General features: G+C 49.5%; 3 long non-coding RNA genes across 3 annotated transcripts in view; 2 read left to right on the forward strand and 1 right to left on the reverse strand.

The window, feature by feature from the left end:
- Nucleotides 1-20,008: 20,008 nt before the first annotated feature.
- On the reverse strand, nucleotides 20,009-31,032 carry LOC122461810. Its single transcript, XR_006284003.1, has 4 exons — nucleotides 30,897-31,032; nucleotides 30,530-30,538; nucleotides 23,244-23,247; nucleotides 20,009-20,019 (listed from the first exon to the last, which is right to left on the reverse strand). It is a non-coding gene; the product is annotated as an uncharacterized LOC122461810 (long non-coding RNA).
- Nucleotides 29,154-31,131, forward strand: LOC122461809. Its single transcript, XR_006284002.1, has 2 exons — nucleotides 29,154-29,307; nucleotides 30,817-31,131. It is a non-coding gene; the product is annotated as an uncharacterized LOC122461809 (long non-coding RNA).
- Nucleotides 31,132-65,367: 34,236 nt separating this feature from the next.
- Nucleotides 65,368-71,729, forward strand: part of LOC122461689 — a 15,494-nt gene continuing 9,132 nt past the window's right edge. The window contains exon 1 of the long non-coding RNA XR_006283792.1: nucleotides 65,368-65,470. This is a non-coding gene — a long non-coding RNA (uncharacterized LOC122461689). The remainder of the gene's footprint in view (nucleotides 65,471-71,729) is intronic.

Genomic DNA, 71,729 nt, shown 5'->3' on the forward strand with positions numbered 1-71,729 from the left:
AAAATTCTCTTTCCTGTATTGCTTGTATTACTGGTATTATGCTGTGCAGTATCATGTGTTAGGGCCCTTTTGCAAAAGTTAATAAGTCATTCTCTTCAGGGCTATCAAAGTAAGTGCTTATGCAAAGTCCTATTGTAAAGAAATAAGTAGCCCAAGTGAGAAAACTCAGAGCCAAGGTTGTTGAGTGTTCTCAAAGGGGGTAGTTGTTGGGGACACTGGGCATGGCCACTAGGTAACTCGAGGGGATGGAAGACGACGAGTGTAGATGAAGCCCCCTCGCACTAGGCCCGGGTGTCCTTGGGCCCCCCCCCCCTTGGCACTCGCAGCAGCTCTGCGTACTAGGCCCAAGTGTCCTTGACCCCCCCGCCTGGAGGCACACACAGCAGTTATGCTGAGAATCTGCAGCAATATGCTGCGGAGTCAGACTGCCTGAGACTAAGCAAGGCCACACAGGGCAGATATGGAAGAATAATGCTGAATAAAGCAGCTTTATGTATAGTTTAACAAATGATACAGGGAACTAGCTGGGAACTGGATTGGCTGGCTATATGGATACTTGGGGCAGCTTGCTATTGGATAAGTATGCTGGGAAAAAGGATGTATAAAAGCCTGTGTAACTTCCTGCTCTGTGTACAGGATTTGAGATTCAAATCTCCCTGTACCTATTTGAAGCTTCAAATAAACTTTTTCTGCTTCTCCACTCCGTTGTGATTATTGGGTGATGCACACCGGGCAACGAACCACTCAAGCTGTTGTTCAGCCTCTCGGCACTGGGTGCCAGCAACAACAGCATGTCACAGGTTGCTATTGGCCAGCTGTGGAAGGGCCCTGGCATTCTCCACTGTAGTGCGGCATCCTCTGGGTTTGCTAGCACAGACTGAATGCTCTATTTGAAAAGCAGAGGAACCCACCAATACCTCCTACCACACGCACATACATGTGCACACATGCTCACACTCTCCTGAGCCCCCATGGGACCAAGCCACCCACTCCCAGCAGAGAAACCAGGTCTGACACCCTCTCCCATGCAGTGGGGGCAGAGTGCTGTGCGTATGGAGCTGCAGACTGGTCCTGTAGCCCTGCTGGACCCTGAGATCCCAGCGGGGCTGCCAAGTGCGAGAGGGGCACATGAGCATCAAGCCCTTCCCTGGGGCTTGGTCTCCAGTGCTGAATTGAGAGCGCTGGGATGAAGGTGTTCCCTAACGAGCTCAGCCTCTCCCTGGGGCTCTTCGGAGACCGGTGCCTGGTTTGGTAGCCCAGAGGCTGGTGGCAGCAGTGTGTGCTGACAGCGTCAGAGGCTGGAGACGTGCTGCCTGACTCAGCCCCAGCTGCTGCGTTGTTCCCCAGCCAGCAGGGAAGGTGCGCGCAGGCCAAGGGTACATGTCTCCGGACAGCTGATGTCACAGAGGCAGGCAGAGTGGGCTGTACGTGCCCGCCCTGCTCTGGGTCACCGGCTGCTGGCGCTGTGCTGGGGGCGACAGCCCATGTCTGTATGTGGGGCTCAGATTGCTCTCCTGGTCCTGGCTCAGGGTCCCACTCCCTCTATACAGGGCTCTCTCGAGTGGCAGCTAGTCTCTCGTCAGCATTGGCTTTTGCTCTCCATCTCCCAGAGGCAAATGACTTTGTTCATCACAAGAGGTTTGGATGGGGAAGTCTCTCTGGGTCTCCATATTTCCCATTGCACTGTCTGTCTCTGCAAGCTGGCCAATTAGGAGCACTGCAATTACCCTGGGAACTATCTGCCTCCATATGCTACTGAGATATGTAGACGTTCTCCCGCTTACTGGAGGATCACCCAGATATGGCGCTGGCTCAGCAGTCCAGACAGAAGCTTTGGGATAAAGAAGAAAACTGGGGTTTATCCAGGCCCAATGACACGTCTGTGATCTTCCCCACATATAGCAGCCCCAGTTCACACAGTCTGATCAGGCATGGGCATAGCTTAGCGGCAAGGTCTGGCCATGTGTGGAGAACCAAACACCTGCCATTCACCCCGTAAAATGTAATTCCCAGGAAACTACAAACAACGCCCCATGGCAAACTCCTCCTCCACGGGGCATACAGCATCACTGCCTGATGCAGATCTCACATGCACTGGGATTGAGGCTACTCCAGATTTACACGGCATAATGTCTGAGACCCAAATCAGGTGCCTAGTGTCAGGGCTAAGGGCCAGATGCTGATCCCACATACGCTGGTCTAAATCAGGAGTTGCGCCACTGAGCTCAGTGGAATTACACTGGGGTAACCGAGCCCATAGGCGTTCAAATACTGGACCCCCACTAGAGGGCGCCCTCCTTCCACTCTTTATCTGTGTGCTTCCAAGAGAAAAGAGCCAAACTCACTGGAAACGGTGGTGTTGTGACCAAAGCTGGAGGTGTGTAGGGACCGGAGGGCCTGGAACTGCGTGTACTCAGTGGGATGATCTCCCTGTGAAGGTCTTGTCTCTTGGAGGAGACTTTCTGCTTCCCTTGCTTTACAAGCTCTTCTTCGAAACCCAATGAGACCCATCAGTTCTCTAGGGCTTCCAGCCTGGCCTCATGCCCAGAGCCTTGGTTATGAAATAAAGACCAAAGGAGACACACTGACAGCTCCATAGGGCTGGTGGTTAGTGCATGAAGCTGACAGGGGAGGGACTCTGCTGGTTGGAAGCCCCCTCATGCCCTAGCACCAGGATAAGGCAGCAAGCCCAAGATATTGTTCTTGCTCATAGCCCTCTGGCAGATGTGTCAGAGACAGGCTGTAGGGGCTCAGCTGGGTCTGCAGCACAACACCGTGGTGGGGGCTGTGGCAGAGGACCACTCAGCAGGGCATCACCTGGAGGGGAGGTGACATCATGGCGCCATTTCTGGCTAAGTTCTCTACAGCCTGCCTGAGGTCGCTGGTGAAAGGACCAGCCCAGGCCAAAAGAGACCATGGAACTGCCACTGCACATGCCATGCTGAGAGCAATTGGAGACGTGCACCCTTATCGAAGCAAGGGCACCTCTGACTCCCACCAGAGCCATTGACAGTCCAAGCCTCCAGACTACCAAGAAGCTGTACAGTTAACATGATGAGGGTTTTTTTCTGGCATTTGCCCGCCTCAGGTCCCTGGAGAGTCACCCTGGCACCTAATGACTGCGGAAGGGCCCTGCAGAAACTCCTCTCTGAAAGAGCAGCTGCACAGACCAGCTGTGTCCCAGCTATGTCAGCCATATGTGCCACTGCCTGGAGACGGGCCATCAAAGTATGGTAATGAGGAATCAAAGGGGAATCATTCACCCACTTAGAATAAACAGGACATTAGCACTAATGCAATAGTGACAAATAAGCCCTGCCCTGGAGAATATAAACCAGTGTCACCTGGCACTGCAGCAGGGTGGCCTGATGTCAGCATGGTGCATGCTGGCCAGCATCATATTAGGGGGGCCAAGACTGAAGATGCATTAGCCCTGCAGCTGCATGCAGGGGGTCAGCAACAGGGGCTACGTTCCCCTCAGTGCCTGTGCCCATACTGGTCAGATGCAGAGTGGGAATGTGCCTCCGCAGCTGGTTAGGGTAGGTTGCTGGCTGGTTCCTGGAGGCATTCCCGGCACCTCTGCTCTCTGGGGTATACAGCACATGCTGCTCCAACAGCTGGATTGCTGAGGTTTCGTTTGCAACTTGCCTTAGGTCAAAAAGGCAGGTCCTACAAAAGTGGATCTCCCCTAGCCCCAGACTGCTATACTGAGAGTGCCACAAGTAGCTGGTGTAACATTTTATACACAGCGAGGTACATGGGTGTTTAGGGGCACTTTTTTCCTCAGGTGCTTCCATGGCTGCTGTTTATTCAGTGTATAAATGAAAGTCTGACATCTTTCTGGACAAGGCTCAAGTGTAATTTTAGCTGGATGTTGTTAAGAGTGAGCTTTGTGTTATAAGTAACCCACTGGCTGCAGTCCAGGGCTCCTCAAACTGGCCTTGGACTATCTTATCTGAGCCCCGTCTGTTCAATGACTTGTGTTTGGTTTAGCCACATTGCAGGGCTAGCTCTTGGGAACCCAAACATAGTGACTCATTTCCTTTGTGCTATTAATGGGCAGATTTGATTAATGCATTGCCATGAAACGTTGCTTCCTTCATAAGAATGAAATGGAACTTAACGTCCTCTTGGCTGATGCAAACCGAACAACGACATGGATTAGCATCATGCTGATTTCTCTCCTGCATCATAAATAGGGCCCTACCAAATTCACAGCCATGAAAAACGCATCACACATGGTGAAATGTGGTCTCCTCCTGTGAAAAGTGGTCTTTTGTGTGGTTTTACCCTATGCTATACAGATTTCGTGGGGGAGACCAGTGTTTCTCAAATTGGGGGTCCTGACCAAAAGGGAGTTGCAGGGGGATCACAAGGTAATTTTAGGGGGTCACAGTATTTCCACCCTTACTTCTGCACTGCTTTCAGAGCTGGGTAGCCTAGAGCAGCGGCTGTTGGCCAGATACCCGGCTCTGAAGGTAGCACCCTGCCACCAGCAATGCGGAAGTAAGGGTGGCAGTACCGCAACCCCCCACCCCACAATAACTTTGCGACTCCCCAAACTCCTTTTTGGATCAGGACCCCTACAATTACAACACCGTGAAACTTCAGATTTAAATAGCTGAAATCATGACATTTATTATTTTTAAAATCCTGTGACTGTGAAATTGACCAAAATGGACCATGAATTTGGTAGGGCCCTAATCATAAACCTAACTTCAGCCAGACTTTGTTACGCTGCTGAATCCTGGCTTTGGCAGACATTTCAGCTTCTCTTTCCTGCATTCATTGGGCTTGCTGGGCAATCGGTGCTCTCGAGATGGAGGGATGCTATTCTCTCCTCTTCAATTTTCCCATCTCATCCACAGTTATATTATGGGTCGACTGAAATTAGGATTGTACATTGCCTCCCCCATGTCTAGCTACTTCTGTAAACCTCCCTAAGCAACTATGGTCCTCTAAAGACATCACCTTTGTCACTGGAAGAACTTGGAGCCTCCTCCTCTCAGCGAATCAATGCAAGAAACTGCACCAGCACTTATTCTGGAAAGATAACTGATGCCAAAACCGATGACCTGGGCCAGTGGCTCGCAACCTTCCCAGACTGCTGTACCCCTCTCAGGAGTCTGATTTGTCTTGCCTACCCCAAAGTTTCACCTCACTTAAAAACTCCTTGCTTACAAAATCAGACATAAAAATACTGCACTGTTACTGACAAATTTCTCATTTTTGCCACATAATTATAAAACCTATCAATTGGAATATAACTATTCGGTGTTTAGTATATAGAGCAGGATAAACAAGTCTGTATGAAATGTTAGTTTGTACTGTGTTACAGCCTGGCCAGAAGGCAGCAGGAGAGTGATGTAGGAGAGATATCCAGGAAAAGGAGTTGGAGCAGAGTGGTTTGGTGTTGGAGCAGAGAGCAGTTTGGAGGAGTTGGAGCAGAGGAGAGTTTTTGGAGCAGTGCTGTGGCTGGCTAGAAGACCAAGACCCTAGGTAAAGAGACACCCAGCTTGTGCAGAGAGAGGGCAGAAAGCCCCACAAGCTGAAGAGCAGGAGAGGGAAGTAGGCCAGGGGAAGGAAGCACTAGTTCAAGCACTATCCCTAGAGCCCCTGGGCTGGGACCCGGAGTAGGGGAAGGGCCCGGGTCCCTCCCTCTCCACTACCCTTCTCTGGGTTACTAGTGGAACAGTAGATACCCTAGTTCAGGGGCAGGAAACTGTGCCCTGAACCCCCCCCCCCCCCCATACACACACAAGAAGAGGAAGCATGGGACCCATCATAATCTTGCCAGCAATTTGCCACATTACTGACTTCGCTAGTACTTTTTATGTAGCCTGTTGTAAAACGATACAAACATCTAGATGAGTTGATGTACCCCCTGGAAGAACTCTGCGTACCCCCAGGGGTACACATAGCCTAGGTCAGTGGTTCTCAACCAGGGGTATTGCATCTGGGATCTGCCTCAGAGACCACTGCAGAAGTAACTCCACCTAGCTTTGACTTTACATGACCTGCTCCCTCTGTCTCTGTCTGCATTAGGGTTGGCTGGAGAACAACAATTCCATGGCACCAAATATTTCAAGGCTTTAAAATTCATTTCCATTCCACAATGGAATGAAAACGAGACCCTTGAAAACCTCTCACAGAACACAGAGGTCAGGCGCAGAGGTGGTTTGGGGCGAGTGGAAGACTCTACAACAGGGGTGGCCAACCTGAGCCTGAGAAGGAGCCAGAATTTACCAATGTACATTGCCAAAGAGCCACAGTAATATGTCAGCAGCCCCCCACATCAGCTCCATCCCCTCCCCTCGCTCCCAGCTCCTCCCACCGGCCGGCAGTCCCACCAATCCCACCCCTCCCCCTCCCTCCTGATCAGCTGTTCCATGGGGTGCAGGAGGCTCAGGGGAGGGGGCGGAAAGGGGTGGAGTGGGGGTAGGGCCTGTGGCAAAGTCAGGGATTGAGCAGTGAGCACCCCTCAGCACATTGGAAAGTTGGCACCTGTAGCTCTAGCCCCGGAGTCGGTGCCAATACAAGGAGCCGCATATTAACTTCTGAAGAGCCGCATGTGGCTCCGGAGCCACAGGTCGGCCACCCCTGCTCTACAACCCGGCAGTTAGGGCACTGGCCTGGGTGTGGGAGACCCAGCGGCACTTCTCTGCTCTGCAAAGGTTTGTCAGAAAAATGTTGACTGTCTCTGCCTGCTCTCCGGTTGGCTCCTTCTTTCTTGCCTTTGCTCTTTGTGGTTCCTCCTGTCTCTGGTGCCTTTTACTCCCTCCCCTCTGAGCTGATGTGCAGTCTGGCGCGATTTAGAGAGTGAGATGAGATGTTTGGCATGGTGGAGGGTTCTTGCAGCAGGCCTTCCAGATGACAGACAGCTACCAATGAGCACTTCACGTCACCCCCAATGAGGGCTTATCCCACCCTAGAACTTTATGGATTCTCCAGGGGCTCTGCACATCGCAGGAAAACAACTTTAGAAATGTTTCAGAGTTTTGAACGGTTGCATTGTAGCCCTGCACTTTCCAAGCCATGCCCAGACAGGGCCCAGGCCAACTCCTGGTGGAGATGGTGGGAGAGCTCCTAGAGTTAAGGCTAGCCAGCAGAAACAGTTGGTGCCTGCCCATAGTGCGGGAGCAGAGCATGTGAGCATGCTTGGTACAAGCCAAGCAGCAAACTGGGGGTGGGAGGTAGCACATAACCCTTCATGTCCCCTCTTCCCCCACACGTCGCCTCTGTGTAGGGCAGCCAACAAATGATTGTGTCCTGGAACCAACATTTGTAGAGTAGCTGGATGAGCATTCACAGGAGTGTTGATACGGTTAATGGGAATCAGTTAACGCAAGTTAAAAAAACCTCTACTATTATTTATTTATTATTTGTATTTCCAACACATGGGGGGGCCCCTTGCTCTGTACGTAGTGATACCTGCATCGTGGGACCTAGGTTCCACATCAGCTGTACCACTAACTCTAACTAATAGTAATAATTAATATTAGTTTTCCACAGTACACAATGGCTGGGGTATTTCTGGGGTCCCAGTCAGGGTCCTCTGCACTGTGCAATGGCTGGGGTATTTCTGGAGTCTCAGACGGGGTTCTCTGCCCTGTGCCATGGCTGGGGTATTTCTGGGGTCCCAGTCAGGGTTCTCTGCTCTGAGACATTGCCCTGGTTTTAGACCCACTGTTGTTGTCCTTGTCCTCTGAGCCACTCATTGACCCTTTCCATCCGTTCCCCTAATGGAGGCAGGGGCTGTGGCAGTGGCTGGGGGGCAGGGGTTAGTTCTGGCGAGGATCTCCAGCTTGTGAAAGGTGCTAAGAGCCCCAGCTCCTCCTCCTCAGCACTAAGGAGCTCTGCTGACTCATGACCCTGCCTGCGGAGCCAGGGGGCCTTGTTCCATCAAAGGGCCCTTTATCAGCTGGCTCACTCGGCTCAGGGGTAAGGGGGCAGGTGGGGCCCGCGCTGATGGGGCTGGATGTCAGCTGCTTGGCTGGTGTCCCTGCTGGGGTTGGCATTGCCCTATGACACAGTTCAGTGGTAAGCCACCGTGAGGCTACGTCCGAGGTAGGGGAGAACACGTGCACACACGCATGCTCTCACACACGCATGTGCACATTCATGCATAAATGTAGTGTAGTAACAATGGCTGTACAACGAGACTGTGGCAGTCTGTGACTCAAAATGTGCATTTCCTGCTTTTTGGAAGTGTTGAGTTTTGCTCAACTCAACGTTCTGCAAGGGGTCCACGTTCTGCCAGCTACCTGTGCCTACGCTTGGGGTTAGCTGGAGAAGGGAGCAGACTTGGAAACGCCAGCTAGAATTCCCAGTGCTTGCTACTTCCTGGCTGTGCACATCGCGGGTGTCAGTCTGTCAGTCTCCCAGCCTCACTTGCACCTTCCCCTTCTCACTGCTGTGCAGCTCTTCCCCCCCAGCCTGGCCTGCCTGCTCTTCTAGGGCAGTTCCTGCTGTGTCCTGCACTGCCCGCTGGGATGTTGACAAGTTAAGAATTGCAGGTGTGAGATAAGGGGCTGAGCTTGCCTACAGCTTCTGCCAGGTGGGCTTGAGAGGCAGAGAAATGCGCTGGCCATCGGTCTGACAGCACTGCTCCAGCCCCAGACAGACAGACACCTGCACAGAGCCCATGCAATGAGACATTTTGGTCCTTGGGGAGAGTGCAGTCTTAACTCTGAATTAACATAGGTTTTTTTGCTATTGAATGTAAAGCTGTAACATCAACCTGGAAAAGCAATAGAAGTTCTATGTGCAAGTGTGAATCTTGGTGCATTAGTCAGGTCAATGGGTCTCACTCTCTTTACCAACCAGCTCTTCTTTTAGCAAAGGAAATAAATGAGGAGGGGAAGAGTCAAGACAATGCTAGGGAATGGATGGCATGTCCCCTGTCTGAGGGGCAACGACTGGAAAAGTGGAGCAGCCGGGGACAGGCGGGCAAGTCTGTGTGCATTAAAGGGTGATTTTTTTTCAGCCTGAAATTCTCACACATGCATACTGGCAGAGGAGTAGAGGGGCGTTAAAAAGGCAGACAGACAGACTTAACAACATGGGTTGCTGGATTTTAAACATCAAGATTTTGGGGGCCAATCTCATGATTTTGGGTGTCCGACTCATGTTTTCTCTTGAGGTTGGCCCCCACTGCAGCTCCCTGGCTCTCTCTGCAAGTTAGCAAGTTAGCCTGGGACAATCCCGTCTTTCTCCTTGGCAAAGCTGGAGTTGCCAGTTGCCGCGGACCTGGCATGCCCTCTAGCAGGGTCTCCCTTTTGGCCACAAGATGCAGAAGGGAGTGGCCATCTCTGGGCTCCCAGGGTGAGTGTTGTGATTGGTTAATGGTAAGGGGTGAGGTGCCCCACCCTGGTCACAGCATTTCTGAGGTCTGGGAGGAGATAGGTTGGCAGACTGTGGCCTGGCAGGTTGGCAGGACTGGAAGCAGGGCGTGGAGTGAGCTGCTCCATCGGGTCTGACCCAGCTAAAGGCTCCTGGGTCTCAGCACAGCTGCTCAGGCCACATGTGGGGCTGGTGATTTCCCAGCACTGAATTTTCTCCCTTTAATGATATTTTCTTTCCCCCCTTTGGGAGTGAATTTGTCTGTCTCATTTTGACTTCAAGAGGACAGGCTCAGTCTTCAGCAACAGCTCCAGATCATCTCCACTGCTTCTCATCCCCAGCAAAGACAGTAAAAAACACACCTCTAATGCCTTCGGCAGTGTGATCAGCCCAGGGACACGGCCCTATGAATGTCTCTCTAGAGCTAAGGACTAAAGGGAGGGTGGCGCCAGTGGGTGCCGATCTCCCCTGTCTGGTGTGCCCAGACTCCTGGCCCATAGACAGCAACTCTGGGGTGTAAGCTCACCTAAATCCCAAGCCAATGGCACATGCAGCTGAATTAGCGTATGGAGGTGAGCAGGTTCAGCACAGGGTGTTGTGCTCGGTTTCACTGATCAGCACCTGCTCATTAACACCCAGCCCTTCCAATCAAGGCTCTCATTTGCCCTCTCGAAACAGCTTCTGACGGAGCCTGGCTCTCCCAGCCAGTGCCCTCTGCAACCATGAGTCACATTAGCAGCCACTGAAAGCTGGTTTTTAATGACGCTGGAACCAAATTGCTATTGAACTTGCCCTAGGAAGGTTTTTCCCTCCAAAGCCCCTTTAATTCCTGTCTGTTATTATACACAGTTTGTCCAAACTCTGCCTCTGAATGCAGCCATTTACCCAGGAGCCTCATTAGGGGAGCAGCCACCTTTCCTGGGAGCTGGCAGGACTGTGCCTACACTACCTAGGCACATTAATATCCATCCTATGTGCTTGGCAGGGATTTCAGCGTTGCCTGTGGGTGGGAGCCTCTCCCCAGAGTTATCTGTAGATGTGCTAGGGACTTGGGGGAGGGGGCTTCTTATTAGAACTGCTAGCCTGACCCTGCCATCCTGCCGCTGACTCTGCCTGCGTAATCTCTGCAGGGACAGGCCCTGTGTTTGGCAGGGATCCTCTGCCAAGTTCTTTATTGTTGCAACAAAGATGCAAACATTCCCTAACCACATGGTCTGAAATCGGCCCCTCAGTGCATCTGCCCTGCAGGTGCCCAAAGGCAAAATCCCCAGCAGCTTTCCAGTGCAGCCCCAGCACTTCCAGTGTAACCCTCTCCCCTGCAGTCAGGAGAAAGCTCTGATGGAAATGCACAGGCACCCTGCAGAGACCCCAGCTCCTGTGGCCTCACCCATTTATGCTGCTCACTCTCATTCAGGAGCACAACAGGTGTTCCACTCTGGGGTGCCACCTGCTGGAAGTGTGCACCAGTGCTGGGTACATAACTGCATCTTGTGCATGTGCAGTCGGGCGCCTCTGTTTGAAAAGGCAGCTGCTTACGTGCAAAGGATGGGACGTGATACACAGCCGATCAAACAGCACCTTGGGCCACCGGTGGAACAGGTCCAGCTCGGGCAGCCCCACACTCCTGCCAGGGAAGGGCGCTCTGAATCTGGCAATGGAGGGAGGAGATGGGAAAGCTTAGAGCTGACCTTGTGAAGCCTTTTGGGAGGGGATGTGAGTGAAGCTGAGCTATAAATCTGATACGAGATGTCTCTAAAGCATCATCCCCGGGAGCATCAAAGGCCTGGATTTTCCCATCACAAATCGCACAGGACTTCAAAAGCTTTGTGGATTCTCCTGCGCTGTCACTCGGAGGAGCCACCCGCCCCTCCACTCCCTTTAGTCATCCTCGTGCATTTTTAAAGCAAACTCCCAGGCAGCAGCCTCAGTTTGAGCACCCACAGGCGCAATGGAGTCAGGCTGAAGAGTTTGCTTCCCTCAGCCCACCTCCCTAATGAGGCCTCAATAGACCATCATGCAGCTGCTGCAGGAGAGGAAGGTGGGATGAGACGGCCCCTGGGGAGGGGTCTGCACAGACCAGAGCCAGGCGCAGCACAGACAGCAAGATGAACAGGAGCCAAGCTGCCAGCGAGGGAGGTGCTCCTCCTCCATCTCCACCTTCACCACCCAATGGATTTGGGGGGTATGCACTCTCCCCACACAGGTGCATAGTCACTCCCCCTCACATGCACATGCCATGCACTCACACATGCTCACATACATACACTCATCCACAACCCACACTCGCACCCCCTGGGCACACATACATTCTCCCCACCCCCGACGTACTCCCGCTCAAACAACCTGGATGGCTGAGATCACAGCTCCCCAGGGCTCTGGCCAGGGCTGCTCCTTTGTCCTGCCAGGCATACTTTAAGCATTTCTCTGATGCAGCTGCATGCTCATTCCCAGGGCAGAGGGCTTAAAACTGCCGTACGGTGCATGTCTGGGCCGGGGCTGTTGGCAGCACAGGAATTACTATTTGGGGTCAGAGTGGACTCCATATGGCCAGTTTCCTATCTGACAGTGGCCATTTCCCTCCCCTGGCCTCGTTATCTCTAACTGCCACTTGCTGGGTCACTTCTGGCCTCTGGCTGCAAACGAGGGACGGGATTGTGATGGGTTTGGTCACTGAAACTCCCTCAAGACTGTCACTAGATGTGCTGGGATACCACTGAGAACAAACCCCCCCTGCCAGAGAAGGCTTCCCTCCACTCCTGTCTTGCTGAGTAAAACACTCCAGTCAACGACAGCACAGACCAAGAGGTTGGGCCACGCCCCCTTCAGTTCACTGAAACTGAGATCCACTCAGCTCAGAGGCTTTTAGTTAACAGACTTTCCCAGCACCCAGTATTCAGTCTTTCTGGGAGCCTAAACTCCAAATACATCTGTTTTACTCTGTATAAAGCTTATACAGGGTAAACGCATAAGTTGTCCACCCTCTATAACACTGATAGAGAGATATGCACAACTGTTTGCTCCCCCCAGGTATTACTTACTTACTCTGGGTTAATTAATAAGCCAAAAGTGATTTTATTGAGTATAAAAAGTAGGATTTAAGTGTTTTCAAGAAATAACAGATAGAACAAAGTAAGTTACCAAGCAAAATAAAACAAAACACGCAAGTCTAAGCCTAATATAGTAGGAAACTGAATACAGGTAAATCTCACCCTCAGAGATGTCCCAATAAGCTTCTTTCACAGACTGGACTCCTTCCTAGTCTGGGTCCAGCAATCACTCACACCCTGGTAATTACTGTCCTTTGTTCCAGTTTCTTTCAGGCATCTCTTGGGGGTGGAGAGGCCATTTCTTGAGCCAGCTGACAACAAAATGGAGGGGTTTCAGGGCCTTTTATATTCTTTCTCTTGTGGGCGGAAACCCCTTTGTTCTCCTGTGCAAAATCACAGCAACAAGATGGAGTTTGTAACCACCTGGGCAAGTCACATGTCCATGAGCGATTCAGCTTTTTGCAGGCTGACGCCATTGTTTACATGTTAGTTTGAAAGCTCAGGTGTGGATTGGTGTCTCCCAAAGTCCATTGTCAGTTAAGTGTTTCTTGATTGGGCACTTACTGAGAATAGCTGACCAAAATGCTCTCAAAAAGCTGACCAAATGCATCACTGAGACTACTTAGAATCAAACACATTGAGATACAAGTATATAGCCCATATTCATAACTTCTGATACACACCTACAGACTGCATAACCATAACCAGCAAACTACAGCCTTTTCATAGACACCCCACTTGACCTCCTCAGTACAATACCTGGTGCAACCATAGGATCCTGGTTGCAACAACAATCTATACGGTCACAGTTCATGTCAATAACATCACAGGGATATCGCTAGAGAGTCTGTTCCCCTGCCCTGTTCCTCCAGCCTGCCCTGGATTGGCAGTGCCAGAGGAAGATCTTGGGAACACTGCAGCCCAGACCCAAAAGTTGGGCTCTATATCCAGACTGGCCACCTCCCCAGACTGAATCCCAGTGCCAAACCTACTATGTGGCACAGACATGTCAGGAAGCGCTGGCCACGTGGCTACCGGCATGGCCAGGCCGAGGCTGAGGCCCATGGCAGGTGCTGCTATGAATGGGCTGATCAGAGCTGGCTGGGATTTCTCAAACAAAACGTTTGTTCCCTAAGAAACTGGAGAAATGATCACAACAGCATAGGCGACTTGTTTGGGTTCAGTGTGAAACACCGTGCTTTTCAAAGGAAACATGGATCATTTGCAATGCCAGTATTATTAATCACCATTTTCATGTACTGAAAATTCCGATAACTTCCTCTGACAATGTAAATGTAACCCTTCTGCCCGTCCGACTTGGCAGCAACAAGGGCCGGGTTCAATATCTAGGGGATCCATTCCAATAACACAATGCAAACCGGCTCGAGCCCCCGCCCAGTGACCTGGGACAAATATATGCCACCCCCGCTGGGCGCCTCCAAGAGGCAATACTTCCCCTCTCGCAAGCACATAGTCTGAGTGTAGCAAAAAGCCTTTTAATAACAGAGAGAAACAATGTGGCGTTATGTTGGGGAAACACCACCAACAGGATTCATAACACAACCCATGAGCAAAAAACCCACCCCAAGCAAATTGGGGCATGCCCTTTCCCTTTGGTTCTTGAGTCCAGAAACCCCAAATCACCCAAAGTCCCAAAAGTCCAATGACCCAAAAGTCTCTGTCCCTGGTCAGGGCAGCCCCAGAGTTCAAAAGTTTATCTGCAGAGCTTTACCTCCCAACCTGGGTGGAGATGGGGGGGTGGGGGGGGGAAGAGGGTAAGGGGCACCTTACATGATCTGAAGCTGACCGCCCCACAGCTCCATAGGCCTTCACTCCACCAGCAGCCCCACGAACTGCTTCGCTCGGCTCTGCTCTGCGGCCCACAAGCAGCTCCCGCCGTCCCACAAACTGCTCCGCGCCACATCCCACAAGCAGCTCCCACCGTCCTATGAACTGCTCCACCAGCCTGTCCACAAGGCACTCCAGCCATCCCACAAACTGCTCCACAATATATCTTCAGGCTCCCCCACTACTTAACACAACACTCAATGATTTCAGCTCTTAGTCAGTTCAGCTCTTTGATGAATTCAGCTTGTAGTAGGGGAGCCTCAGTGCTAGTGCACCATTAGCCCAAAGTGAGCTCAGACAGCCTGTAACTAGACTCCTAATGGAATCAAAATTAGCTCTGATATTCCACAGTGGAGAAAGTGCAATTAGCATGAAAGGCCCTCACCAAGGGGCCCATGCCACTAAACATTAATACTTGTCCCCAGCCTCTCTCAATTCACAGAGTTTTGGAACCCATGACCCTTGCCTAGCGAGTGCTACTTAGTTGATGGTGAGTCCCTCCATCATAACAAAAGGCCAAGTACAGTTCCAAGCACAGTTCCCATAATCAGGGTAATAACAATTTATTCTTCCTGCCCCAATAACAGAGACACTGGGGATCCCACAGCAGCCAAAGTGACCATTTGGGCAGCTGTGGCCTCATTCTAGGTGGGGTGGGTGGGCCTCTGCAAATGAGATCGGCCCCTGAAGTTTTTTTCCACAACTTGCCACACCTCACCACCAGATGTCAGGGTGGAGCTCATCCTGACACTGCTTACATAAACAATTAGGAAAAAAATTGCAAACAATTCTCAATGCCCCCTCAAATGGGTCCATTTTGAACTCTTGGAAATGAGCCAACTTTGACATTTTAAACAAGTTCTTCGTGTTCTGAGCAGCGACTTGGAGGTGGCTTTATCAGACCATACAAGAACCAGCCAGATATGCCGCTAGGGATGGGTAGAGAGAGAAACAGAAAATGATTATATCAGGAAAATGCTGTGTTATTTTGCCACAGGCTTTGCTGTTCTCCCAAAAGCTGCAATATCAATCACAGAGATTCCTTAGCAATCAAGCATTACTCTCTGAACAGTGATAAGGGAGGAAAGAAGCCACTTGGTTTTCTTACTTAACTTTTCCTAGTCAACACCATCTTTTGTGTGAATTAAAGCATCCTCTCTCTGCTGGCTTTAGAGAAGAAAATATTACACTGGATGAGGTTTGGGAGCTCTCTGTTGAAAGCTGCCATGTCCGTGTCAGCTGCTAAGCTCTCGCTCCTGTAGCACATTGTAAAGCAAGCCCATACATTTGCCATCAGAGCCCCGGATTGAAAGGAGAGGAGGGGACCCCAGCGGGATTACATTTCTTGTTAATGCTGCCTCATTAATTGATTTAAGGCCATGGCCCAGAGGGGGCTCTTGGCAAGTGGTTTCCTTGCTGTGGTCAGGCCTGGCGTGCGTGCCAGTGAGAGCTCAGCTGCAGCTGACTGAGGACAAGGCGTGGTGAAATCCCTCCAACTGTTGCTGAGTTTTGAAGTTAGGTCTGAGCAGCCCAGACCTTCCTGGAAAAATGAGCAATATGATGTGGCAAATGATGGGATTGAAAGTCAAATAATCCCCCACCAGAGCCAAGCCATCCCTTATAGGCATTCATTACCCACAAGCAGTCGGCTTGGTAATGAAGTGACAGGACGCTCTTTACTAGGCACTGAGTGGGTTAAGAGTCTGGTTACACTAAATCTGCAGATGGGCTGAGTGGAGAGGAAAGGGCTCATGATGCCACCTCCATGTGAGGAGGATGGGAGTGACTCTCTGGAGAAGGTGAGCCAAGAACTTCATGAGTGCGTTGAGTCCTAAATCGTCTCTGCTCAGGACACAGCCCTCACACACAGAACTCAATAGGCAGTGAGCTGAGACAACCGTGCAGGGGTTGGTGGGGGGCTGGCTTCCCCAACACAAGTGGCTGCTAGGAGAGCTGGAAAGTGGCGCTGCACCTGATTGCGTCTCGCAGCATGTGTGGCAATGACAGGGTCAGGAGATTTGCTGCTACGCTTCCAAGATCAAAGGAGATTTTCCATATCCTGTTACAACCCTTAACTTCAGTCCCACCACTGCAATTAGAGGACAGATCTGAATGGTGAGTGGAAAGAACTGCTTCGGTTCAGAACCTTCCCAAGCAGAGCTCACTAGGCTGCAAAGCGCTGGAGCACAGCTGTGTCACCGAGCGGGCCCCGAGTGCCCAGAGCTACTCTGCCAGTGCAGGTCACAACGCTGGTGTGACCTAGGGCATCCCATCATGATGCTCATGCACACAGCAAAGGTAGCAGCGCAAGGGCAGGACGAGCTCCATACAGAGCCAGCGCCAGCCCCAGGGCCTCGTGTCAAATAACTCACAAGCTATAGACATTTCTCTATAGATCTCTATATATAGATGGCTACCAGTCATACTGCACTGTCTGCTGCCAAAAGGCAATGAGCAGCTGCTGTGTAGCAATGCAGTACAGCGTCTGCCAGCACCCAGGAGACATACGGCGATGGTGAGCTGAGCAGGCTCCATGCTTGCCGTGGTATGGCGTCTGCTCGGGTAACCGAGCAAAAAAGGCACGTAACGATTGTCTGCTGTTGCTTTCACGGAGGGAGGGAGGGAAGGGGAGGGAAGGGGGGGCCTGATGATATGTACCCATAACCGCCCGTGTTTTTGCCCCATCAGGCATTGGGATTTCTACCCAGAATTCAAATGGGTGGCGGAGACTGCGGGAACTGTGGGATAGCTACCCACAGTGCAACGCTCCAGAAGTCGCCGGTTGTCTCGGTACTGTGGACGCACTCACCGACTAAATGCCGGATAAACGCACTAAGACCATTTGTGTGGGGATACACACAATCGACTGTATAAAAATGCTTTCTACAAAACCGACTTCTATAAATTCGACTTAATTTCATAGTGTAGACATAGCCTTAGTCTATAAGGTGCCACAGGACTCTTTGCCACTTCTACAATGACTTAGACTACAGGGACATTTTACCCGGCTGATTCTGTGAAACCTTCCCAGGAGAGTGCATCAGCCACTTTGTTAGAGGCTCCTGAAATGTGTTGTATCTTAAAATCAAAGTTTTGCAGAGCTAAACTCCACCAAAGAAGTTTTTTGTTAGTCTCTTTGACTGTGTGAAGCCACTTCAGTGCAGCATGGTCAGTCTGCAGATGGAAACACCGCCCCCAAATGTATGGGCGTAGCTTCTCCAGAGCATACACAATGGTGTAACATTCTTTTTCTCAGACTGACCAGTGGCTTTCCCTCTCAGAAAGTTTTTTGCTGAGAAACACGACAGGATGGAATTGTTGATCTGGTCCTTCCTGCATTAAAACTGCTCCTACACCACGCTCGGATGCATCTGTGGTTACGATGAAAGGTTGGTCGAAGTCTGGGGCGGCCAGTATTAATTTTTAGAATCCTTTTGGGCCCCCACCTTCTGCACTCGAAGTGCCAGAATGGGGAGTTAGTCTGTACATGGTGGCAGTGGTGGGATAGAAGAGGCAAGCCTTTCCATAACCCTTGGGCGTAAGAAGCAATAGCAAATCCAGGAGCTGTGCACCAGTTTCGTGCCAATATTTTCAGCCACCCCAGGATGGACAGAACAGGCATACCACTCCATTGACACAGGTGATGCTCGCCCAATTAGAGCTCAACCCTACTGGATGGCTCGTCAAGCCAAAACCACAAAAGTGGATTTCCCCATCTGGTTTGGGAACCAGAACCACTAGAGAGGCCCATGCGCACTTAAAGAGCTGGATTACACCCATGTGTAACATGTCCTTGATCTCCCTTTCTATTGTGGTTTTGGCTTCCTCTCCTCCAAGTGCTTCACAATGGATTCCTTGAGGACCTGCTTCATGATTTTGCCGGGGATTGAAGTGAGGCTGACCAGTCTGTAGTTCCCCAGGTTCTCTTTCTTCCCTTTTTTTAAAAATATGGGCACTATTTGCCTTTTTCCAATCATCTGGGACCTCCCCCATTTGCCATGAATTTTCAAAGATAATGGCCAATGGCTCTGCAATCACATCAGCCAACTCCCACAGCACCCTCGGATGCATTAGATCTGGACCCATGGACCTGTGCATGTCCAGCTTTTCTAAATAGTCCTTAACCTGTCCTTTCACCACTGAAGGCTGCTCACCTCCTCCCCATACTGTGCTGCCCAGTGCAGCAGTCAGGGAGCTGACCTTGTCTGTGAAGACAGAGGCAAACAAAGCATTGAGTACTTCAGCTTTTTCCACATCATCTGTCACTATGTTGCCTCCCCCATTCAGTAAGGGTCACACGCTTTCCCTGACCACCTTCTTGTTACTAACATACCTGTAGAAACCCTTCTTGTTACCCTTCACATCCCTTGCTAGCTGCAACTCCAATTGTGCCTTGGCCTTCCTGATTACACCCCTGCAGGCTCGAGCAATATTTTTATACTCCTCCCATATTTTTATACTTCATAGCAATATACTGAGAGTCAATTTGAGCTTGTGGTTGTAATTTAACAAACATTCTTTTTGTCCAACAGCACATACAACACATTCCTAGCAAGCAAACACAGGACAATATTCACACAACTAGGAATGGGTGAAACACAACAGACAATATGCCCTTAGAAGTCAGGGACCAGCCTGTAAAAACCTTGTACCTTGAAGTGATAGGCTGTTAGTTCTTTTTCAGACCTAGCAATTTTTAGCAGGTCTCCATTTGCATGTAATATTTGAATGACACGCTTCCCTATATCCCTCTGTGTCTGTTGTAAAAACTGAGCCACCTTTGTTTCTGACAATAACTAAGAGATCAGTTAGATCGCGACAATCCAGGCCAAGGGTATCAGAAAAATTAACCGGAGTGGCAGTTATAGTGCTCTGTGCTTTTTCTATCTTTGGTAATAGGACGTGTTATTGCTAGTATATAATACGCTGGCATTACACCTACATTCATCCACTGGGGGTTGGCTGATACTTGCATCTTCCCAAAATACTGTTTCCCAGGATGTAGCACATACACATCGTCCATTGTACAAAACACGTCGCATTTTCTAGTTCGGCCCACACACATGTTCCCACTGAGGTGTCTCTGCTACATGGTTCTGTGGTGACAGGTAGGGACGAGCACACCCATTTCTGAGGGCTCCATTCCATATACCCTTGGGTGTCCAATAATTTCTCCTCTTTCCCAGCCCACTGACCCATAACCCAGGGTAGACAAAAGGATCCCATGGTCAATTTTGGGAGCGGGCTCACTTTCCATATTTCTGTCTCCACAGGCTGTTGGTGAGCAATTTTAACAATTTTACCTAATAACAAATCAGGCATAACCATGCTGGAAACATATTGCCTTCATTTATATTTGTAGGTATCGAACCCTAACATTCCCAGATATTACCCAAAACATTTCATGTTCAAGTGATGCTAAACTAAGAATTTGCCTCTCAGTACATCCTATGGCCAAGGCAGCTTTAGTTCCTAATTTTATTTGTTGTTTTTTTTCTCAGCAGCCAGGAGGTGGTGTTTAGCCAAAACTTGTTAGTCTCTAAGGTACCACAAGTACTCCTTTTCTTTTTGCGAATACAGACTAACACAGCTGCTCCTCTGAAACACATATTTTATGTTGCTTTCAGGTTTCCCAGACCTATTTGTACCAAGTCCACATTCACAAGCAGGCAGGCACTATCTTGCAGTTGTGACAAGGAACTTAATTTATTCTTAATTACCTCCAGGTCTACAGTATTCATAATCCCTGCTCCAAAACCAATTCCTCCTAATATGGTGTCTGCTACATGAGGATGTTTCCCAGTTAACAGACTGGCATTTCTTGACCTCCGCCCTTCTGCAACCTTGGTTTCTGTAAATACAGTTAAAATGCTTATTAATCCTTTTCTGCCTAATACAGTGGGGGTTTTTTTGTAACAAAATACACAACAATGCTAGCAACAAGACAAAACATAAAACACAAAGCACAATGTTTGTCATGACAGTAGATTCATAGTATTATGGATTGCTCTTCAGCTGGTACCAGCTTTTCCTGAAGTTCTGAAAGACAAAAATAACATTTTTCTAACTCTTTTGGGGTGGCAGATTATTGCTTAAAATATCCCTTCCTTTTACAAATATCCTTCCTGATTGCAGGCAAAACACAAGAATTACCCCCATACTTTCCTGTGTTTTTGTTCTATAGGCAGACCAGGTTTCAATGGCTTCTACCTTTCCTTACTCCTGCCACTATGCCCCTTAGGGCTCCCAACCAGTTTTCCAAGTTCTTTATCTGTTGCCTGCCTGCTTGTCTGAGCCCGATCCTGCTTTCCTCGCTGAACCGTCCTTTCTCATGGGCACAGGCTTTATCCCACTAACCATTTAGCAAGGAGGGTAGGCTCCCCACACCTCCTGGTCCCTCTTCTTAAACATTTTTCTTAAAATTGTGAAATCGCAACACTATCCCATACTCCTATATCCTTCAGATTGAGGTCTTACAGAAATCTACTCCTTATTTGCCCATGCTCGTGCTGGGACTTACAAAACACAAAAGTCTATACCCACTAAAAACTCTGCCTGACAGACCAGGAGGGGGGAACACTAAGCCCCTTACCTTTGGGGTTCGATCCTGCTACGATCAAGGGTATATTCACCTATGCAATTTTTCCCCAACAGACAGGTAGGAGTGAGGACTCTAATCCTCCCCCTTATGGCCTGGAACCTCTAGGACCGGGAGTGTGCACACCTGAATTATCGATCACTTTATACGTATGGTATACCTTTTAGCAATATTTTCAACAATCACAGTGCATGTCTTCCCCCTTTCACAATTCTCCACCGAAAATGTTATGCTTATAAGAAGCACACGGGATCTTTTTCAGGGGAAAAGGCAATACACTGTGTTTACTGAAGATATAACAATTAGCATATGCATTCAATCACACACACACACACACACACACACACACACACACACACACACACACACACACACACACACACACACTCTCTCTGTCCCGCCAGTTGATGTTATAGTTACCAGTTCAGAGTCCAGATCAATCTAGTGGCCAGCTAGGTTGATCATGGGTAGGTAGGAGCTGGGTTCTGCCAGTCGCGACGCGATGCTCCGGGGAAGTCTTGGCAGGACAAACCCAAAGTTTCATGGCATGGCACCCTGTTTATATAGTGATTTTCCTTCACTGGGACCAATGAGTTTTGCGCCATCATGCTGTAATCAATTGTTGCTTGTTTTCTTAAATTGTTTTTCTCATCCTTTATCTTGTTCTTTTATCAAGTCTCTCAGGGAGTTACCCCATGCTGGTTTTGATCACAGCTATCTTGTCCCCATTGATAGGTGCCTGTCTCATCTTTAGAGTTGTCAATCTGCCCTCCTCTGACATTTCAATAGGGGCGTGTTGCAGCCTTCTGGAGCCCTTGAGTCTGTCTCTAGTTCCTCCCTAGAACATCTGGTTCAGTCATGGCCTTCACACTTATCTTTTAACACACATTTCTCATTCTCACACACAACAGAATTAATTTACACAGAACATTTTGAACAGGAACATCAAGTTGTAATGCAAAAGTAAAACAACTTTTACTTTTACTTGCTAAACCTACAACAAAGTTGTGACCCTTAAAGGTCTGTTACTGCCTTGAAATCAGTCCAGACACAAAGAAATTCTGGCTGATGCATCTCTACCAATGGCACATTTAGGCCATTCCTTTTTGCTACTCAAAAAGGGTGGCTGGCAAGATATGGTCAAACCATACATTAATGCATGCTATATTATTATCTTACTATTCTTTATCCTTCATTCCAAATTATACAAAATACAAACATAAAATCCTACTACTACACCCTGACAACTTCATTGGAGGGGATGCTCACAGTTCCTGCCAGGCCCTCCTCCTAAACATACACATGCACACACCTTCATACACAGAGAGACTTGCAACATAGACGCACACACATACACACCACTACACACAGAGAGAGACCTACACAGTTACCTATAACACAGAAAGACATCTGAAACACACACAGACCCCTGCAATGTTCATGAACATATAAACACACGTAAGCCAGCAAACAGCTGCCATATGTATAATATACCTCCCCTCTCCACGCACACATCAGCAGGAGAAGAGGCTGTGTCTCCAGGGGTTCCTAAAGCTGTCTTGTCAATTGCATCCTTTGGAAGATGAAATTGAAGGTGCCTTTTGGTCTGTTTCCTAATCTCTGTCTGGCCTCTAGATGGAGAGGGACACCAGGAGTCTGATTGCAGCTGCTGATGGAGATGGATGGGTTACAGGAAGCAATCTGAAAGCAGTTAAGCCCCACAGCTACAGCTGTCCCAGGGGTGAGTCAGTGCCTTGCACACAGTGCTTTGCGTTTGTGTCTTCCCAGCCGCTGGAGGGAGCAAAACACACAGACACTCCCGCTGCAGAGTCATTGGCCCGGGGAAAGGCAAAGACCCAGGCCACCGGAGCCTGCAGCTCAAGCAGAACACAAGCATCTCTTCCACCTGCAGTGTGTGGAGTGGCAGCAGTCAGGGGTCTCAAAGTGCATGGGTCCCTCCTGTGCAGCTTCCTAGGAATGCCCAGGCTATGCAGCCCTGTGCCAGGGGTGTGCCAGGCACATAACCAGCCCTCTCTCTGTTCCAGTTCACTGGGCCAGCAGAGCAGCCCAATGAAGGCTGCGGGAAACCACCATAACTTAGAGCAACCCCTGTGGGCTAATAACAATAATAGCACCAGCCAAGCAGCGACTTCCAGTCAGTCTTGTCCCAGGAGCCTCTGGGTGCCACTCTGGCCTGTCATTCCCACGTAGCACACAGGCTGCAGTATGAACCCCAGTGCCGTCAGTGTACACAGAGTGCCTGGGCAATCACATTCTGTAAGGCCCATCTCTGACCATCCTCCACAGCCTGGAAGCCATCCTATCCGGAGTACATGTGTTATTGGGACAGGAGGATGGGACCAAGGGAGGGCCATAAATAAAGATCTTGCACTGGAGCGGAAGCAGACGAGTCTGTTGAATGAGCAGTGACCTCAGAGGCCAGCCTGGAACACCAATAATTAAAGGAACTATACAAATCCCAGCTGAGTGCCTTTATCTACATGCTGCAGTGACCAGGGGCCAGGTCCAGCCTCAGACAGCTCTCTCTGCAGAGGATGTGAACTCTCCAAGGCAGCATGAAGGAGAGAGGGCTCCACATTGCAGCACATTTATCGAGTGTCCTCCTGCCTTTGTTAGGTTGCAGGGGCTGTTGCTGAAGAGCCTGGGAGTCAGTAAAAGGCTGCCGGAGCTGACAGGACAGGAACTGATTTTGCACAGTTCGCCTGCCTGTCTGAAGCCCAGACTTGGGTGTGCAGGGATTGCAGAACAGCCTTGCTGCTGGGGAGCTGCATAAGGGCTAGTACTTCTCTGCAGAGACACAGGAAAACCAAGATTCAAGATTGGGGCTGTAGCAGAGGCAGAATGTAGTGCATGGCCCCAGGCACCCTGGGATGCCCCTCTTCCTCTTTTGCACCATGCCTTAGTTTGTCCCTACTGCACAGCTAATCACCTACAGCCATTTCAGCCATTCATAAAATCAGGGTTAGAAGGGACCACAAAGGTCTGCTAGTCCAACCCCCTGCCCAGATGCAGGATTTGTTGTGTCTAAACCATCCCACACAGGTGGCTTTCCAGCTTCCTTTGGAAAACCTCCAGCAAAGGAGCTTCCACAACCTCCCAAGGCCTCTGCTCCATTGTCCTACTGTTCTTACAGCTGGGAAGTTTCTCCTGAGATTTAATCTAAATCTGGTTTCAGAGTAGCAGCCGTGTTAGTCTGTATTCGCAAAAAGAAAAGGAGTACTTGTGGCACCTTAGAGACTAACCAATTTATTTGAGCATCTATTTATCTAAATCTGCTATGCTGTAATTTCAACCCATCACCTCTGGTCCTACCCTCTATGGCAAGAAAGAAACACTTTTCTCCATTTTTTTAGTGGCAGCATTTCAAGTATTTGAAGATCACTATCAGGTCCCCACTTAATCTCCTTTTTTCCAAACTATAAACATACCCAGTTCTGTTAGAATATAGGCTTTACAGGCAGGCCTGAATATCTATACTTTAAGAATTTAGGTGTATTTATATCACTTAGCTAGTTACAGAGGTATAAAAACAAAGAATCAAAATCACAGTCTGCCTGTGTATGGGCCTTCTTTCACTAGGATAGTCTGCAGCCTTGTTCTTAGGCTAAGGCCTTTGGCTAAGCAGCAGGGGCAGCCATAAGCTGAGAAGCATATTGTCACATCCTCACATCCCAAACCAGTTACATTGAAATAAGATGGTATTGGGCTGTTAGGAAGATGATCCTGTCCTGATAGTGCCCATCATCACCAGATAAAGAAACAGATCTTAAGATGGCTAAAGAAAACTTAGTTTGATAGCATCCTGTCTGGCAAGAACTCACTTATCAATGGTTGTGGTTGTGAAACCCTCATTTCTGTATTGTTTTATGTTTATGGCCCCCACTTTTCTATTGTTAATCTGCCTGGTTCTCTAATTGTTTCTGTCTGCTGTACATTAATTTTGCTAGGTATAAGTTAATTAGGGTAGTGGGATATAATTGGTTAGAGATTATGTTACAATATGTTAGGATTGGTTAGTTAAATTTCAGTAAAATGATTGGTTAAGGTGTAGCTGAGTTTACTATATAAACTGGGGTCAAACAGGAAGTGGAAGGGAAATTGGAATTATGCTTGCTAAGTGGGGGGAACAGGAACAGGGAATAGGTAATGGGGAACAGGGACACAGGCAAGGCTCTGCGGCGTCATAGCTGCGAAGGGGGACATGGGGTTAATGCTCTGCGGCATCATAGCTGCGAAGGGGGACACTGGGTAAACACTCTGCAGTGTCAGAGCTGGGAAGGGGGACACTGGGGAACAGACTTTATCGGTGTATAGAGATCAGCCCGACTGGTGTGAAGGGCTTTGGAATATGCTTGCTTGGAAACTAACCCCAATAAACATTGCATTGTCTGCACTTCGGACTTCTGGTCTTTTGCTGCTTGCTGTCTGTGTGACAAGAGCCAGGGAAGTGGGAGGGTGAAGGGAAAGCCCGTATTGTTTGCATTCCATCCCTTTGATCACCTTTGTCGCTCATCTCTGGATCCTTTCCAGTTTCTCCACATCCTTTCCATACATTAGTGATCAAAACTGGACACAGTACTCCAGCTGAGGCCTAACCAGCGCCGAGTAGAACGGTACTGTCACCTCCCATGACTTGCATGCTATGCCTCTGTTAGTGCAACCCAAAATTGCATTTGCTTTTTTTTTGCAACAGCATCGCATTGCTGACTCATGTTGAGGTTGTGATACACCACAGCTCCCAGATCCTTCTCAGCAGTGCTGCTGCCAAGCCAGTTATCCCCCATTCTGTATTTGTGCATTTGGTTTTTCTTCCTTAAGTGTAGCACCTTCCATTTGTGTTCGTTGAATTTCATTTTGTTGTCTATAGCCCAGTTCTCCAATTTATCAAGATCCCTTTGAATTTTAGCTCTATCCGAAGTATTGGCAACCACCCTAGCTTTGTGTCATCTGCAAATTTGATCAGTACCCTCTCTATTCCTACATCCCGGTCATTAATAAAGATGTTAAACAATACCAGGCCCAGAACAGATCTCTGTGGAACTCCACTTGAGACCTCCCTCCAAACCAATATCATTTTATTAATAGTTACTCTTTTGTTTGCAGGTGTTTAACGAATTATGTATGCACTTAATGGTAGTTCTGCCAAGCCTGCATTTCTCCAGCTTACTTATGAAAATGTTATGGGGACTGTGTCTCTCACCAGGCTAACACTGTAGGTGGGACGGCACTGCCCCTGCCCCTATGACCCAGCCGTACTTCCTGCTCTCTGACCAGCAGTTCAGGAGTCTTTCCAGGGCTGGCTACATTCACGTGTTCGAAGAAGAGATTCTCTTTTTGGTCCTGGCATGGCACATTGCCTATGATTTTGCTGTGAGTGGGTGAGAAGCCAGAGGCTGCTGAGCAAAGGGCAGAGGGAGAGGGTGGGAGAAGGTGACATCGCATCTTCAGGGAAGAGTCAAAAACCTGGGAAGAGGGAAGGGGAAGGAGAGAGAGGCAAACAGCCAGTAGCATTCCGGTAGCGGCATTAAGGAAGCAGGAGCTGGGGCTGGAGCTCCGGCTTGGCAGCCAGCAAAGCTGAGTTTTGCTCTTCCCAGCCCCTCCCATTCTGTTATAAACAGGAGCGTTTGGGGCTTAGCTGCAATGTCGTGTGGAGATGTTACAATAAAAGCAATACTCAGCAACCAAGGATCTCAAAGCACCTTCTAAGCGCGGACAAGTGGCACCAACCCCCTTTCACAGGCAGGACAACTGAGGCTTGCAAAAGTGAAGTGTCCTGTTCCAGGTCATCATGGCAGAGATGGAAATGGAAGCCACGTCTTGTGACTCCTAGCCTAGTTCCCTGTCCTTTGGAGCACCCTGTCTCCTAGCATCTGGGGCTGTAGTTGCCCGAGATATCCACAGCCACAGAGCCAGCCTCACCACATGTGAACTCCTCTGAAAGTTAATGGACATGTAGGAAATGGCAGGAAGCCGCCACGGTCCACGCTGTCTGCCCCCTGCAATTGCAAGGAATTGATTGTATCTGATGCAGCCGCCTGAACCTAATGTACAAACCCAGCTCTGCACGCTTTAATGAATGGTCATTGGTTAAAGTGCCAAAAGGTGAAGCTTGTTATATATTATTCCCCACCAGCTGGAGGCTTTTACCATTTCCTCTTCAACATTGCTGTCAACACAATTCACCTGTGTCTTCCCACATTACCGTACACTCCACAAGCTAATGCAAACACCAAAGCTGGCTGAAAGTGCTGTCTGTTTAGGGCTGTGTGAGTCATTATTTTGCTTGAGAAAAGCTTTAAAGCTTAGCTAACAGCAGCAGCAGCTTGAGTCAAATGACTCACTCACTCATTTTATGGAAACAGAACCTATCTCAAACTGCCTGGTCTCTGAAGAGAGAAGGAGCTGGAGGGTGGGGTGCTGGGTTTCCAGCACACCCCAATGCACACACTGCATTGAAGGGGAGCCAGCAAAACAAGAGCCGGTGAAACATTTTCTGACAGAGAGTTTTCCTGTTGCAAAATGCTGATTCCACAAAATAGAAATGTTTTGTGGGAAGTTATTTGATTTTGCTGAAATTTTCAATGGGAAATTGTCAAAGTGTTTCTTTTTGACTTTGACTTTTATGCTAATATAAAAGAATCATAGAAGATTAGGGTTGGAAGAGACCTCAGGAGGTCATCTAGTCCAACCCCCTGCTCAAAGCAGGACCAACCCCAACTAAATCATCCCAGCCAGGGCTTTGTCAAGCCTGACCTTACAAACTTCTAAGATTGGAGATTCCACCACCTCCCATTCCAGTGCTTCACCACCCTCCTAATGAAATAGTTTTTCCTAATATCCAACCTAGGCCTCTTGTACTGCAACTTGAGGCCATTGCTTCTTGTTCTGTCATCTGCCACCACTGAGAACAGCCGAGCTCCATCCTCTTTGGAACCCCCCTTTAGGTAGTTGAAGGCTGCTATCAAATCCCCCCTCATTCGTCTCTTCTGCAGACTAAATAACCTCAGTTCCCTCTGCCTCTCCTCATAAGTCATGTGCCCCAGCCCCCTAATCATTTTTGTTGCCCTCCGCTGGACTCTCTCCAATCTGTCCACATCCTTTCTGTAGTGGGGGGCCCAAAACTGGATGCAGTACTCCAGGTGTGGCCTCACCAGTGCTGAATAGAGGGGAATAATCACTTCCCTTGATCTGCTGGCAATGCTCCTACTAGTGCAATCTAAAATGCTGTTAGCCTTCTTGGCAACAAGGGCACACTGCTGACTCATATCCAGCTTCTCGGCCACTGTAATCCCCATGTCCTTTTCTGCAGAACTGCCACTTAGCCAGTCAGTCCCCAGCCTGTAGCAGTGCATGGGATTCTTCCTTCCTAAGTGCAGGACTCTGCACTTGTCCTTGTTGAATGTCATCAGAATTCTTTTGGCCCAATCCTCCAATTTGTCTAGGTCACTCTGGACCCTCTCCCTACCCTCCATTGTATCTACCACTCCTCTCAGTTTAGTGTCATCCGTGAACTTGATTAGGGGGCAGTCCATCCCATCATCCAGATCATTAATGAAGATGTTGAAAAAAACCGGCCCCAGGACCGACTCTTGGGGCACTCCGCTTGATACTGGCTGCCAACTAGACATTGAGCCGTTGATCACTACCCATTGAGCCTGACGATCTAGCCAGCGTGCTATCCACCTTATAGTCCATTCATCCAATCCATACTTTTTTAAATTGCTTCATAATGTGGTAAGGCACCTCCTTCGTGTTGCCAGACTTAGCGCTTCCCACTCTGGCGATGGCAGGCCTGAGGTAATCAGCCCCACTCAGGGCAGGGTTCGCCTTCCCTCTTCTGTGCTCCCTTGGTCATACTTTCAGGGTAGGCCTGAGGGTTGGCCTAAGGGGTGATCCTCCACCAAATAAAAAGGAAACAGTCTCATAAACAAAAAAACCCTGGGTGGTGGGGGGGAACCTTTCGCTGCCCCCCTCGTTGGTGCTGGGTGTCATCCTGTTGGTTTGCCCTGAGGTGTCAGTCCTTCCCCTAGCAAGCACTCAGGTTTGCCTGTTTCCCCTATGGGAAGGAGTACAGCCTCTCACCCTGGAAAAGCTTATTTCCTTACTGCCACTAGCCTGGCAGCAGCTTATCTCTCTCTTCCCCTTTTCTCTGCCCAGAGGAGGGATTTTTATAGGCCCCAGGCAGCCCTTACTTAATTGGGAACAGGTGTCCCTAATTGACCTGAGGTAACACCTTCTCAGCTTGTAGGGAAAAGGGCCTTTAACATTGTAGGGCTAATATATCAGCCTTTCAGAGGCAAAATCCAAGGCTCTGAAGGCTAAAAAGGCCATCTTGAAAGGAGTCCACAGTCACAAGAAGAAGGAAATCAGGACATCTCCCACCTTCAGGAGGCCCAAAACTTTACGATTATGGAGACAGCCCAAATATCCTAGGAGGAGTGATCCTCGGAGGTGATACCAGTCAGCTCTGTGTTCTTGGGGAACCAGGGCGCAGTTTCTAGCCTGTCTGACTCATGAAGGACACCCCTCCCACACCAGCCTCTGCTTGAACCAAAACCAATCCTAGAAAAGACTTGCAGAGAGCAGTGAAGGGCATTGGGAGACATACCTAGACCCCTCCTGACAAGGGTGACAAAATTAAGGCAACTCCTCTAGCCTCATCTGCATGAAAGATGGGACAGGGAGACATCTCCATTAGCATACAGAATGGAAAACAGAAATTCCAACCCAAGAATTGCACTGAACTCTGGGACGAGAAAAGCAGGGAAGCACTGCATCATGGGGGATCTCTGCTCCAGTTGTTAATGAACCTACGCCTGCACACACCCAGCTCAGCAGTTATCAGATCAATTCTAGTAATGAATCCTTGACTGATATCCAAAATATTGAAGCAGCCTAATTGCATTGTGAGCTCCCTGGAAGGAACACCACCCAAAGCCAAGAGTGATGAGCTCCTATTCTCTAGCCTAAAGAAAACCCTTGAGTCAACAGTTTACCCTTAAACAAATCTAGTGTTCTCCCTTGAACCATTGCTGTTTCTCGACAAAAACCCCTAACTATGTTCAAGTAAGTTTTCTGATGCTTGGATCCAAACTATGCATCAGTTCCACTGGGACCCCATCTTCTCCTGACTGATCATGCTGGGGGCTCTGCCTGTCTCCAGCACTCAGGACCCTGAGCTACCACCATCACCTGGGAACCCTGACCAGTTCAAGCTTCATGGAAGTGGTGAGATCCCCCTCTTTTTATCTCTCTGTTTTCCTTTCTACAGTATTAACCTTTCAGGTATTAACCTTTAATAATGTAACTGTTATGTTGGTTTAGGCTCTCCTTGTGTAGTTATCAGTATTATCCAATAAATAACTTTTATCGTTAAGCTGGTTGCTTCTCTCTCTCTCTGAACTTTACTCTTTTGTGTTTTTAGCTTCCCCATTTACTCTGCAGCAATGCTTCTTTTACCTAAGCTAAAGACCCCTGTAGCGCCCAAAATACTGTGGGGTTTGCTCATCAAGTGGGTTACTACCAGTATAATTGTAACATGAAAGTGGGGATAGGGACGTGCTGAACCTGTGGCATATAAGGGTGGCAGCTTGAAAGTGCTGCTTGACCCAGTCCATTGAGTCCAGGGACATATGAGGGGGTCAGCTTGAGAGTGCTGATTGACCCGATCCACTCAGACTTGCTCTGTTAGTGTGTCTGTGTTCATCTGATTCTGGGGCTGGAGGAACCCAGCCCTGGGGAACCTAGGTCCTGCAGGATAGCTCCATTGGTAGGGAACTTGCAGAAGGGAGAGGTAGAGCTCCATATGAACACACAAGTGACACAAGCAATACCGTGATAGAATTACAGACCCCTCGATCTGCTGGCAATGCTCCTACTAGTGCAATCTAAAATGCCCCCAGAAGAGTAACCCTAATAAATGAGCATACTCCAAAGTAACAGGCATATCTGGTAACAGAGGAACAAGCTTGACCACTATGACATTATCAAGTTCCCCCTGACCACAGACTCACCATGAAGAAGATAGAGGATAACAACACTGGTCTTCATTGTAGATGTCAAGGTCAACAAACATCAGATCAAGCAGGCTGTCAAGAAACTGTATGATATTGATGTGGCCAAGGTCAACCCATTGATCTGGCCCAATGGTGAGAAGAAGGCTTATGTCCGTCTTGCTCCAGACTGTGGTGCATTGGATGTAGCCAACACGATTGGAATAATCTAAAGTGCATCCATCAAGAGCTGGGCAGATGAGATAACAAACTTTGTAAAACCGAAAAAAAAAAAAAAAAAAAAAAAGACCCTCTTGCAGCCACCTGGCCTGACTTTGTCACAATAATATAATATATAATACAAAAGTCAGAATGATGAAATAGAAGTGACCTATTATAGAATATTTTGTTTTGCAAAAAATTCCAAGATTTCAGCTTTGTGTCCTGATTTGGCATGAAACAACACTGAAATCTGAGAATTTCCCATAGGACAGAACTTCGGTGTTTTGTCCAGCTCTCTGCACAGGTACAGAGCACAGCCAGTCAGGCTGGTAGCTAAAGCATGTACTCCTGGTCTGCAGGCAGTCATGCTGACTGGTGCAGTGACTGAGCACAGTGCCTTGGCTGCAGCACACTGGCACTTGGCTGGTTTTGAAGATCTGAGCCTGCATTTCTAGATGTAGTTAGTGCCAGTGGAAGGTGCTCGGTTGGCAGTGCTGGAGACCAAATTCCTTCATTTATCCGTAGAACAGGTGCAGCATGGGCGGCGCAGGGCAAGTCTCCCGCCCAATATCCAGTGCCCTTGTACCTCATCCCAGCCCTGGAGGGACTCTACATGTAGGAGTGGGAGTGAAGCTCAGTCTCCATGGCCCATTCAGTTCCAGGCTTCTCTGCTGAAGCAAACAGCTGGTCGTTTCTGAGATATGAACACCTTCATTTGGCTTTTTGTGACCCACCCAGTTTGTCAGTGACTGACCCTCGATAACCAGCACTGTTGGGGCTCTGTTAGTGGATATACAGTGGCACAGCTGCTGTCCCATGAAAGCAGGCCTTGCCCGTTCTGCATGGCTGTCATGATGTTGGCCTGGATAGGGAGGGTGCACTTGCTCTCCCTTTTAGCAGAGCTGCCTTTCCTGTGTTTTCACTTTGGTGAAGGAGTGGAGGAGCCATCCCCATCTCTCTTTAGGAAAGTTGAGTTCTGCAGAGGAAGAGCAATTCTTTCTCTAACACTTCTGCTCCTGGAGTCAGGATGGGCAAACCAGATAAACTGAGATACAAACTGAATTATCCTGTAAAACTCAAACCCAAATCTTGGAGGAGGTTCCCAGAAGCTGGATTCATTTCTGCTGTCTCTGCACTTCCAGGCTCGCGCCAGGCCTGGAAGCAGAAATCCCAAGATGCCATGAGCCTAACCCTGATCCAGCAGACCCAGAGTTCCATGACTCTGCTAGGCTGGGCAAAATCCAGGAAGGGCTGGTATGAGATGCATGCAATCAATGAGGGAGTAAAGGATGGCAGCACAATAAATGCCAACCAACAAGGGCTTATGGAATACAGGTCTTGCCAAACTAACTTGAGATCATTTTTTGATGAGATGACAAGTTGGTCAATAAAGGTAGCTGTGTTGATTTAACATACTTAGACTTCTGTAAGGTGTTTCATTTAGTCTTGCATGACATCTTGATTTAAAATATTAGCTCTATACACAATCAATGAAGCACAGACAGAATGAAATAAAAACTGTCTAACTGATAGATCTCAAAACTTAATTGTAAGTGGGGAATCATTGTCCAATGGGGGTTTTCTAGTGGGGTCCCATACGGTTCTGTTCTTGACCCAGTGCTAGTTAATATTTCTATCAGTGATCTGGAAGAAAAAAGGAAATAACTGCCAGTAAAGTTTGCAGATGACATAAAGATGGGTGGCGTTGGCATGGTATCTATGATAAGGACAAGTCAGTTTTACAGAGTGATCTAGATTGCTTGGTAAACTGGTCTCATTTGAATAACGTGTTTTAATACAGCTAAATGCAAGGTCAAACATCTAGGAATCAAGAATGTAGGTCACACTTAAAGGATGAGGGACTGAATTTTGGAAAGAAGTGACTCTGAAAAGGACTCAGGTATCCTAATGGATAGCTAAGACTCTCAGTGGCTGAGAGACAGAGAATGCAATCCTTGGATAAACGAGCAGGAAGATGGGTCTATCATTGTGTATGGGATTATGAGACCTTCAGCGGAATATTCTGGGCGGTTCTGATGCTCACACTTTAAAAAGGATGTGGACACATTGGAACGTGTTCAGAAAAGAGCTACCAAAACAGTTCGAGGTCTGAAAACCCTCCTGTAGAGTAAGAGACTCAAGCTCAGCCTAGCTAATTTATCTAAGAGAACAGTCAGAGGTGGGTTGAGCATCTATAAGGATTTACACAGAAGAAGATCTCTGCTCGCAGAGGCTTGCTCTTCAATCTAGTGGCCAAAGGCAAAACAAGATCCAGCGGCTGGAAGCTGAACCTGAGACATTCAGGCTAGAACTAAAGTGCAGGTTTTTTTAACAGAGCGGGGAATTAGCTATTGGAATCATTTACCTAGAGACATGCTGGATTCTCCCTCACCTGTAGGCAAGGTTGGGTGCCTTTCTGGGTGAGATGCTTGAGTTCAACCACAGGTTACTGGGCTGGATGCCGATTCCCTGCGGGAGGCTCTGTGGCCTGTGCTATCCAGGCATCGGACGGGATGATCAGAACAGTCCCTTCTGGCCTTAAAATCTATCCCTCATCCTGGAGGAGAGGGGGCCCATGTAGCAGCATGCACAGGGCTGCTCTGAGACTGCCTGGCCCTGCCTCCCCTGAGACATGCCCCCATCCTCTTGCTAAGTATATGGCTGGGGCAAGGCAGAGCCTGTTCTAGGGTGAAAGGCAAATTTCTGCTGGTCGACTGTCAGCAAGGATGTGTGGCAGCAATAGGAAGAGGTCCCAGGGAAGAGAGCTGGCTGACAGGTCCCAAGCCCAGGCTGGTGGACCAAACAGGGTATGTCTACACTGCACGCTAAGCCAGGGCTCTGACCCAGGTTTGAGCCCAAACCCCGCTGCTGTCCGCACAGAAATCAGTCTGACTTGGGGCAGCAAGCACCCAGGAGCCGGGTCCTGCTTGGGGCATGGGTCAGAGCCCAAGTCCCGCTGTGACTCAGTCCAAGCCCTGCCACTTCACAGTGTGGATGCAGCTCAAGCCACAGACCTGAGTCAGAAGGTCTGTGTCATGCAGTGTGGACATGTTAGCATGGCTGCAAGACCCAGATCCAGCAATTGTAAACCCCGGTTTACAATGCAGTGTGGACGCTCAAGCATGGGCTTGGAAACACCAAGTCCACAAGCTTGTGTGTCACAGACCCGGGCTTGCAGTGCAGCCTAGACGTCTCCTTACTGTGACCAGAACCCCTTGTGTGCAAGTGTGGTGGGAGAAAGGGGGCTGAATGAGCAGCATCAGAAGTACTATCAAAGCCAAGGCTGCAGGGGGGGCGTTCTGAGAAGGGTTGCTGAATACTTTTTTGCAGTACCCCTCACTCCCAGCTCTAATTAGCGTCAGTTCCTGCCATGCCAGAGTCCGGCGACTCTAAGAGAGCCTGACAGAGCTGCCCAAGGGTTTCCCAGAAGGAGACTCTGTTGTTCAATGAACTTAGGTGAGGCAACTTTCAAATGCTTCTCCCTTTGCAAAATAAAAGCCACTGGGAGGGCAGGGTGCCTGTGTGTGTGCAGGAAGGAGGGGGGTATGTGAAAGGGCTGTAGAAACTACCTTGGGGATACTGGTCCTGTCAAGAGAAGTCATTTCAGTTTTAAAATGCACAGCGAGCTGCACTGAGAGCTTGAAGTGACAGGCCATGATTACAGGTTTTCTGTGGCGCTGATTGGCTGCTTGATGACTTCTATTTGATGTCTGTCTTCATTTCTCAGTTTGCTCGCAGCCCGTGCTGTCAGTCTTCACTCCCTAATTATCGCTTTCCCTGTTCTAATATCTCGGCCGGAGCTCACAGGGTCATCTCAGCCAAGCAGCGCGGGAGTTAAACATAGCGCAGTAAAGGATTGCCTCAGCTCAGTATGCCCCAGGAAATTCATAGATTTTAAGGCCAGAAGGAACCGTTATGATCATGTAGTCTGACGTCTTGTGTAGCACAGGTCAAAGTAATTCCCACACAAGAGCTTTTAAAAAACATCCAATCCTGATTTTAAAATTGTCAGTGATGGAGAATCCACCACAACCTTTGGTAAGTTGTTCCAATGATTAATTACCTTCACTATTAAAAATGTATACCTTATTTCCAGTGTGAATTTGTCTAGCTTCCACTTCCAGCCATTGGATCGTGTTAGACCAGGGGTCTCAAACTCCTGGCCCACGGGCCCTCTGCGGCCCAAGAACCTCCCCAATGTGGCCTGCGGGACTCCAGCAATTTTGGACCCAGGCCTCTCCCTTGGCCTCGCCTGCCGCCCCCGGGTGCTTCCCCGCTCTGGGCATCCCCTGGGTGATTTACAATGGCCTGGGGCCCCGCCCACCACCAGCAACACAGCGGAGCTGACCGGCTTTCTGCACACGCTCCACGTGTCTGCCGGCCCCTCCCTGCGGCCCCAGGGTGGGGCGGAGTTGTGCCTCCGTGCACTGCCCCGCCCCGAGCACCCCTGCCATGAATGGGAAGCTGTGGGGGCAGTGCCTGGGGGGCAGCAGTGCGCGGAGGCCCCCAGCCCCGCCTTGGAGCCCCAGATAAGCGCTGCCCCCCCCGACCCTCTCCAAGAGCCTGCACCCCCACCCCTCCCCACATATCCTCTCCTGACCCCAACCTCCCTCCCAGAGCCTGCACCCCTTCCCACACACCCCTTCCTGCCCCCAAACTCCCTCTCAGAGCCTCCACCCCTCCCCACTCCTCCCTCCCAGAGCTTACAACCCCACCCACTCCTCCTGCACCCCCACCCTCTGCCCTAGCCCAAAGCCTGCACCCAGCACCCAAACTCCATCCCAGAGCCCAACCTCTTACCCCTTCTGCACCCAAACTCCCTCCCAGAGCCTGCACCCCAATCCCCTACCCCAAACCTCCTCCCCAACACAAACTCCCTCTCAGAGCCTTAGGCAGCTGGGGACGGAGTTTGGGGGGGCAGAGTTTGGGGGGGGCGGGTTCTGGGCAACATGGGTGACATTATTGGCCCACTGGGAGGATTTGAGGACGGGCACTGGCCGTAAGGTAAATTGAGTTTGAGACCCCTTATTTAAACACTATCACGTTTTTCAGCCAAACTTGTAATCTCATCAAAAAAAGATATCAAGTTAGTTTGAAAGGATGTATTTTCCATAAACTCCTGTTGATTGGCATTAATTAAATTACCCTCTTTTAGTTCATTGAGTCCCATATCAGCTGCTCCATTATTTTGCCCAGAATTGATGTCAGGCTGACAGTCTAATAATTACTTGGGTCATCCTGTTTACCATTTTTAACTGGCACAACATTAACTTTCTTCCAGTCTTCTAGAACTTCCCCAGGGCTCCAAGACTTATTGAAAAGCAGCATTAAATGGTGCAGTGAGCTCCTCAGCTAGCTCTTTTAAAACTCTTGGGTGCAAGTTATCTGGACCTGCTGATTTAAAAATATCTAACTTTAGTAGCTTCTGATTAACATCCTCCGGAGATACAAGTGGAATGGAAAATATGTTATCATCACTATTTGATGAGACTGCGTCATCTGTTTTCCCCCCAAATACAGACCAGAAATGTTTACTGCATACCTCTGTCTTTTCTGAGTTATTACTGATAAAGCTACCATTTCCTTCTCGTAATGGACCAACACCATTGTCAGGATTCTTTTTGTTCCTAATATAGTTAAACAACTCTTACTTATTGTTCTTTACTCTGCTGGCAATAGAGTTTTCCTTGTGTCTCTTGGCTTCCCTTATCAATTTCCTACAGTTTTAAACTTCTGATTTAGACATATTACTATCAGCTTCCCATTTATTCCATTTGTTATATATCTATATTTTTACAGATGCCTTCACTCTCCTTCTAAACCAGGTTGTTTTTTTAACCAGCACGACCTTCTTCCTCCATTGTGGGTGTGATGGGATCCCCAGGGTGCAACCTAGGACTGTGGGACCATTGTGCCCCCTTATCTCTTCATCCTGGGCTGTCTCTCACAATGCTTTGCTAGTGACAAGCAGCGAACCCCTCCAGGCGCTATTATCACTCAGCGCAACAGCATGTGGAGCCCCACACTCAGCTAGATTGCATGAATGCTCCCAGAGCCACTCATGAATCACACATAGAAAAGCACCAGCCAAATCTCGCCAGCTCTCAGCCTTGTACCCTAGGAATATACCATCTTGCCCTGCTCAAGACCCTTTCTTGAGCAATGCAAGTTTATTAACTGGCTCACCACTTCATCAATGAAATTTGGCATACACCAGCCTTTGTGTCCTGAGCTGATTTACTAAACACTTCAGTCAAACTCACTGGTAGAGATAAACAGTAAAATAAGTTTATTGATTACCAAAGATGGATTTTGAGTGATTGTAAGTGATTGGTAACTACCTCTGACTTTTCGCCTAAGAAAACAAAATAAGCGTGCAATTAAAATCCTAAACCTGTAAATCCTAAACCTAGGCAGTATTTAGATTAAGCAGTTTTCTCACCCCACTGGATGTTACAGTTCATTATACACAGGTTTCACCCTTGAAACCTGGGCCAGTCTCCTCTGTTGGAGTCTTCAGTCTTCTGAGCATCCTTGTTACTTGCAGTGTAGGTGGGGGGAGGAGAAAAGGCAAAGCTTCGGGCCACTGTGTTCTGTTTTATACCCTTAGTCCATGTACTTAGAGAACGTAAGTCCAGGCATGTCTGGTGGGCATTGCTGAGTCAACAGGCAAGGTTGAGCAATTCCCCTGGTGCGGCGTTGTGCAAGTGAGTCACTGCATTGTAACTCCCTTGCTGGACAATGGCTGTTGCTGGTTGTTCAACACCTGCCCTGGCATTTGCTAGCTCCCTTGTCCTTGCCTCTGGGGATCTAATATCTGGGCAAGTCCCCAACTCACAACATATTTTAATGACCACCATACAACACAAGCTCATAACTTCATGTACACTAATGATATACATATTTAGATAGAGCAGTCTCTTTCAGCAAATCATAACCTTTCCCCTGATACCTCACATGACATGATTATGTGCAAGATCACAATTATATACAAATTGTGAATATGGGGGTTACAGGGCGCTCCCCTGAAGTATAGAGTGTGACAGTGGAATTGTAGCTTTTGGGGCACCTAGTAAGGTGTTTTTACCACAATTATCATTCACATGTTTCTGATTGGGGAGAGGTAGATATGCTGGAGGGTAGGGGTAGGGTCCAGAGTGACCTAGACAAATTGGAGGATTAGGCCAAAAGAAATCTGATGACATTCAACAAGGACAAGTGCAGAGTCCTGCACTTAGGAAGGAAGAATCCCATGCACCGCTACAGGCTGGGGACCAACTGGCTAAGCAGCAGTTTTGCAGAAAAGGAGCTAGGGGTTACAGTGGATGAGAAGTTGGATATGAGTCAGCAGTGTGCCCTTGTTGCAAAGAAGGCTAACGGCATATTGGGCGGTATTAGTAGGAGCATTGCCAGCAGATCAAGGGAAGTGATTATTCCCCTCTATTTGGCACTGGTGAGGCCACACCTGGAGTATTGTGTCCAGTTTTGGGCCCCCCACTAGAGAAGAGATGTGGACAAATTGGAGAAAGTCCAGCGGAGGGCAACAAAAATGATTAGGGGGGCTGGGGCACATGATTTACGAGGAGAGGTGGCAGGAACTGGGATTATTTAGTCTGCAGAAGAGAAGAGTGAGGGTGGATTTAATAGCAGCCTTCAACTATCTGAATGAGAATTCCAAAGAGGATGGATCTAGACTGTTCTCAGTGGTAGCAGATGACAGAACGAGGAGTAATGGTCTCAAGTTGCAGTGGGGGAGGTCTAAGTTGGATATTAGGAAACACTATTTCACTAGGAGGGTGGTGAAGCACTGGAATGGGTTACCTAGGGAGGTGGTAGAATCTCCATGCTTAGAGGTTTTTAAGGCCTGGCTTAATAAAGCCTTGGCTCGGATGATTTAGTTGGTGTTGTTCCTGCTTTGAGCAGGGGATTGGACTAGATGATCTCCTGAGGTCTCTTCCAACCCTGATCTTCTATGATTCTATGATTGAATTCTTCCCCACTGCTGATTTGGCTCATAATTGTTTTCAGCTTTGAGAAATTGGCACTATTAAAGCACCTGGTATAGATATTACTGGTCTGGACTTTATTCTGCTTGCACATTATAAATGTGAACAAGTGACAATCACTTGTACCTAAGCCACAATTAACTTTTAGTTCTGTCATCAGCTCCTCTGGATCTGTTAGGACAAGTGCTAATATAGAATTCCCCGGTGTTGGCTGCAACACTATTTGAGTTAGGAGATTGTCATCTATAGTGTTTAGAAATCCCAAGGATGTTTTAGCACCGGCAGCGTGGCATCTCCAGCACCTGTCACTCAAAATGAAGTCCCCATGAACACACATATTTTTTCCTACACATTATAGATAAGTGCATAAGAAGGCAGTCATCCTGTTCCCTAGTGTGATTTGGAGGTCTGTAGCAGACACCAATTAGCACCCTATCTGATGCTTGATCTGTTAGAACATTGATCCATAAGCATGCAAGATCATTTTCTTCCGAGTTATCAGTGACTTAGAAACAGGAAATGCCATTGTTGACATAGAGTGCCCCTACCCCTCCTGTTTTGCCCACTCGATCTTTCCTAAATAGGTTGTAACCTTTGATTTTAACATTCCAGCTGTGCATATCATCCGACCAGGTTTCCAACTAGATCAAAATTTATGCTCATAAATGAGCAATTCCGATTACTTTTGTTTGTTACCCAGGCTCCTAGCATCAGTGTATAGGCAATTCAAGAATTTCTTCTCTTCTTGGTCTTTTGGTTCCTTCATCAATTTTGTTCTCAATATCTCAATTTTATGCTGAGTGTTCATATCTTCCCTCTTTTTACCATCCCTTATTTCTATTAGTTTAATCCCTCCTGACTATTCTAGGTAGCTTGTCCCCTTTCTACTGAAGTGGAGACAACCAACTATACAGTCCCCTCTCCCTGTAAAGGGTGGATCAGTGTTCCATAAAACCAGGGCCCTGCACATAACACCCCTTACCTAGCCAGCAATTTATTTCCAGAATCTTCTGCCTTCTCGCCTCCTTTGTTTGTGGGACAGGAAAGAGCTCAGAGAAGATTGCTTGGACATTCTTCTTCTTCGGCATACTTCAGAGTTCCCTGAAGACATCTACTAATCTGTGAAGTATCCTGCGGCGCAGGGTCATTAGTGCCAATATGAAACATTGCCAAGGGATCTTTGCCTGTTGACTTCAGAAGTCTATCCAGTCTTAGAGTGATATCTCATTTCTTGGCTCTGGAAAGGCAGCAAACTGTCATGCTATCCACCTGACCCTTGCAGAATGTTCTTTCAATTCTTCTGAGTATTCAATCCTCAATAAGAATTGTCTGTCTTCCTAGTAGGGTTGGAGAACTCTTTGTGAGTAAGCTTGATTTTCTTACTGGTTGGGCAAAGCTGCCATCCACACGTGTCCCGTACATCTCTCTGGTCCCTTGGACCCATTGGTACTTGAGAGATATCCTCCATAGGCTATGTCTACACTACGAAATTAGGTTGAATTTATAGAAGTCGGTTTTGTAGAAAGTGTTTTTATACAGTCAATTGTGTGTGTCCCCACACAAATGCTCTAAGTGCATTTAGTCAGCAGAGTGCGTCCACAGTCAGGGCCGGTGCAACCACTAGGCGAACTAGGCAGTCGCCTAGGGCGCCAAGTGGTTGGGGGCGGCGGTGGAGCGGAGGTAAGCTGGAGCAGGGGTGCACGGGGAGGGCCGCCTGCAGCAAGTAACAGGGGGCGGGGGCGGCGCACAGGGGAACCGCTCCCCGCCCCAGCTCACCTCTGCTCTGCCTCCACCCCTGAGCACTGCCCCGCTCTGCTTCTCTCCCTCCCAGGCTTGCATGCCAAACAGCTGATTGGTGCCGCAAGCTTGGGAGGCGGGAGAAGCAGTGGCGTGCTCAGGGAGGAGGTGGAGCAGAGGTGAGCTGGGGCGGGAAGCTGCTGCACACGGCTCCCTGGGCCGAGGGGAGGGAGGGAGGGAGTGGGCGGCGGGGAGCTGCTGCAGGGGGGGCTGCCCGGGCCGAGGGGAAGGAGGAAGGGAGGGGGTGGCGGGGAGCTGCCGCGGGGGGGCGCAGCGCAAGGTGGAAGTTTCGCCTAGGGCATGAAACCTCCTTGCACCGGCCCTGTCCACAGTACCGAGGCAACCGTCAACTTCCAGAGCATTGCACTGTGGGTAGCTATCCCACAGTTCCCACAGTCTCCACCGCCCATTTGAATTCTGGGTAGAAATCCCAAAGCCTGATGGGGCAAAAACATTGTCACGGGCGGTTATGGGTACATATCGTCAGGCAACCCCTTCCCTCCCTCCCTTCGTGAAAGCAACGGCAGACAATCGTTTCACGCCTTTTTTCCTGGGTTACCCATGCAGACGCCATACCATGGCAAGCATGGAGCCCGCTCAGCTCACCATCACCGTATATCTCCTGGGTGCTGGCAGACATGGTACTGCATTGCTACACAGCAGCAGCTCATTGCCTTTTGGCAGCAGACAGTGCAGTATGACTGGTAGCCATTGTCGCTGTACTCCAGGGTGCTCTTTTAGCCGACCTCGGTGAGGTCGGTCAGGGGCACCTGGGCAAACATGGGAGTGACTCAGCCAGGTCATTTCCCTTTTAAGTTTCGTCTCATGGTGATTCAGTCCTGCTGGCAGTCCTACTGCACCGTCTTCTAATGAGCAGCCAGGAGACGACGATGGCCAGCAGTCACACTGCAGTCTTCCGCCGAGCACCCAGGAGATGATGATGGCCAGCAGTCATACTACACCATCTGCTGCCAGAAGATGTATAAAAATAAATGAAGTGGATCAAAACAAGAAATAGACCAGATTTGTTTTGTATTCATTTTCTCCTCCCTCCGTCCATGAAATCAACGACCTGCTAAACCCAAAGTTTTGAGTTCTATCCTTGAGGGGGCCATTCTGTTTCTCCTTGATGCAAAGCCATCCTCTTTGTTGATTTTAATTCCCTGTAAGCCAACCCTGTAAGCCATGTTGTCAGTCGCCCCTCCCTCTGTCAGAGCAACGGCAGACAATTGTTTCGTGACTTTTTTCAGTGCAGACACCATAGCAATGGGAACATGGAGCCCGCTCAGATCACGCAGCAATTATGAGCACTATAAACACCACACAAGTTATCCAGCAGGATATGCAGAACCATAACCTGCAAGAAAAGCGAAACCAGGCAAGGAGGAGGCGACTGCAGCGCGGTGACAAGAGTGAGGAAGACATGGACATAGACTTCTCACAAAGTATGGGCCCCTGCAATGTGCACATCATGGTGTCAATTGGGCAGGTTCATGGCGAGGAAAGCTGATTCTGGGCCCAGGAAACAAGCACTGAGTGGTGGGACCGCATAGTGTTGCAGGTCTGGGATGATTCCCAGTGGCTGCAAAACTTTCGCATGTGTAAGGGCACTTTCATGGAACTTTGTGACTTGCTTTCCCCTGCCTTGAAGCACCAGAATACCAAGATGAGAGCAGCCTTCACAGTTGAGAAGAGAGTGGCGATAGCCCTGTGGAAGCTTGCAACGCCAGACAGCTACCGGTCAGTTGGGAATAAATATGGAGTGGGCAAATCTACTGTGGGGGCTGCTGTGATGCAAGAAGCCAACGCTATCACTGAGCTGCTGCTATCAAAGGTAGTGACTCTGGGAAATGTGCAGGTCCTAGTGGATGGCTTTGCTGCAATGGGATTCCCTAACTGTTGTGGGGCCATAGACGGAACCCATATCCCTATCTTGGCACCGGAGCACCAAGGCAGCGAGTACATAAACCGAAAGGGGTATTTTTCAATGGGGCTACAAGCACTGGTGGATCACAAGGGACATTTCACCAACATCAACGTGGGATGGCCGGGAAAGGTATATGATGCTCGCATCTTCAGGAACTCTGATCTGTTTGAACAGCTGCAGGAAGGGACTTACTTTCCAGACCAGAAAATTACTGTTGGGGACGTTGAAATGCCTATAGTTATCCTTGGGGACCCAGCCTACCCCTTAATGCCATGGCTCATGAAGCCATACACAGGCACCCTGGACAGTAGTCACGAGCTGTTCAACTACAGGCTGAGCAAGTGCAGAATGGTGGTAGAATGTGTATTTGGGCGTTTAAAAGCGTGCTGGCGCAGTTTACTGACTCGGTTAGACCTCAGCAAAACCAGTATCCCCACTGTTATTACTGCTTGCTGTGCACTCCACAATATCTGTGAGAGTAAGGGGGAGACGTTTATGGCGGGGTGGGAGGTTGAGGCAAATCGCCTGGCCACTGATTACGCGCAGCCAGACACCAGGCCGGTTAGAAGAGTACAGGAGGGCGCGGTGTGCATCAGAGAAGCTTTGAAAACCAGTTTCAGGAATGGCCAGGCTACGGTGTGAAAGTTCTGTTTGTTTCTCCTTGATGGAAACCCCCCACTCCTGGTTTCACTCTACTTTCCTGTAAGCTAAGCACCCTTTCCTCCCCCCTTCGATCACCGCTTGCAGAGGCAATAAAGTCATTGTTGCTTCACATTCATGCATTCTTTATTTATTCATCACACAAATAGGGGGATAACGGCCAAGGTAGCCCAGGAGGGGTGGTGGAGGAGGGAAGCACCGGTGGTAGAGGAGGGAAGGTCAAAGCCACACAGCACTTTAAAACTTATTCAATGCCAGCCTTCTGTTGCTTGGGCAATCCTCTGGGGTGGAGTGGCTGGAGGCCCCCCACCGCGTTCTTGGGCGTCTGGATGAGGAGGCTATGGAACTTGGGGAGGAGGGTGCTTGGTTACACAGGGGCTGTAGAGGCGGTCTGTGCTCCTGCTGTCTTTCCTGCAGCTCAACCATATGCTGGAGCATATGAGTTTGATCCTCCAGCAGCCTGAGCATTGACTCCTGCCTTCTTTCAGCAAGCTGACGCCACCTACCATCTTCAGCCTGCCACCTCTCCTCGTGGTCATATTGTGTTTTCCTGCACTCGGAGATGGTCTGCCTCCAAGTATTTTGCTGCGCTCTGTCAGTGTGGGAGGACAGCATGAGGTCAGAGAACATTCATCACAAGTGTGTTCTTTTCGCCTTCTAATCTTCGCTAGCCTCTGGGAAGGAGAAACATATGCAGCTGGTGGAGGAAAAAAAAGGGAGAGTGGTAGTTAAAAAGACACATTTTATAGAACAATGGGTACACTCTTTCACGGTAAACCTTGCTGTTAACATTATATAGTACATGTGCTTTCATTACAAGGTCGCATTTTGCCTCTTATTGAGGGTATGCCGGTTTCGTGTGAGAGATCACACACGCAGGGCTGGTGGGCAACAGAATTCGGCTTGCAGGCAGCCATGGTAAGCCACAGTCTTTTGGCTTCTTTAACCTTCCTAACATGTGGAAATGGTTTCAAACAGCAGCGCCCCCATTTCACATACCAAGCACCCATTGGGTTGGCCCTTTAAAATGTATTGGCAATTTAAAAGGAGGGGCTGCAGTTTCTGGGTTCACATGCAGCAGAAACCCAACTAAACCCCTCCCCCCCCGCTCCCCCCCACACACACCCAATTCCCTGGGATGATGGCTTCACCCTCCCCCCACCACGCGGCTAACAGCGGGGAAGATTTCTGTGCAGCCACAGGCAAACAGCCCAGCAGGAATGGGCACCTCTGAATGTCCTCTTACTAAAATCACCCTATTTCAACCAGGTGCCCATGTATGATATCACTCTCCTGAGGGTAACACAGAGAGATAAAGAATGGATGTTGTTTGAACGCCAGCAAACATACGCTGCAATGCTTTGTTCTGCAATGATTCCCGACTACGTGCTACTGGCCTGGAGTGGTAAAGTGTCCTCCTATGGAGGACGGAATAAGGCTGCCCTCCCCAGAAACCTTTTGCAAAGGCTTTGGGAGTACATCCAGGAGAGCTTTATGGAGATGTCCCTGGAGGATTTCCGTTCCATCCCCAGACACGTTAACAGACTTTTCCAGTAACTGTACTGGCCGTGAATGCCAGGGCAAATTAGTCATTAAACACGCTTGCTTTTAAACCATGTATAATACTTACAAAGGTACACTCACAAGAGGTCCCTTCTCCACCTTCAGGGTCTGGGAGCCCGCCTTGGGTGGGTTGGAGGGTACTGGGTCCAGGTCCAGAGTGATAAACAGATCCTGGCTGTTGGGGAAACTGGTCTCTCCGCTTCCTTGCTGTGAGCTATCTACAACCTCATCATCATCATCATCTTCATCGCCCCCAAAACCTGCTTCCGTGTTGCCTGCCACTCCTTGGACGGAGTCAAAGCACAAGGTTGGGGTAGTGGTGGCTGCACGCCCTAGAATGGCATGCAGCTCATTATAGAAGTGGCATGTCTGCAGGCTCTGAACCGGAGCAGCTGTTTGCCTCTCTGGTTTTTTGGTAGGCTTGCTTGAGCGCCTTAATTTTCACGCGGCACTGCTGCGGGTCCCTGTTATAGCTTCTGTCCTTCATGCCACTGGAGATTTTTTCAAATATTTTGGCATTTTGTCTTTTCGAACAGAGTTCTGCCAGCACAGATTCATCCCCCATACAGCGATCAGATTCCGTACCTCCCGTTCGGTCCATGCTGGAGCTCTTCAGCGATTCTGGGACTGCATGGTCTCCTGTGATGATGAGCTCTGCATGGTGACCTGTGCGGGTGAGCTCAGCTCGCCGGCCAAACTGGAAATGAAATTCAAAAGTTTGTGGGTCTTTTCCTGTATACCTGGCCAGTGCATCTGAGTTGAGAGTGCTGTCCAGAGTGGTCACAATTGAGCACTGTGGGATAGCTCCCGGAAGCCAATACCATCGAATTGCGTCCATAGTACCCCAAACTCAACCTGGCAAGGCCGATTTCAGCATTAATCCCCTCGTCTGGGATGGAGTAAAGAAATCGATTTTAAGAGCCCTTTAAGTCGAAAAAAAGGGCTTCGTCGTGTGGACAGGAGCAGGGTTAAATCGAGATAACGCTGCTAAATTCGACCTAAACTCGTAGTGTAGACCAGGCCATAGTTTCCACATTGAAGACCTGGTATCGATTTGAAACTTGTAGTTGTACGGAATTCCTCCTCGTGGTCACAGGCTACCCATCCTCATTTGTCTTCAACCATGTAGAATACTGTCATGACCTCTTGTTATGAACTGCTAGGCCTCCTCTCTGACTTTCTCTCACACCGATTCCTGTGTGGCCAGCTCCTTTCTTTCTTGAACCTGGCATACTGGTATTTCCTGAACCTGGCAGGCTAGGAACTCCTCAGCATCTCTCTGATTCTCAGTAGCGTCTCAACTTGCCCCTACAATCCAAGAAACTTCTCCTCCAGCACGGTCACCAACTTGCGCTTTCTGCACAGGAAATCCCTTCTGGCTTCAGGCAGGAAAGAGAACATGGCCCATGAATCGCAGGTCACCACCCTGTTTCATCGCTGGCCATCTTGATATCACATGTAGAACTGAGCCTCTCATGCTCCTTTTCCAAACACCCTCTGAAACTCCCCGGTTAGCTGCCTCTGTCGGCAGCTCAGCGAACAGATCAACTGGCAGATTCTCAGCAGCAGGGAGTGCTGCTGCAGCAGGGAGAGCTGCTTGAAGAGCAAAGTGACTGCAGAAACAAAGAGAATTCAAACAATGGAGAAAAGATATGCATAAAAGGGATTCCTAGAATTAGGGCTGGGAAGCAGGGGTGGGTGGCCTGCAGTGTCTATGAAAGGATTAATATCTGACGAGAGACCTCTGAATGCTGGCTCTGCAGTAAAACCTTAGGAACTTTGTCTACACTGGAGGGGGAAGATATGATTTCCAGCTTGAGGTGACATACGTAACCTGAGCTAGCCTTGATCAAGCTAGCACACTAAAAATAGTGGTGTAGCCACAGTGGTGGGAGTGGTGGGAAGGGCTAGCCACCCAAGTACATATCTAGGTCTCGGATGGGATCGTTCTCAGGTGGCTAGCCCCTCTCCTCAACCAGAGCTAATGCAAGGATGCCTGCCTGAGCTGGAGACGACACCTCCAGCTCTAGTGTAGACATACCCACCAACACGTGGCTGATTCTGCTGTGGCGGGTGAGTCCAGTCTTGAAAGGTGCTCAGGCCCAGATCCTCAAAGCCTTTTAGGCACCTACTTTTGATGGGAGTTAGGTGCCTAAATACCTTTGGAGGATCTGGGCCTCAGTGCAACACACTTCAGCTCTCAGGCAGCACTCAGCACCATGCAGGTTTGGGCCCCATCCCTCCAAGTGCTGGCCCGTAAATGGTCAACTTATCTTCGGCAAAGAAATCATCTGGTGAGTTCAGCTCTGGTTCTCTGCTTGTGAATCATCTGGAACTCAGTCCCGATTTCTGCAGCTATATTTGTAACTTGTAATGCACCAAATTCTGCTGATGGACAAAGTTCGGCTAATGGGTTACTTGCCGGTTGTTATATGTAATGTGTGATTAGCCAGCCAAGTCACATGATATTGTTTCTACTTACTGATCGGATGGCCTGCTAGTTTTAAACAGGAGTCTAATCTACACAGCGAATAACAAAGAGCGCATATGCTCTTGCCTGTGCACAATACTCTATTCACAGGCAAATATGAATTGGACCAGGAACAGCCCCTCTCCTTCATGTGAACACAATCCTATTTCACTGTTTCTCAGACTTTAGTATATGTGACCCCCCGTGTGTGCGACCCCCCCCCCTTATAAATTACAAATCCTTTTTTAATATTTAACACTACTATAAACGCTGGAGGTGAAGCGGGGTTTGAGGGTGGAAGCTGCCAGCTTGCGACCCCAACATAATAACCTTGAGACCCCCTGAGGGGTCACAACATCCAGTTTGAGAACCAGTGTCCTACTTGAATGTATGTTTGCAACCAAAACAGGATACAAACACAAGAGTTCAAATGAGGAAGCACTGGGAGGTGTTTTGCTCCTTAATCTGAGTCCATTTAACTAACCTAGCATGACTATATCCTGTGATGAGCAAATCCCCCGCGTTCTGCTCACAGCACAAAGACCCAAGCTCAGCTCTCAATATTGTGATTAGGTTACACGCTGGGAGTGCTGATGGTTACGCATCATGGGGTTTAATATCTTTTTACCATAATTTCACTCAAACAAATTTACAGGCGCAAATAAAAGAAGGGCAACAAAGAAAAACCATTATTAAAAACCTGAAAAGGAAAATATCTGAACATTATGTATAGAGATAAGGGATAGCACATCTTGCTATTTCCATAATCTCCTTGCTGAGACGTGGACTGTCTTCTACGTGTACTGGTTTTCATTCTCTGCACTAAAAGTATCTTCTATACAATCCCCATTCTCAGGGAGTCAGTGTAAGAATTTAACCAGATGAAGTGATGATCTCCTAGCATTAGCGCTAGATCATAGCCCGATAGTTCATTAATTAACAAAGATATTGCTCCCTGTTCCCACAGCCTTCTCTGAAAGGCACTCGGCTCTAGTCAACCGACTGCCAGTTCCCATTTGGGAGTTACTCAGGTAGAGGGGCCTTTAACTTTTATCCTCACGTTAATGAAGAAGGAATGAAAATGGGTCTGACTAGCTAGCTGCCTAAGATTTTATACCACACACCTCTTGCTGGTATCTGAGCACCACATTTGGGTATCTGAGCACCTCCTCCCAATTCTGTCTCAGCACCAGGCATACATACTGCGTGACCAGATCTCAGTCCCAACAGAGTAGATATGCTGATTTGCAAACAATTTACTCTCTCTGTCTGTCTGAGTGAGTGTCTTTCAGAGGAAACCTAAAAACCTGAAGGCCTGTCCGCTCTCCATGGCAATTTAATATCCCCCAAAGCTCTTAGTACAAGGAGAACTTTGATCTGCCCAGATTTTTCCTCCCCATTCTGCAGTCTCATGAGCCAGCAACACCAGCCTGGAGCAGTTTGTCACTGGACCCTGACTCAAAAGGCGGGGGGACTCCAGGGGCCAGACACAATTTAGGCCACAGTCTGTAATGCACTTTGGGATGCTGCGGGCTAGAATTCTGCACTAGGATAACGGGAGGTGCAGTACAGGAAGGCACAGCTTGGGGAGGGGATGCTAAAATGGCTTTAAGCCAACTTTGTGCCTCTGGGATTCCAGGCTGTCTCAGGGGCCAGTGCAGCTCCCAGTTGCTCTAATTGATAGCAGGGTCCTATGGGCTGCTGCACAGCTCAAAGCAGTCCAGCTTCCCCCTTGTGTGCTGGGGGATCTCTCCTTGTGCCTTCAACCTACTGTCCCCCAACCCCAGCCCTGAGTCAGGGCTTGCAAGGGGAACTGTGAGTGCATCCATCGGAGGAATTCCAGCCTCTGTGCACTGCTGCAGTGGTGCAGATTCCTTCTCTGGTGCAGTGGTCTCCCAGGGGGTGCGCAAGACGATCAATTGGGAGGTACAGCAGGAGGAGCACTGCCGGAGGGAAAAATAAGAGGGGGGGCGGTCCTGAGTCCTCCGGCCTGTGGAGGAGCAGGGGCAGCTGCGCAGCCAGCGGCCGAAAGAAGCGGCACTTTCCCCTTCAAAGCCAACCGGAGAGAAGCAGCACTTTGGAGGGGAAAGCGCCACTTCTCTCCGGCCGCTGGCTGCGCGGCTGCCCCTGCTCCTCCTGAGTCCTCCGGCCCACACTCGCAGGGCCGCATTCCGAAAGGGGCTTTAGAGCTGCAGGCCAGGGCCCCCAGGCCCCCTTAGCCCAGGGCCCTGAAGCCCCTAAAGCCCCTGCGTTCCGGGTGGCCCTGCCTGCCATGGTGGGAGGGGGCAGCTCCCAGAATCGTGGCCATGGGGGTGGTGCTGCGCCTCACAGAGCTACCTGCACCACCCCCCGCACCAAACAGGAGCTGCCCCAAGTAAGTGCTCTGCACCTCCTGCCTGCCCCAGCCCTGAGCGCCCTCCCACCACCCTAATTCCCTCCCAGACCCCGCACCCCACCCTGAGCGCCCACTGTATCACAAAGTGTGAAACCAAGATTTTCAAAAATAATAAAGCATATTCAATCATATTTCTCTCCCTAAAAATATTAATAATTTTTTGTGAGCAAATAAAATAAAAATTTTAAAAATATTTCATCATTTTTTAATTTCTATTTTTTGTGCATGTTTTATAATTTACATAATATATTAGTACAGTAGTACATGTATATAATTTATACATATACATGTATTGGGGGTGCGTGCTAAAACAATTTTTACTGACAGGGGTGCATGATCAAAAAAGTTTAGAGACCACTGCTCTAGTGCATTATTGTTATTCTTTATCGCTGTGCTTGGTTCTGTCTCCAGTCCTAGCGATGCATCAGCGGGAAGGGCCCTGGGAGTCGGCAGCTTCACTCACTAACAAGTGCTCACCCCAGGAAGAGCCTCTGTCTCTGCAACAGACCAAGGGGTGCACCTGAGAGTAGTCTTCTGCTGTTCCGAGGCCGGTCATATGCTGTAACCAATAATATGGGCTCGCCCACCCAGCTTCTCTTCCAGGGCTGTGTCGTGGTCTTCAGAGCGAGGACACTGTCTGGAGCACCGCCTGTATGGCTCCATCATGCGAGCGGGCAAAGAGAACACACTAGACAGCATATCTCTGGTGCTGGGTGAAGCATCTGAGACCATGTCTCTTGAGGTCTTCCTTGGGAAATGACTGCAAATCAGCTTGGAAAGAAGCAGGAGGTCGTGTAGACTAAACTGGGCTTGGGAGCTCTCTCTATGCTTTGATCACAGAGCCACTTCTCCTCTCCCAGGGCCATGCAGACAAAAAGGCTGATGAATACCAATAATGATAAACAGCCATGTCTGAGGTGTGGTGGGGAAGTGCAGAGATTGCTTTTAGGTCTGGCTTATTTAGCATCGTCATTAAGGATTCATACATTCCAAGGCCAGAAAGAACCACTGTGATCATCCAGTCTGACCTCCTGGATCGCACAGGCCAGAGACGTGCCCCCCAATAATCAGGGGAGCAGATCTCTTAGTAACACATCCAGTCTTGACTGAAAAACGATGAAGGATGGAGAATCCACCACAACCCCTGGTAAACTGTTCTTGTTAAAAATGTGTAACCTCCAAGGAGATTACCTAGATTCCTAGGACCCTGTCTGCTGGCAGCTCAGGGAGAGGCACACTGTCCCTGGTCGGGAGGGGGAGCCAAGGCAGACTCAGACCCGCCTAGCAACCATTAGGGAGTGAGAGGCCCTGCCAGGGAGAAGCCATTTTGGAATCAGTCTGGAGCCAGCGAGGGAAAGGGCAGGACTGGGTGTGTGGGGAGCTGGGGAGCCCCAGGCCTGCATGCAGGATTCCCCCTGAGAACAGGCCTCTAGGGACCTGACAGCAGATCCCTCAGCTGGGTTTTTCCTTCCCCACTGATGAGTCCCAATTTGTAGAGTTTGCTGGGAAACTTCCCAGCCAGGCTGAGTTCGCCTTCCAGCTCCCTAGGGGAGACCAGTCACCACATGGTCAGCTCTGCTCTGGCTGCTAGTCCAGGGAAGCTGCCTGCTGAGTGTGTGTCTGGAGGCTGGGCTAGGAGGCTGCAGTTTGGATGTTAGTGTAGTTGTGTAACCTACACCTTGAGCCCTGCACCCCTTTGTGGTGAGGGGAAATCCTGGGACCGACGCAGCCTGATTCCTGCCTGAGGAGGATTCCTGCCAGCAGAGAGCAGCCCCTCTGCAGTGCCTGAGGAGTCCAGAGTCATCTTCGAACCTGAGTATCGTTCATGGGCTTTGTGAGTGCACCATCGTTTAGTTAGTCAGGGAATTTGTTCTGGGGACCCCCTTCTCCCTGAACTGTGTCCTCAAGCCAGGGAGTGAGGGTTTGAGGATTTTATAACCTGCTGCATATTACACCTGTGGAGGGATTTACCACCTTCTCCCACATGTGAATCCTTTGGGCTGTACTGGAGCCAGTCAGCCACACTGCTAAACCACTGCAGAGAAGAATTTTGTGGTTATAGGTCATCAAGGGTCTCAGCAAAGTACACGTACTAAGGGGACACTAATTTTACATTTGCTATCTCAAGTCACGGGTATTTGCAGTGTGGGCACCAGTGACCCTAAAAATAGTGTTTTACCCTGTTATGTTGTATTTGTCTCCTGTTTAATATAGTTATTGTGTTGAATATATTGTACGTGTTTGTGTTATTTCTTGGAAGTCTCCAACTATCTGGCAAGTAAGTGGGGATTACTCTGTAGTTAGAATTTTCCACCCAAGCTGCCCTGGTGACCCTGCCAGGAAGGAACGAGTGGGGTGGAGGCACCGCCAAATAATTTCCTCAGAAAAAAAGAAAGAAGATACACCCCGCTGAGTGGGCGGCAGGATCCAAAAGAACCCAGACCTGTCCATGAAAACCTGTAAGCGGATTGGCATTAAAGGAGGTAACCAGGTGGAGAGGGGCGCTACAAATGTATGCATTATTTGCAGTCTGAATTTGTCTAGCTTCAGCTTCCAGCCACAGGATCGTGTTAGACCTTTCTCTGCTAGACTGAAGAACCAGTTATTAAATATTTGTTCCCTATGTAGGTACTTACAGCCTGGGATCAAGTCCCTCCTAAACCTTCTCTTTGTTAAAATAAATGGATTGAGCTCCTTGAGTCTATCGCGGGGGCGGGGGGGGGGAACAGAATGGTAATTTCAGTTGCAGCTGGCACTAAGGACCCAGCTAAGTAGCCCTATTCCTCTCTGGAGCGCTGGGGAACAGAAGCAGCTGAGCAGAGGGGCTCCAAGGCACTCTGCCTACGCAGGGCCAATGCCAACATAGTCCCCCTGGAGGCACAGCACGCCTTATACCTGCTTGTGAAAGAAGTAGCATGGGCACTGGTGTCTCCTCCCAGATGTGAGCAGGAGAGAACCAGGGGCTGGCGGGGAACCTGCCTGCAGCACAGCTGGCTAAACCCCCATGGAACCATGGAGCCAAGCCAAAGGTTTATGAGATATGTTTGGGCCTGTCACACACACGGCTACCCAGCGATGGGGAGAGGCGCATCCATGGAGCGCGCAGAACATTTCCCCAAACAGGGAGGCATGGCAAGCAACAGCAAAGACAGGCTGAACATTCAAAGGGATGTGGACGTGTTAGAAACAGGGTCAGCAAAAGAGAACAGAGAGTCAGCCAGGAGAAATGCACATGGATACATCTCAGGGGAAAGCACTCAGAAAGGAAAGGGGCTCAGTGCAGGTAGAGGTATAACCTGAGCCCACGGGTACTTAGATGGGAGGGGTAATCCGAGGCACAGGTCCCCAGGGTGGGGAAAGGATAATCTGAGCCACGTGGGGAGCAATAATCCAAAGTGCAGTTACTCAGTGGCATGGGACAAGGCACAGGGAAGCTCAGTGGTTTGAGCATTGGCCTGCTAAACCCAGGGTTGTGAGTTCAATCCTTGAGGGGGCCATTTAGGGATCTTGGGGCAAAAATTGGGGATTGGTCCTTCTTTAAGCAGGGGGTTGGACTAGATGACCTCCTGAGGTCCCTTCCAACCCTGATATTGTAAGCAGGAATAGAGAACTGGGCAGAAATGAATAAACTGGGCACAAAACTTCTTCCAACCCCCTATCTCCACCCCAGGAAGATCCTTATGGAAGCAGGGAACTCTCTCATTCCCGTATACACAAGGGCTAGGCACTGGTCTATACAGTTTTTGTAGCACTATCTCAGTTTAGGAACCAGCCTAGTTCAAGCAATGCAGCCCCCGTGTGGATGAGTTGTACTGTGTAACAGAGCCCATAGAGCTACAGCATATTCCACTAAACGTAGGGTCTAATGCACATGTCAAGGCTGAATCCCCACTCTGACACTTTGAGTGCAGAAGGTGGGGGCCCGCAAAGACTCTAAAAAGTAATACAGGCTTGTATTATAACTCCCAAGTTTACAGCTTCTCTCTGACCTTGGCTTGGTAAACACTGCCACCACCCAAATGCAAAAAAACCCCTTGGGCCCAGGAAGGAGCACTTGGGAATTCCTCCCTGTGGGGTACCCTCAAGCCCTTTCACCCCCCCATCTGGGGAAGAGCTGAGGAAGAAAACAAAAGAAATTAGCTGTTGCTACCAGCTAATCAAACAACATGCACAAACCTCTTCAGACACAAAAAATCCAATCCTGTTCTTAAAAAAGGTAAGTTTTATTAAAAACAAAAAGGAAGAAAATATATCTGGAACTTAGGCTTTTGCTAGATTTTAAAAGAGCAATTCCAAAAATTAAGCACCCAAGTTCAGCTTAAAGGTGACAAGCAAACAAAAGCATCTGGGGTTAGCACAGAGAAGGCCACAAGCCTTAAAAAATAAACAGAAATAAACCTAATCACATCTTTCTAAACAATCCTGATCTACTTACATATTTGGGGGGTTTCAAATAAGTAATTCTAGGTACAATCTGATGATTTCTCATACCTGGCTTAAAGCTGTTTATAGCATAGTCATAGCCTGACTTTGCTCTGTTCCCCCCATCTCCAGAGAACAACCACAGACACAAAGGGAAAGCTTCCTTCCCAATTTTAAAAAGTTCTAGCCTTCTCATTGGCTCTTTTGGTCAGGTGCCCCTGTTCTTTACCTGGGGGACTTTTTTAACCCTTGCAGGTAAAGCAAGCGGAGAACAGCTACCAAGGGGGATTTTATAGCTAACTGGCTGGATGGATGTTCATAAAAGGAAGCTCCCCTCCACTCTTTCATTTATCACAGCACCTTAGACAGCACAGCCCTGCATTGGGGTGGGGTGGCTCCAAGGAGCACAGCACCACCTCTCTCCCACCCCAGGCTGGCCCAGAGCCAGGGACACAGACACCCCTCACCCCTACGGTCACTGGGGGTGCTATTCTCACTCAGATCTCATGCAGGAGTGGAGGCTCCAGCCACGGAAAGTGTCCTTGCTCCTCCCTCGTCTTGTACGTCCACCCTGACCTGGGCACCTGGTGGCTGAGGAAGAGGAATGTTAAACATGGCCTGGAAACAGCTGCAGTGTGGATGCTGGGAAGTGCACAGGGATGGGGCTGTTGGAGCAATACAGCCAGACAAGGTAGGGATGTGCCTGGGAGTGAAAGGGCAGGGCAGCAGCTGAGGAGGGAGGATAAAGATGCTTGGGTGTAAACTAGATTTAGAACCTCAGTGGGTGTGACACCTATTTACTTATTTATTTATTGAGAATCTGGCACTATATGGGCAAGAGAATATGGTCACTATTGTGGAATACAGACTGCTCCCCCATAAACCATTTTAAGGGAGACCACCCAGACAGCTCACTTGTGGGCCTTTGGGCCTTGCTCTGGGTGTCCCCAGGCCCTGCCATCTCTGAGTCCCTTCCCCGCAGTTAAACAAACAAAAAGCAAGTCTCTCATGTCAGGGGAAAGGAAGATTTTGGATCCCCAGCCCCGTGGCTGAAATGAGGCCTAACAATCTGAGGTGCGCCCGTGCTACTGCCGGGCCCTATGGCTGCGCACTGTGATGTGTGGAGTGTTGTTTGTTGTTCTGCACATCTGAGCTCCTTTGTTCAGGGAGGCTACAGCGTGCTGCTCTTATGATAGGTAATTAAATAAGTGTCAGCACAGAAATTGTCTCCCCCTGAAGAAATACACAAATAAAATAATTTGCAGCTAACACCACAGAGTGATTAACTGCCTGAGTGGCAAAGGGACGGGAGGGAAGAGAAGGCTGCAAACACACCAGGGCAGAGACAGCCAGTAGCTCCCACACACCTGAGCTTTTATAGCTGCACACTCTGCTCTCAGGACAGGAAGGAGCACAGCCCCTGCCCCGGAAAGCCCTGGACTGTAATGACCGCTAGCTCCCTTGGCTAAGTGATGCACCCCCGTGCTGGGCGACAGTGCGCACCCCACCTCTATCTGCCCCCTGCTTAGCTATGAACTGTCTAATGTGCAATGACACTTGGTCTGCTCCCAACTCTGATCTCTTCTGGGGACCCTCCAGCCGAATGACGGACAGCTGGCACCAGTCTAGCAGGTCTCTCCCTACAGTGACCCTTAACAGAGGACATTTTCTGGCTCTTCCTAACCAGGTACCCCTCGAGGACAGCCTCCCCACCAGTATTTCAGCTTGGAACAGGCCTGAGTTGAGGGAGCTGGGGTTTTTTAGAGCTCTGTCCGAGCACATCACTCCCAGTCCTGCTCCCAGCTGGCAGTCCTCCTGCAAACACAGTGACTAAAACTGTGCCAAGGTGCAGGGGAAAGAGTCTAACCTGAGCCCAGTCTCACTGCCCATCCCTAGGGTGGCGTCTGGGTCCCGGTGGGTTTGGTTTCCGCAGTTCACTTTGGCCTAGGGATGTGAATATGCCAAGGAAATTGGTCTCCAAATACTACAGTGATGGGAGCATGAGAAATTGGTCCACAGCCAGCCAGCCAGCCAGACAAGATGATAGCTCTGTAGACAGACCGAATGGCGTCTCCTCACTTGGGCTGATCTAGCACAATCACCCCTGCAAACAGGTGCCAGTACAGTGGCTGTTCCATGAGCCACACCAATTCTGTGTGTGCTCCAATAAAGCTGCGTGACAGGCTGAATAACTGCCAATCTGGAAATGGAAAGACACTTCAACATGCATGAATTATTTTTATAAAGGCAACTTTACTCTCTTCTTCCCTATTCACAACAGACTTGCAGTCCTTCTCTGAGCCAGTGGACTCGTTCTCAGAATGAATTTGACAATATATATTATTCATTTGAATTATGTTATATTTTATGGGCCCACAAAGTCCAAGCCATGTTTAATTTTCCATCAGCCTTCACAGTTCCAGCAAGAAGGAGGATGCTGGAGCAGAGGTGTTGAATCCAATTGGGATCAACACTCTTCTGCTCAGAACTGACTGATGAACATTAAGTAAATTTGGAGGGGTTGATCCCTAAGGCTCTGGGTGTTCAGCCTGCTTTGGCCACATGAACAGGGCATTAGTTGCTCTCACAGTTTAAGACCAAGAGACAACCCAGCGAAACATAGAGAGACAAGATTGGGGATGGAATATCTTTTATTGGACCAACTTCTGTGGGTGAGAGAGACAAGCTTTCAAGCCACCCAGATCTCTTCTTCAGGGCTGGGAAAAGGCTCTCCCAGCATCACAGCAAAATGCAAGGTGTAAGTGACGCCACTTCCAGGACCAACTGTGCCGGAGGCAGGTAGGAGAGGCTGCAGGAGGCGGTGCCTCCCCAAACAGCCAGGCGTGGCCCTGCCCACATTCCACCCCCGCAGGGCCCCATTTTGGCAGTGCTGCAGGGGGCTGGGGCCACGCAGCCCGCCTTACCGGGACTGAGGAGGCTGCAGCGGCACCACGTGCTCTCCCTCCTGGCGCTCCAGGGCTGGGGGTGCGCTCTCCCTCAGGTGGAAGGAGTGGGGCTGGGGGTAGCCTCCCCCAGCCAGCGCTTCACTCACCGCCCATGTGACGCCGGCCAATTGCACCGGCCCACAGGGCCCCCCAAAGCGTGGGTCACATGACCTTCTTCCCTTTCCTCACCTGGGAAGGAGAGTTGCTGTGTCACAGGTGGGGCTCAGACCTGTCTCCTTTTCCAGGGCCAGCAACCCCCTGTTAGGCCCATTAGCCTGCTGTGGTGCAAGAGGAAGCAAGATAGCAGACTGTGACCTAGGCACCCCTGTATTCACACCCCACGCCCTGCTGCCTTGTGAGCTATCATATGGAAGCTAATACTAGGCTGGTTAGTAATACCATTCTAACATGCAGGTGTTAACGCTATATGTGAAGTTCTGAATTCCCTGTATGATGTTACTAGAACATGTTGAACACCCAACAACGTAGCCTAGATAAAGGTGATAAACAGGTCTGGCCTAGATGAAGGAATATGGGTTACCTCAATTTACATATTAGCAGTAAACAAAGCCATGGAGCTGAACCAGCAGGGGTTGTCCTGGAGACATATGGGACAGACAGACACTCACTCACCATCTTTATACGTCATTTTAAGAGACAAAGGAACCAAGGAATTTGATCTGTGTGATGGGTCCAGGCCACGCCAGCCAGGAAAAGGCTGGAAAGGAGATGTAGGTGAGAGAAGCCATGCTGAACAAAGACCATAGCTTGCTAGATTATGTTTTCAACTGTTAGATGGATGTTTTCACTTGCACTTGCTTGTAACCATCTCTGCCTTTATCCTTTCTACCTGGTATCACTTAATCCCTGCTCATTTGTTAACAAGCTTGTTTCAGTTTCATTAGAAATCAGCGGTGCTGGGTAAGGTCAGTGAAGCATGGGCTTCTAGAAAGCTGGCAGCTGGGGTGTTGGCCTGTCTGTGCAGAGGCCGTGACCCTGACACTTTCTCTAGGACAGAGGGGTCAGTGAGAGGGACTGATCCCCGCAGGAGGATGATCTGGGGGCTGGAAGGGTGCTAAGGTCGGCCTGCCAGGCATAAACAGGTTGGGCAAAGCCAGGGTGAGGCTTGTGGGCTGCTGGCATCAGAGCTGTGACCCAAAACTTCACAACCACCAGGGCTGCAAGGCAGATGCTGACTGAACCCCTTCCTGGCCTGGGTGAACCCCCAAACGTCACACAGAGCACCCGACAGCAGAAGCTGGTGCAGCTACAATCGGGTGAGTCCTTTACTGAATGCTCTGCAGCAATGACTGTCTCGCCAGCCTGGCAGTGCAGGGAAAACACTTCTCCAACAGACTGGACCCTTGGCCAGCTGTCTGCATTCTCTACCTGTCCCAGGGCTGGAGGTCCGGAGCATGTCTGCCCTTTCTCAGGACTTCATCTCCCTGCTGCAGAGGGGAAAGCATAGCCAAGCCCCCTGTCTGGCTTTGAAGCTGCCTTCGACCCTCCATGGATTTCCTGCCACAAGAGGGATGTGAGGTGAGCAGGGGCTGGAGCTGTGCAGAGATTAAACTCATTAGTCAGGTACCTTTAATAAAGCACCTGGGCAAATTGCTGTTAGCTGCAGATGGCTGCAGCAAAGACGCAGCTCCTGGGGGACTGAGAGGATAAACGCAGGATCAGGAAAGTACATTTAAAAAGAAAAAATGGCTCCTGCTAATTTCCAAGAGCTAGAGTCACTGACAGGAAGTCCTGAGAGCCGGAGACTTATGAGTCCTAATGAGCTGGGAGTAGGCCCCGTGAGCATGGAGTATGGGAGGCATTCCCTGAGCAGGGTGTGGATGTCGGCTGGGCACAATGTATCTGGGCTAGTGCATGTGACAAGGAGCAGGCTAATAAACCACAGCCACAGCCAGCAGCTCTGAGCTGCAAGGGAGGCGAGAGGAGGCTCTCACAGTAATGAACGACTGGGACAGAGAGAGTGCTCGCTCTGTGCCAGAGGAGCTGGAGCACACGCCAGTGCTCTGCACGACCCCTCAGCTCGCCCAGTGAGCTGGGATGGGGGGCAAAAGTAATATTCTGAGCTATACCTTAACCAATCATTCTACTGAAATTTACGTAACCAATCCTAACATATTGTGACATGATTAGCTAACCAATTATATCCCACGTCCTTAATTAGTTTACACCCAGCAAAATTAATTATACAGCAGACAAACAATTTTGCTGGGTGTAAACTAATTAAGGTGGTGGGATATAATTGGTTAGCTAATCATGTTACAATATGCTAGGATTGGTTACGTACATTTCAGTAGCATGATTGGTTAAGGTACAGATCAGAATATTACTATATAAATTAGGGGCAAACAGGAAGTAAGTTGGGATTTGAAAATAAGGAAAAAGGAACTTGGATTTAAGCTTGCTGGAAGTTCACCCCAATAAACATTGAATTGTTTGCCCCTTTGGACTTTGGGTATTGTTGCTCTCTGTTCATGCGAGAAGGACCAGGGAAATGGGAGAGTGAAGGAATGAGCTCTCTAACAGGGGGCAAAGTCCTATGCTCAACACTTTAGGGCAGAAGGTGCCCCACAGCACTCTGTCCTGACCTCAGGAGCGCAGCCCTTTTGAGATCACTGATACAAGAGGTCCACTGCCTGATACGACGTCCAGCAAGGACAAATGGACTCACACTCCTCAAAATCCCTGCCCATCCCCTCGGGCCTAGGAGAGAGGGTGCTGAGATCAGGGCAGTGATCAGGGAAACTGGGAGGAAATGGAGAAGGCTCTTGGTAGGCTGGGAGGTGGAGAAGGGGCAAGACCTCAGGACTGGATGCTTTAGAAAAGCCTTAATACTTTCCAGGGCTTCTCCCTATGGACCTGCAGAGCATTCCATGCCCTCCCGCCAGCCACGATTCTAATGAAAGCCCTGGAATCTGCTGCCTCCTCTGCCCACTGCCTTACGTTAGGAGTGATCCCAGGAATCCCACTAGCATCCTCCAGGCCCAAGTGATGGGTCCTCCCTTCCCCCGCAAGCGGGAAAACCCCGAGAGAGGGGAACAACACAGACACAGAGGAGGGCTGCGCTACCAGAAAACGGTGGCACTGGCAGGCAAGTCCAGAGGAAGCTGCCTGTTTACCATAGCAGCGCTGCCTGTGAAGGGGTGGCAGCAGAGGAGCAGGGCCGGCTGGCATGGCGTATGGTCCCCCACCAGGGACAAATGCGGCCCCGTCTCTGCTGCTTCCCCTTCTCTGGCCAGGCATTAGAATGTGACTAGCTGATGAAGGGGAAGGGGGATGCACAAAGACTGCTCAGAAAAGCAGCACCTATTCTAACACCTCTCGTAGTCTGGCTCAGGCAGAGCTGGTGGAGATGGGCCCGCTGCAGCGCTCTGCATGCCAGGGCACGTACACAGTGCAAATCAGACTCCCCAGTGCGGGTCCAGCAGCCCCACTCAGCACAGGGCACGGATTGCCAGTTGGCTGGCAACAGCTTCAAGTGACTGAGGACTAATGAGCAGGAAGGTATTTCAACATGCATCTCACTGGATACAGTGGGAGACGTGTCTGTTGGCTGAAGCTAGCGCACGTGGGGCACAGTCATGGGGTTGGAGGAGGCCTGAAAGATAAGCCCAGTTGGCATGGGAATCACAGGAGTTACCAGTGAGACTGTTCTGCTGCACCACCCTGTCCATCTCCTACCAGATGGACTAACAAGTGGGCTTCAGGGGGGGTTCCAGCATAGTTCTCAACATGCCCTAGATCTTACCTCAAGAGACATGTCTCACTGAGGCTGAAGATGGAGAGAACAACCTGGAAATGTTGACTTGCTTCTTTTCATGAACACTCAGAGGCCTTTCTCCTCACTCACGATGCTTTCCACCCAAATGCAGTTGTTCCAGCACATCCATTTCTGAGCTAAACTGTTCAAACACAACTTGCAACTTGACATTCTGTATAACAACAGGGATACCAATTCTCAATTTTATCAAAGGTCACATGATATTTGGTGTTTTTCCTATAACCCCAGCTCCTGGAATCATGTGAGCATGGGAGAAGCTCAGATTGCATTTGAAAATATGACCTGAATTAGAGCTCCCGGAACAATGGGGATAAGGGGGCCAAGGCCCACCACTTTTTACCGGCCACAAGGATGTGCAACTGGGGAGAGGGGGCGGAGCGAGCAGGGGTGGGGTGTTGGGGGGAAGAGGCAGGGCGGGGCCTCAGGGAGAAGGGGCAGTGGGGTGGGGGAGGGCATGGTTCAGGCACCTGTAGCCCACACACACACACCCCTTTAGGGAGCTTCCACCACTCCTGAGTCCTGACCTGAATGTGACATAACAGCTAAGAAAAAGGAAGACAAATGCAAAGACAATCTGTTAAAATCTCTTGATTTTGGAAGGCTTGGAGGGGTGATACTGCAGGAAGGCATATGTATTCCCTCACTCCTCCACCCCTGTCATCCTTGTGCTCAAAGGCAGCTGCATTGTTATTGCCTAAACGTTCCCAAAACTGAGCAACGAAAAAGCCCAGAAAATGATAACCACTGTGTCAGAAAGTTACACACAAGTGAAAACAGGGCGTGAGAATGGAAACCGTAGCAAAGCTAGCTATGCCGGGAGCTGGGATCTGCCCATGTAATGAGCTCAAGGGTGAACACCTGGGATTGGAGAGGGGCCAGGCAGATCCAGCAGAGCAAGGTAGTGAGGAAAAGCTAAGGCAGCATGACATGAGAGATGGTGACGGCTTTCCCTGTGCACCCCTCCCACCAATCCTGGGGCAGGACCAGCTCCCCCCCCATTCAACTGCAAAGGGCGGGGGTGAAAGAGCAACATTTCCAGATTGACTAGTTGTTGTCAGCCCATCCCCTGTCCCTCAGCATCCACCTGGGACACCCAAAGAGAAACACATCCATGATCACAGCCACACAACCCATCTGAGGAGGAGAAGTGATGAAGTGCGAAAGGGGAGGAGCTAAGGCAGAGCAGCTCCCCCACCCCAAGAGGGAGAGAAAGCAGCTGCAGTATCTCAAGACAGAATGAGCCACATGTTTATGGAACAGACAATATGTTTGCAGCAGAGAATGCTCCCAAGAGACAGTTTCTAAATGAAGCCAAATTATATATATACACACACACACACACACGTAAAGTGGAGCAGCTACTTTAACAGACACTCATCCCACCACTGCCCCTACTGACAGGCAGATGACGTACACACTTAAAGGTGCAGAACAGTAAAAAGCAAAGTCCTTGTATCTGTTTCTCTTGTAGCTACACACTGTACATTGCAGGTGCAGGCACAAATGGCCTTATGTCCTAGTGAATTGTCCCTCTACTTTCCACCAGCAAAGGTAAGAGAGGTCATGTTAGATTCACTGTTTCCCTGATACAGCTTGACTCTGGACAATGTATTTCATGCCAATTGTGGCCTTTAGCAGGGAAGGGATGGGTCGGGAGTGACGTTACACCAGCAGCCATGGCCAGCGGCCTTCTGCTTATATAGGAGAGAGGCACGCACCGACTGAAAAGAGCACATGTGGAAGGGGCTCCTACAGCTCCCTTTGGGAGATGCGGCATGTTTTCCCCATCAGTGCTTTCCAAGCACGCAAAAGAGCAAGAGTTTGTTGTATTAATTTTGATGGAACAAGTGGCCTCAGAGGTGTTACCATGACTATGTCACTGCCCATCATTAACATAGTTTGGAGAAAGGCATGGCGTTTTGGAGTACAGAGACCGTGGGCTGCTCAACACCAGTGCAGACAAACAGCCATTGAAAATCCTTTTCACCTCCTGTTAGGGATAAAGAAAAAGAAAAAATAGTTAAAGCATTTGAAGTGTAAAGTATAAATAAGGCTTCCATTTAACAGTATTCCTTGTTCCTTTAGCCAGAGAGAGTTTTTAGAAGGACAAACCCCCTGCCTGCATCACATGTGACCAGACCTATTAGCCAGAGCCAGAGTACACAGTCATGAGACAGGAGTCAAGAATCAGCTGGGTCAGGACACCAGGAAGTCAGAGGCAGGAGACAATGTGGAGATCAGAACCATGTATTGGGAATCAGAGTCAGGCCAGGCCAGGATCTCAGAGGCAGGACACAAGCTAGTGGTCAGGACCTGCAAGTCAGATGCCAGGAAATCAAGCCCCGGGGGGGGGGGGGCAGGCAGCAGGGCTGGGACCAGGCAGTGCAAGCCACATAGCCCAGAGCAGGAGACCCCTAGTTATTCAGACAGCTTCCTGTGCCTCCTTCTGGCTTAAGTAGTGCCAGTGGGCCAATCAGCTGCAGTGGGACTCTGCCAATTGGACCTCAGAGGTGGAGCCTCACATTGGGGGCTGGGCTTCATGGGTCCCAGGTCAACTAGCCCTAGCTTGCTGGCAGGTGGAAGGTTGGAGCATGGCTGATTCCATGAATCTTAAGGGCCCAGGTTTGAGACCTGTAGGACACAGCAGTTTGCCAGCTCTTTCGACTGGAAATGAGAAAAAGTTCAAGATGGGCTGGAGCTGTTCTTGTGGCTGTTATTAAAGTCCAACTCCTAGAAGACCAAACAAGATAAACACACATAAAAGGGGAGAGGAAAGAGCAGCAGAGAGAAAATGCAGCTTCTGTCTCTGGTGTTGACTCTCACGTGCAACCTCACTGCTTGAGAAACACAGGCCTCAGCTGCTCTGAAACCTGGCAAAGTCTCACATCTCGGGTGGTGTTTGGGATCTAGCCAACGCTGGTGGAGGTGATGATGTCATCTGGGGCCCTGTGACCAGTGGTGAGCTGGAGCCGGTTTGCACTGGTTCGCTAGAACTGGTTGTTAAATTTAGAAGCCCTTTTAGAACCGGTTGTTCCACGAGGGACAAACAGTTCTAAAAGGGCTTCTAAATTTAACTGGCCAAAAGTGGCACCTTAGGTGCCGACTCTACGGGTGCTCCAGCCCTGGAGCACCCAAGGGGAAAATTTGGTGGGTGCACCCACCGGCAGCTCCCCGCCCCACCCTTGGCCCCAGCTCACCTCCGCCTCTGCCTCCACCTCCTCCCCTGAACACGCCGCCCCGCTCTGCTTCTCTGTGCCCACCCCCATCCCCAGCTTCCTGCAAATCAGCTGTTCGCGCAGGAAGCCAGGGGGGCTGAGAAGCAGGCAGCAGCTTCCCGCTCAGGCCCAGGGAGGCGGAGGTGAGCTTGGGCGGGGGAGGGGAGGCGTGAGGCGGGCCACCCGCGCCGCAACAGGTAACCGGGGGGGGGGGGGGGGGCAGGGGAACCGCTCCCCGCCCCCGGCTCACCTCCACCACCCTCGGCCTGAGCAGGAAGTTGCCGCCTGCTTCTCAGCCCTCCCCGGCTTCCCGCCGAACAGCTGATTCGCGGGAAGCCTGGGGGGGGGGGCGGGGACGGAGAAGCAGAGCGTGGCGGCGCGTTCAGGGGAAGAGGCGGAGCGGAGGTGAGCTGGGGCCAGGCGTGGGGTGGGGAGCTGCCGGTGGGTACTCTGCACCCATCAAATTTTCCCCGTGGGTGCTTCAGCCCCGGAGCACCCAGGGAGTCGGCACCTAAGGCGCCACTTTTGATGTGTTCAGTGGGGGAGCGCCCGCTCCCCCGCTCCCCCCCAGTTATGCTCCCCCACCCCTAGGAGCCAGAGGGACCTGCCGGATGCTTCCCGGGAGCTGCCCCAGGTAAGCACCACCGGGACTCCCCACCTCGCCCCCCAGCAGGTGCCTCTGGCTCTTAGGGGTGGGGTGGGCACCCACTATGGTGGCCTACGACACCCTCCTGCCCAGTTCTGGGGGCGGTCAGGGGAGAGGGGTGGATGGAGCAGGGGTCCTGGGAGGGGGGCATCAAGGAACGCGGGGGGGGGTTGGATGGGGCAGGAGTCCTGGGGGGCAGGGGTGGGCAACGATCCCCTCGTGGGGTGAGGAGGGAACCCGTTGTTAAGATTTTGGCAGCTCATCACTGCCTGTGACGAGATGGACTAGAGGCAGAGGCCCCCTGCTAGAGGTCTTGTGGCCCTGCCCCAGAAAAGGGCCATAGAGAGATCCTCCAAGCTGCCTAGAGCAGCCGTATGGGAAGCAGCCAATCATGCTCCAACAGGCTAGCATAAGAAGAGCTGCAGGGCTGATGAATGCAGTTGTTTTTTGCTGGAGGGTGCTGGCTGGCTGGCTGGCTGGCTGGCTGGCTGGCTGAGGGAGCAACAGGATCCCGGACAGAGCAGTGCTGGGACTCGGCCAGGACAAGGCCCCGAGGTAAGAATGATCTCAGGCCACGGAGAAGTAGCTCAGGGAATTGTAGCTGTTTATTTAAAGGGACATAGTAGATAGGTGCTATCTATAGGGTCCCTGGGCTAGGACCTGGAGTAGAGGGAGGTCCTAGGTCGTCCCCACCCCACAACCAGTCACTGGGAAAGAGGCCTGCACTTTGATACACCCCAGAAGGGGACTTAAACTCTTTTAGTGGCCCAGCTGAAGAGTTGGGGCCAGAAAAGACCCAGAGAGGTGAAGGGTCTCCAGGCAGGGAGCTCTGGGGGATGTGGCCCCACACCAGGGCCAGGACTGCTTGAAGAGCAGGGACCATTTGAGGGAGCCCAGAAGGGGCTGAGAGACAGTTCAGACAAGGGTACTGTGATAGGCCCTGCTAAACTGATTAAGGAATGACCCAAAGATGGGGCTGCAGATCAAAGGACCTTACAGAGGGTGCTGAGATAGGCCCCCTGTTGGACATATATCCTGGAAGGGGTTTTGATCTTTATCTCACATACAGACGGTCTGACTCAGTTGGGGGGCTGAGTCACCAAAGACCCACCACAAACAGAGAGAGAGCACGCACATGGACTGAGATGGGGGGGGGGGGGGCTCACGAGAGGTGAGTGCACCCCATTCCAGGCCCTCTCTTTGGCCTGGTCTGCTCAGAACGTCTCTCAGTATCAGGATGACAAAGGCCTAGCTCTGTCATAGTGGATGCTTGGGTCCCAGGAGACAGTGAGGTAGCAGCTTTGATGGTGAAGCTTAGTTTTTGCAGTCCATCCATCTCTCAGTCAGCAGTGGCTGTCCCCCCAAAACCATTTTTTAAGGACCCCAAAAAGGAGTGATGGGCAGAATAGCTCATCCCCTCGTTGTTTGGTTCACCAGTTAGGCCTAATTTCCAGCCCACCTATTTTGGTCCATTGACTTCTGGTTCCACACTTCTCTTGTGATCTTAAACACAATCCTTGGGTTATCTCAATAGCCTTTTTGTGTGGACTAATTCAGCCTTTCTAACTCTCTTTTGTACCTTTTCCCAGCACCATTTATTGTTATTGGTTATTCCCTCACCCATCTTGTCTCTTGAATACCCTGGGGCCGACATGGCTACAGCTACGCTGCATATTGGTTATTGTGACATTTTTATGAACTTCCGCCCACTTCTCACAGCTGAGCCCACAACTGAGTAGATTTGTGAATCCAATTATCACAGTAGATTTCCTATGCCCTCTCCTACTGCCTGCACATCCACACCTGAGCGTAGAATCTGGCCCTGTACCTCAATGCACTTCACAGAGGCAAATAATTCAGCTTCCTGGACAAGTTTACTTCACTGCGAAACGTTCACATTCCACATCAGGTTTTTCTAAATGGTCCGATTTTGGGAAGAAACTCATAATGACATTTTATTTCTGATTTCAGTGAAAACAAATTTTAAGTCTGCTGTAAGTGTTCTCAGCCCTTGTGGCTGCAGAGACAAGCTGGAAAGGGAACCAAATGCAGTCTGAAGGCTCCAACCCTGGAATGGACATGAAAAGAACCCAGGATTTAGGATTTTTAAGCCAATCTCATGATTTTTAATGCCTGGGGTTGGTTGAGCATCCTCCTGTGTGCCAGGAACCCAGTTCTGACTGCATTTGTGCTCATGTGGAAAGAGAAACTGATCATTCACAGTGCGAGCTGAATAAGGCACAAAAGAATAAACAATATCACTGGTGAAGAGGAAATTAGATTTTTAGAATCTTCCTTCTATTAATCTCAGTTGTTAGTAGTAACTCAGAATAAATTAGATTTTAATTGGCGAGTATTCCAGTAGCAGAGACATGGGTCAGGAATCCTCAATCTCCGTGTGAGAAGGGTAACTGGTCTCGGTGATTATCTTCCTAGCAAGGGGCTGTTATAATCCAGGTTATAATCCAGACTGTGTTTCTGGGTGTTTATAGACCAGAACATGTGATTTGGAGCTTGAGATGGTAGCTTTGAATCTGATGGGTCTTGTGTACCACATCTCACCATCTCTGTGCTAGGCACCAATTTAACAGAGAGAAAAAGCCAGTGCATGGACAGAGCCAGGAATGTTGCAGTCAAGCTTTGATTTATGTTTATTTTCAACAAATCTGGATTCAAATAAAAATCCCAGGCAGAGGAAACAATCCTGTTAATTGCACTGGGTATTCTCCTGTCTGGTGTCCTGGGCTTAGGAGAGACTTAAGCTTGGTACACAGCCTGCCTGCTAGGCTTACATCCCTTGCTGTTTAAGTCCAGTAATTTTGCAGGTTTAGCAGCCAGGCTAATTAAGGCAAAGATAAAAGAGAAGAATTAGGTTGCAAAGGAATAGTAACAAGACAGCGTTCCGAAGCAGCTGCCTTGCAGTAGGGCCTGTCATGCTCTGTGCATTTGAGAGTGATGGGGGAGAAGGTAATATATTTTATTGGACCAATGAATGCCAAGAGAATGCATTCCTTCCTCCATGTGTACTGTCCTCTCCCACCAAGTGTGTCCTGAAAGTAGTGGTCTCTATGTTTCTAGACATAATCGTACTACAGTGCTCCCTATTGTAACATCCCTTTTGTCACATTTATCTCGGGTTGCAAAATTAAACATACTTCCCAGTCTGTTATGCCCCTATAAAGTCTAGATCATTGTCACAGACTGGCTGATCCTTGAGATGATAGGAGACTGCTTTGCCCTTGGCTCTCATGCGGGGGTCGTGTTTTGAGGGTCTGTTCCAATATCTGGCCGTTTTTTGTCGGCTTGTGTTCCTGCCGTGTCCTGCTGATCCAGTCTCAGCAGAGGGGTATTTCACTGTCTTCCTGATTCACCCACTCTGAACACAAGACAAAATGATGGATGTTGTGACATTCTATACCTTGGGGGAGTGCCCTGTAACCCCCAGATTCCCCATTTATGTGAAATATCACAGTTACATATAAAGTATGCCACGTGAGGTATTGGGAAAGGTTATGATCTGCTGAAAGTAATTTTTCTATCTAAATATGTATTATTAATTCATATGAAGTTATGAGACTATTTTATGGTTGTCACTAAAATATGCAGTGGGTTTGGGACACAGGAGAGACACTGGGGTTCTGCTTCACCTTGGGACTCAGCAATGCCCACCAGACATGCCTGGACTTGTGTTCTCCAAGCACATGGACTAAGGGTATAAAACAGAACACAGTGGCCACATGCTTGGCCTTTCTCCTTCCTCCACTTATTCTGCAAGCAACAAGGACACTCAGAAGACTGAAGACTCCAACAGAGAAGACTGGCCTAGGTTTAAGGGACAAACCAGTATATTAAAAGACTGCAATATCCAGTGGGGTGACAAACGGCTTATTCTATATGTTGTCCAATCTAATAGGGTTGAGAGTTTAGACAGCGTGCTTATATTTTATTTCTTTTGGTAACTAACTCTGACTTCTTGCCTATCACTTCTAATCATCTAAAAATCTATTTTTTTTTTAGTAATAAATTTAACTGTTTCACTTTACCAGTGAGTTTGCCTGAAGTATTTGGTAAGGGTGTATGCTCAGTTTACAAAGGCTGTAAAATAGGAAATACTTTTCCCTAGGAGGGTGGTGAAGCACTGGAATGTGTTACCTAGGGAGGTAGTGGAATCTCCTTCCTTAGAGGTTTTTAGGGTCAGGCTTGACAAAGCCCTGGCTGGGATGATTTAGTTGGGGATTGGCCCTGCTTTGAGCAGGGGGTTGGTCTAGATGACCTCCTGAGGTCCCTTCCAACCCTGATATTCTAGGATTACACCCCTGCATGCTCGAGCAATATTCTTATGCTCCTCCCATGTCATCTGTCCAAGTTTCCACTTCTTATAAGCTTCCTTTTTTGTGTTTAAGCTCACCGAAGATTTCTCTGTTAAGCCAAGCTGGTCACCTGCCATATTGGCTATTCTTGCTGCACTTCAGGATGGTTTGTTTCTGCACCCTCAATAAGGCTTCTTTTAAAATACAGCCAGCTCTCCTGGACTCTTTCTCCTCCCCCTCCCCCCCTCTTATATTAGCCTCCCAGGAGATCCTGCCCATCAGTTCCCTGAGGGAGTCAGTCTGCTTTTCAGAAGTCCAGGGTCCGTGTTCTGCTGCTCTCCTTTCTTCCTTTTGTCAGGATCCTGAACTCGACCATCTCATGGTCACTGTTGCCCAGGTTGCCACCCACTTCTACTTCCTCTACCAATTTGTCCTTGTTTGTGAGTAGCAAGTCAAAAGGTGCATGGCTCCTAGTTGATTCCTCCAGCACTTGCATCAGGAAGTTCCCAGATTCATGAGTGGGGCTCCACATGCAGTTGTGCTGAGTGATAACAACTCTTGGAGGGGCTTGCTGCTTGTCACTAGCAAAGCATTGTGAGAGACAGCCAAGGCTGGAGAGTTAAGGGAGCACAGCGGTAACACTGTTCCAGGCTGCACCCCAGGGATCCAGTCACAAATGCATTTGTGGATTCAGTGAATTATGCCCATCTGCCACTATACTTTGTATGAACAAAGATTTATCCATTCAACATATGTAACTTGATTCCCAGTGTACCATTTGTTCTGAGGAAATGTTGGATCCTGCCAGGCTTTCCCAGCTGTAGTTCTGGGAGGTCTTTAGCTTATCCTCCATAGTGGGTTTTGGCCATTGCTTGTCTCTTCCTTTTTGTCTGTTACTCCTTTCACCATTGCTAGTCGTAGTAATGCTGGGGCTATTGGCACCAAGATATGTGTGGGTCTTGTACCAAGATGCTGCTGTTGCCTTCTGTGGGAATGTGTCTCCATTCAAGTATGGCTTGCCATATATTTTTACAGCTTTTTTTTTTTTTTAACAGTCTTAAAAACATCCCCTGCCAGTTTGGCTTTGCCTTGTGACTGGCTGTGATACAACTGAATTCCCATTCCTAGGTCAATGGCACAAACTCATTGCAAGTGAACTGGGACCTGTTGTCTGGAACTGCCCGCTTTGGGGTCCCTTGCCTGCTGACATGCTGCATTGCTTTGTCTGTGATTGCTGTGGTGGTGTCTAACAGTTCATCTAGTTCCCAGAAGTCTGAACAGCAGTCTGCAGTGTGGAGGTAGTTTGTGGTTTGCATGAAAAGGTCCTTTCCTATGTTGCCCCAAGGTCTGTGGGGGGTGCTGTGTATTTTCACTTTCTCCTTTTGGTGCTTGGCCTGCATTTCCCCACATGCATCACAACTGCTCACCAGGTCTCAGATATCCTCGGTCATGAACATAGTGTCTCTGGCTTTCTGGCTACAGGCTTCTATTCTAGAATAGCTCCAATGTATTCTCAAGAGTTTCTGCTCTCAGTGCTTTGGGTGTTATGATGCGACTGCTTGTAGAGATGCCTTCTTGGACACTCGTCTTGTCCAATAGTTCAATTGTTCTTGGGGGATGGAGTGGGCTCCTGTAAATCTTTTTCTTGTATGGCTTTGGTTTTGGATTCTTTCTAGCCCTTGCCTTGAAAATGACACCTAACTGACTTGGTTAGTGCTTTCCACATCTTTCCATCAGGTTGAGGATTTCATATTCTTGTGCAGTTGCCATATTTTCCTGCTGATTGCTTATCCAGAGCAAGCTTGCAACTATGTACAGCTCAGTGCCTTTCTTGTAGTCTAACCCTTAGCTATAATGTTGTCATTTCAGTAGCATACACTGAACAAGTTCGGGGATGCTAGCAGGAATTTTTTTGAAAATGCTTTCTAGTGGCTTATGGTCACTTCCGAGTCGAATGATTTCCCATTAGAACACACTGACTGAACTTTTCACGTGTGAACGAAATTGCAAGACATTTAATTTGTAAGGCCATACAAATAGGAACAATGAATGTCAGCCATATTTACAGGATGGGGGACTCTCTTCTGGGTAGCAGGGACTCTGAAAAGACTTGGAAGTCATGGGTTGATAATCAGCTGAACACAAGCGCTCAATGCAACATTGCTTTAGCCCTTTTGGCCACAATCTTGGGGGGTCACAGTCCTGCATAACAGGAGACAATTCATGGCCCTGCACACTTGCATGAGAATGGCCTCCGCGGTGGATTCTCCAGTTCCAAAATGATTGCTACTGGTCAGCAGAAAATCTGGCCTTGCAAGTTTCTGCAATGTGATTGCCACTTGCTTCTCCACTGTCAGTGCAGCTCTCGTTCTGGTGTCCCTGCAGTGGAGGTCTGGGGCAAGCTCAACACGCAGATCCAGGAATGTGGCCTTGCACACCCCCAAGGTTCTGCAGCTGCTGCTTGCCATCCAAAGCCTGCATTATGATACGATTCCCATCAGTCA

This window comes from Chelonia mydas, chromosome 9, assembly GCF_015237465.2.
Source record: "Chelonia mydas isolate rCheMyd1 chromosome 9, rCheMyd1.pri.v2, whole genome shotgun sequence".
NCBI classification, from domain to species: Eukaryota; Metazoa; Chordata; order Testudines; family Cheloniidae; genus Chelonia; species Chelonia mydas.